The sequence below is a fragment of the Abrus precatorius genome, unplaced genomic scaffold (assembly GCF_003935025.1).
Source record: "Abrus precatorius isolate BTA unplaced genomic scaffold, Abrus_2018 Scaffold9, whole genome shotgun sequence".
NCBI classification, from domain to species: domain Eukaryota; kingdom Viridiplantae; phylum Streptophyta; class Magnoliopsida; order Fabales; family Fabaceae; genus Abrus; species Abrus precatorius.
The window spans coordinates 4,882,744-4,954,832 of record NW_020874439.1 but is presented as its reverse complement, the minus strand read 5'-3'; the positions used below and the strand labels follow the sequence as shown (position 1 = coordinate 4,954,832).

The window sequence follows — 72,089 nt, the reverse complement described above, 5'->3', positions numbered from 1 at the left end:
ACATATATTATAAGTACACCCGTTGGTCGTACCACAATACCTATATTACAATCACATTCATTCATCTATTCTAACTCCTGTATTATAATCACTTTTCTCATAATTCCACCATCATGTCACATCACACAGAAAACTCTTTCTTTATTTAAGAACAGTCAAACACTTACATCAATAACATAGTTTTACTCATTTGACATACCTCAACTATCAAACAACATCCATAATACATATATCATTCCTCACAAGAATATTATCAACCGATCTCAACATGCCTCAATCATCAACAAACATTCATCCAACAAAGAAAATCATCAACCATTTCACACATCACATAATTAATACAATATGTCGGAGGTTGAACACCCCCGGGCTCAATCCAATCGTACAATTCATCACCCACATTGTCTTAGTAATAGTAATAGGGTCGTCTATCCTAAGATTTGGCATCATCCGTTATTAATAATAAGTCCACTATTGCAAAAAATCAAATAGCACATCCCAACTACTCCCAAACAACGTTTGCTCGATAAAATCATAGTATTCCTTAAGGACAATTTTATTTAGAGCCTTTATCACATGTTACATTTAAATAGTTATTAAAGTGGTTAAGGGTTTCCCATTCTAAACTACCCAAGAGAGGTTAGAGTTTGGGATTAACTCCCCTTACCGTGGAATGAAGACCCACCATGAAGTAAACAGTAGAAATGCTCCCTACACAGATTCTCGCCCTAAATACATGGAATAATCCATGAGAAATCAAAAAGAATGAAGAAAGAGTAAAAATTGAAAACTCTAACTCACAATACTTACCTCCAAACATCCCAAAAATGATTTCAACCTTCAATTTAGGGCACAAACGGCTCTGGGGGCAATTCAATCGGTGAAAAATGTTAGGGATTGAGAGAATCGAGAGAGAGAATGAAAGGAAAGTAGGAAACACGATTTCTCCAATCCTAAACTCCTTAAATATACAAAGTGTTGTGATATTATCTCTACAGCGAAACCTCTCTCGCTACAGCGAAAACACCAGACAAAACTGCAACCTACTTTCTGCATATTCTCACTACAGTAAGACCCTATCACTATAGCGAGACTGCACCCAAAAAACACCCATTCTCTGTTGTCCTCTCGCTATAGCGACAAGTTTTTGGCTATAGTAAGAGTGCAACAGATGGACATCCCTTTCCCAGGACCTTCTCGCTACAGCGAGAATGCCCTACAGTTTACCCTCATCCTGTATTTTCAATCAACTTTAACCAATCTAAGTCAACACTCACATATATTTATTTATATACACACATCCAAATTATCAACATAAATCAAGTTGCACATTCAATTAACAATACACATACTCATATTAACAATCAAATTATTATTACCAAATTCTGGGTGTTACAACATACAAGGAGGGTTTCTGGCTCAGAAGACAATGTATATTGTTCCTAAAAATGATGGCTCCAAATAAGTGTGAATGGTGATTAAGGTCAACACAACACAACAGAACACAATGTTATTGTTCCTAAAAATGATGGCTCCAAAAATGATGCAACAGCAAATGGCACTGACTCAAACTTAGCCATGAGTGAAAGAGGATGATGAAGAGGAATGCAATCAATGTGTGGAAACAGTGAGGAAAGAACACAAATCTATATAATGAAATGAATACCGTCTTTTTCAAAAGTAAAGCATAAATTTATCATATTCTTGTTTTGATAAATAAATTGAAATTTTCATTTTTAAGAGAGAGAAAAACTGTAGAAGGGTGTTTGATAGAGAGCTGCAACGTCTAAAAACAGTGTTATATGGACCCATAAATTAGGAAAGGTACACAAAAGCCAAAAAATTGAAATGAATGATACGAAGTAGGCCAATTGTGTTGTCATTTCTTTTTTCTTTCCCTTTGTTACTAGTGTTATGCATGTATTTTTTTTTCAAGATTAAATGATTAACTTAGGTGACATGCCTTATTAATTCTTTTTAATTTCATTAGGAATACTTAAATTGTAATAGGTGGATAATTTTAGATTTATTTAAAAATTTACAACTTTTTTATTTTATGTTATAAAAGGTTAATTTAAGTAATTTCTAATTTGTTAATTCTATATTTTTAAATTAGGATACTTTAAATGTGTTAATCTAGTTATTTTAACTATTACATAACTCTATTTTATTTTATGTTTTTCCTTTTTACCCATTTTTAAGAATTATGTATCTCTAAGTTTTTTTTTTTTTTTTAGGTATTCCTTAAATACAACCTCCATCATTTTATCACATACAAGGAGGGTTTCTTGCCCAGAAGACAATATTATTGTCCCTAAAAATGATGACTCCAAATGAGTGTGAATGATGATTAAGATCAATACCACGCGCAAACAATGTTTTACAACCATTATATTATATGTATTTGTAAATGTTAATTTCCTTCATATCAAATAAGCATAAGTAATGTTATTCTCACACTTTTCTTTACATTATTTATTTTTATTTCTCTTCGTTGTATTTTATATTATATCAAATTTAGTCATTTTTATGAGGAAAAAAATATATTTTAAGATGCTTATCAATATAATTTAATGGAGTGGTTATATAGTCTATGTTTGAGTTTGTGTGGAATTTGCAGGTTTCTTTTGATAACTTCTATTGAACTTAAGTCTACTTCAACCAGTGAATTATGAACCGATTGGGTAGCTTCGAACAAGTTAATTAAAAGATAGGTTCTGCATTCAAATCCTTATAATAAATTGGTTTGACTCATTATTTTTCATATTCAAAGAGTCGGTGACGCTTTGACAATTCGAAATACGTATGTCTCCAGATGTGCTTTTCATGACGTGTCATTGTGTGAGGTCATCTTGAATTTAATTAGTTAAATAAAAAATATGATCCTTGAGTATGTAATTTTACTTTTTATTTTATTTTTAATTACAAAAAATTAATTTTTTAATATTTTTTTATAAATTTTAAAATAAACAAATCAAATATATATTTTGTCATTTTATTTTTATTCTATGTTAAGATTACTCTTTAAGTCAATTCAATTAATTAAATTAAAAAAAAATAATGTATGAGTATGTAATTTTATCAGGTACTATTTAGTTTGAAAAATATATTTATTTTTATTTTTAATTACAAAAACATTATTTCATAATTATAAAGATTTATATAAGAAATCATAAAAATGTTATTTTTAACTTTTCATCAAATTTATAAATTAAATTATATCATTATTATGTCGCTATTCTAAGTTAAGGCTCTTTAAGCCAATTTAATTAGTTAAATTAGGAATATGACATGGGAGTATGTAATTTTATAAGTGCTATTTAGTTTGAAGGATGTTTTTTACTTTTATTTTTAATTACAAAAAATTTATTTTTATTTTTTTCTTAATTATAAATATTTATATAAAAAATAATAAAAATAAAAAATATTTTTAATGTTGTTATACTTTTTTAAAATAATTATTGTATTATTATATTATTAGTATATACGTGAAGGTCATCTCTTCGAGTAAATTAAATTAGTTAAATTAAGGACACCAATTTTATAGGTATTGTTTAGTTGTGAAAAATATTTTTTATTTTTATTTATATTTTTTATTACAAAAATATTCTTTTATTATAAAAATTTATACAATAAATAATAAAATAAAAATTAATATAAAGAGACATATATAACCGTCCAAATCCTGATTAAGAAAAAAGTAAGGGTGGAGAAGCAATGTCATTTATTATCCTTACTTTGTCATAAATCAAAAGTTACACTTAAAATTTGTTATATGGAAATTGTTTTATTATAATTTTTTTTTCATTATAATTGTTATTGTTGTGTAATTTATTTTAAAGCTGCTAGAGTACCTTTGATTTTGATTTTAAAGCTGCTAGTGTACAGATCAATTCATTGACTATTGAATTTGGGGCAACATGTTAGCTTCGAATTTAGCCACACAAACATATACCATATTGATTGAAAAGGTTGGAATGCCTATATCATAATGTAATTTTTGTGCAAATTTGTAATTGAATGACTCATAATCGGACTTTCTGATTAAGATATGGTTTCCTTCAGTTTTTCCTTTTTGTTACCAATCTTTTCTTTTCAGTGGGCATGATAGATGCAGGCTATACTGACATTCTTCTTTTAAAATAGCTATGATGACGTGCATTTTGTATCCTATTTATAAAATGACAAATTGCTAGAAAACCAAGAAAATAAAAAATAAATGCATAGATATGGCTACCCTGAAAGTTTATGCTTAACTAGTTACAATTAGATACCTTTTTTCAACTTTCTAATAGAACCATCAAGATTCATTTTAACAACATGATCCATTTACACTCACTAGTTGGCTTACCAGGTGTAAGTAACTAGGTCCAAAAGTATTCAAGAATGCTAGGTGATTCAGGTTGCTACTAAGTGAATGATGTTTCTGATGTTAATATAATGAATAAAGTCAGTACACCAAAATTGACGTAGATGATGTTCTTATTTAGAAACTTTTGCTTCTCTGCATCACCTTCCGTATGACCTTTTTGTCGTGAAACTAATGATATGCTGTACATTTCCATTTGTTAAACATATCCTTTGAATAAAATTTTTTTAGCCCATAAAATCTTTTGTCGTAAATTTTTTTAGCCCACAGATACAAGCAAAAAAAATGCTTTGGCTAGAAAGATATTAAGGCTTGGAAGTGATCAAGTACAAGGACAGGTCAATAATCCTAGGCACACACAGATCATGCGGTGACCAAAAAAATTAACCCAATGATATAACCTGAAGCAATCAGAAAATGGTCAGGTTGGTACTGTTCTAATTGTCATGATAGAAAAAAAAAAAAAAGAAACTGAGTCAATCCAAACCAATTATTTTTCATTAGTTTGAGCAAGTTTTTCTACTAAATCTTACTTGACCTGACAACTCCTAGGCACACACAGATCATGCCTAATTCATTTCAATGTGCATGTTCTGATGAGAGCTGTGTTGATTATAGTTATACATTTTGTATTATAATGTATGTATGAACTGAATTATATGCTTATTCTCCTCTCATCTGTACCCGCAATGACTCTCATTCTGTTGCAATGAGGATGACAGAAAGAGGTTTTATACCATAAATCAGTGTCAGCAGAAGATAATTGAAGGTTTGGGCAGGTTTGATGAGTGGAAGATAGCTTGTGCCCTGAGACAAAGATTTGCATCACTTAAATCTTGGATGCATAAAACTGCATAAAACTTAACATCAATTGGAAAAGATGCAGGTTGATGTGCAAATACATCATTGTGAGCAGGTACATACCATTTGATCCTTTATAAGCCCACCATGCTTTCTGATTAATATAAATGCAGTTTCTATGTGTCACAACCTTTGTCTTATTATCACAGTCTGTCAGTTGACTACATTAAAAACTACGTTATCATAATCTGTCAGCCAAAGAAAAGAATATATTAAAAATTTCACTAATTGAATCCTCATCATTCTTGTGTTAAAAGTAGTTATACTCATTTTCATACTTTTCTATTCATATATTGACAAGGGAATTATTTTAACTTTTTCTCAAATTTAAATTCTCATGTCTAGTATAAATATTTTCAAAAACAAGTCCCAAAAAACTAATTTTCTTATAAATATTATATTTTTAAATGATTTTATGTATTTTTTTTAAATATCAATAAGAGATAATATGTTGATTGATTATTTTATAAGAAATTAAAATAAAAGAGAATTAGGTAAAATGCATTAAAATAGTTATCATCAATAAAAAATTATATAAATAAAGGATAAGTGTCATGACCCTTTTTTATAAGGAATCATTAACATTTTGCCTTATCATTAATCAGCCATTCATACATTTAAAATCGTTTATATATCTATAAATAGGAAATATAAAATTTCTAGAATTTTCAACTCTAACATCAAGATTAAAGAGAACACAAGCCTCACAATATATATATATATATATATATATATATAATTTTACATAAATGTATATGTACATCAACTCTCCATATATAATTACATTACATTTTGGGTAAATCTATAACCCAACAGTCTAGACCTAATACTCAAATCTAGACCAACAAAATGTTTCATTTCATGCTCTCAGCCAGACCTTTCAGCTTGAGAAGTTGAGGTATTCCCTGTACCTTCTGCTCACGTACCATCGTACGATTATAGCAGCACATACATACAACACAAACAATCGCAAGGTTGAGCTTATATAATAAATAACCTTATCAGTAAAATGTGAATGAAAATAGGTAGAATTATTTAAACAGCTTATAAAAATCAGCCCACAGCACATTACAGCACTCCAATAAAACAATGCAACATGTCCAGCCCATTTAATGCAAATGCAGCGATATCAGTATCCATCTGGTTTCACAGCCTAAGTATTCCAGAGGAACTGTTTTCTAGTGTGGGAGCGACCCATCTTGGTATTTGAATCCAGACACAGCACAGCTCAGCATCCTAATCAGCTCTAAAATGATGATGATAATGAATAGGATGCAACACGGCAAAATCAGCATATTACGGCTCAACAATTTTTCATATTTAGCCTTAGCAATACAGCTAATTCAACATATTACAACAATAATTGCATTTTATACAGCGTTAACAACACAGCAAGTGGTCATATTTTCAATTTCAACCAAACATATTATCTAACTCAGCTTCAACAAAACTAAGCAGCTCAAAAGATTTTCTAGATATCCCAGCACACATTCACGACTCATAACTCACTGCATTCCAACTTATCATATTCTAGCACGGTTCTTTATACAATCATCAAATAGCAAAGGAATTTTCCCAACTACCCAAACTCTCGATTTTAACCTCAAGGTTACTTCTACAGTCCGTTATTCTCAGCTAGAATAAAATCCTTTATACCCATATCTCAGCTCCCACGAAATAAACTAGATCAAGTTAGGTAAGCTCCCCTTACCTAGGATGAGTTCCGAGAAAGTGCTCCTAACGGTTCCCGTAGAGAAAGATAGACCGATTGAGTGTGAAACACAGCTTGATTAGCTCAGATCTACTCAAAACAACCAAATCTAAGTCTCTCGAGGAAGAGAAAGAGAAAACAGAGTAAAACTGACAATGGAGCTCCAAGAACTCACCTAGATCTTGATGAGATAGAAGATCTCACTTTGATCGAGAAGGATCTCAGCTTCAAGAAGGCTTTCTCTAACGATAATAGCAGATAGAACAGAGAGAAACAAGAGAGGAAAAGCGTTTGATGAGAAAAATGAAGTTTCTGAACGCTGAAGTCCCTTAAATACCCTTCCAGCGCGCGATCTCACTAAAGCGAGCTGCTCCTCCCTTGGGCAAGCTCTGCTCTCGCCTGGGTGAGCCAACCCTCACCTGGGCGAGAAAACCAGATAGCAAAACCTTTCAATTTTTTGATATTCTCGCTTGAGTGAGCATCTTGTCGCTTGAGCGAGCTGCATCTCACCTGGGCGAGCAGCCATCTTGCCTGAGCGAGATTGGGTCAGAGAGCTACCCAATCTTCCTGTGATTCCTCGCTTGAGCGAGGTCAGCTCTCGCCTGAGTGAGATCCTTTCTTGCCTGGGTGAGGTGACCGCTAAGACAACCTTATCTGATCTCGCTTGAGTGAGACTAATCTCACTTGAGCGAGATACCCTGTACCCAGACACCAAATTCTCTCTCTCGGATAAAATATCACCAATTCTTGATCATACTTTCGAAAATATCCAAACTCTCAGCATACTTAACAATCATTTTACAGCTCACACTCAACAGCATCATAATACAGCATTTTAACTGGATTCAGCTCATCACACAAAAATTATACAACCTTTATATTTCACATTTCAACATAATTCAAGTTTACACCACCCTAATCAATAGGTTTAGTAATAAATATATATAATTACATCAATCTGACAATGGGCGATTTGGAACGTTACACATTTTGATTGGATTTTGACAAAAGTATAGTTAGGTAGCGTTTGGTTCAGAGACAGAGACACTGGGATAGAGACACAGAGACACGTGTATCATGTTTGGTTAGTGTCTTTCAACGTCCAAAAACAGTGCTATATGACCCAGGAATTAGAAAAGGTGCACAAAAGCCAAAAAACGAAATAATTGATACAAAGTAGGCCAATTGACCAATCTTCATCCAATCTTCATCATCGTGTTTTTCAACTTTCACAGATATTTCAAGAGTAAAATAACTATAAATCATACTCTCTTTGTTTTCTTTGTCTTTTGGACCCACAACATCTATTCATTTTTTAAAAATTAAAATTAAAAGGTTAATTTAGGCAATTCACACTTTGCTAATTCTATATTTTTAAATTAGGATACTTTAAACTTGTTAATCTAGTAATTTTAAATTACTAAATAACTATTTTATTTTATTAGTTTTTTTATTTACTTTTAATAATTATGTAGCTTCGAGTTTCTTATTTCATCTAAAGATATGTAGCAATAAAAGCTAAACTATGGTGATAAAATTGTTGGATTCATGCACAATTTACTCGAGCAAACTAAATTTAGCTTAAGTTAATATTTTTACATAAATAAATTTATGATTGTTTAAGTAATGTTTATCTAGTAAATTATTTTTTTAATAACTTTTGTTTAAATGAGATTAAAATGACTTAAGTGAATTTTACATATATATTATGCTTACTAAATGTGATTCATGTGTAAGAGAACACAAAAAATATCTAAGGTGATATTAAATAATTTATTGATATAAAAATAAATTTTCATGATGACACTCAATATTCTATTAATTTAAAATTTATTTTTTATTATAAATTAAAACTACTTCGGTGCATTGAGCTATTTACAAGTCTAGCTCTTTCATGGAGTTCCGTCATCCTGGTTTCCTGAAATTATCATCAGTAAGGATTAGCATCTATTCTATTCTTACAAACATTTATCATACAATCATATAATATCATCATGAATATCATACCACCAATCTCATACATTCATTGCAAAACACATGTCCATCACCCATCACACATAACACTAAGCAATTCATTATTTAGTTTCCTTCCTCATATTCCAATATGCACAGTGATAACAGATATCAATGCCTCCAGCATTTTCGAGGTCTTACTTAACTAGGTAAATAGTCACCGGTTAGCCCATGTACAAGGATACAACATGTACAATGTCTAGCCCCTTAGCAAAGGCATAGTCAGGAGTCTAGTCAGGAAACGAGTGTGAGGTCATGTGATGCATTTACTCTCAGACAGAGTGTGTACACATACGCGAATGTCGCTCACCACCCTACGTTTCCCCGAGATTCTCATCGTCTCCGAACTCTATACCCCAGTGTATCTCTGTAACTATTCACACTAGATCAATCCAAATCCAACTCTTAGAGTCAATCTCAGCATTATTCTCTTTCTTATTCACAAGATCGTGCTTAGTAAAGCACTTCCAGACTAAGTCCATTTCCACTCATTTCACACATGCATTTATTCATACCATTATAACAACATATCTTTTCATATCAAAGTCATTTCAACATATCATTTTACTCAAACATGTTTCATAATATCCCACCAATGTCAATCAGCAAGTCTCATAATATTTCATATCAAGTGCTCATCACACAATGCAAATAAGCATATATCGGCCACTTGGCCCAATCAACCAATCAAACAGACACGGTTTCAGTCATACTTTACTTCACAGATGTCTCAAACAGCTAGTTTCATACCATACTCATATAACAGTGCTCTATGAGCATAAAATAATATTATATTATAACGATAAAATAGAGCTCTCCTTACCTCGAAGACGAGTTTACAGAGATATTTAGTAAAAGGGCAAGGTTCACGAACAAAAGTTCTCCTGGATACTAAGAGATACCTATCAGAACTAAAAACAAGAAAACGATCAGTGAAAACAACATTTTAACAGAAGAAACTTACGTGAGATCGTTCAGAATCAAGGTTTGAACTCGATTATAGAGACAAATCGGGGTTTCTGAGGCTTTAATCTGAGTAAAAAGGAGAGAGAGTTCAGAGAAAATGAGAGGAAGGGACGTGAGTTTAAGTTTAAAATGAAATTTCATGCAGAAAATTCCTTAAATATCCTTAGCCCCACGCGTCTCGCTTGAGTGACGGTTAGCTCGCTTGAGCGAGCTCCATCTCGCCTGAGCGAGATAGTGTCCAGAGAGCACGACATTTCTCCTGTGAGTCCTCGCCTGAGCGCCCCAATCTCGCTTGGGCGAAATCACTCTAGCCTAAGCGAGGTGACAGTTGGGCCAGCATTATCTCTATCTTGCCTGGGCAATGCTCTCCTTGCCTGAGCAAGAATCTCCTCGCCTGGGCGAGATGACTTTGCAACTGCCTTTCCCTACACAAGGCATCTCGCTTGGGCGAGACTCATCTCACTTGAGCGAGATCTCCAGCACCAAAACTCCTCCAAAAATCATCCAAATTCTCCTCTAAATGCATTCCAACATTAATTAACATTATATACACGTAAATTACAGAAAAGTGAAAAGAGGATGTTACATACTTGCCCTATCTTCCTGGTGAATCAAATATTGAGTTGGTGGACGGAAGCTTGCAGAAGAGGAAAGAGTTATTGAAGTTGATCAAGTTTAACATGAGGAGGGCTCAGAATCGAATGAAACATTTGATTGCTAGGCATAGATCTTATAGGAGGTTTGAGATTGGTGACTTGGTCTATGTTAAATTGCAATCCTATAGACAAGTTTCAGTAGCTTATAGGCACAATGCTAAGTTGGCTCCCAAGTACTTTGGTCCATTTCCTGTTGTAGACAAGATAGGTGAAGTTGCTTACAAGCTTCGACTTCTAACCTCATATAGAATTCATAATGTGTTTCATGTTTCTTAGTTAAAGAAACATGCAGGGGAAGCTATTACATCAATCCAATGTCCTTGTTCTTCTGATTTAGTGCTTGGTGGTAGGGAACCTCAGACTATTTTAGATCGAAGGACAGTAAAGAGGGACAACAAAGTTGTCACAAAGGTGCTTGTGAAGTGGAAACACCAGTTGCCAGAAGATGGTACCTAGAAATTCTTCTTTGATCTCAAGAAAAAATTTCCACACTTCCATCCTTGAAAGTGGGTTTACACTATCAAAGTTAATTTGGATGGTTCTGTGGCTCGTTTGAAGGCACATCTTGTTGCAAAAGGGTATGCTCAAACTTACGGTGTTGACTACACTGATACATTCTCTCCAGTTGCTAAACTCTCATCTGTTCGCATCTTTATCTCTCTTGCGGCTATGCATCATTGGCCATTATTTCAACTAGATGTCAAGAACGCATTCTTACATGGAGACTTACAAGAGGAAGTGTACATCGAGCAACCACCTGGCTTTGTTGCTCAAGGTGAGTGTGAAAAAGTATGTCATTTAAAGAAGTCATTATATGGCTTGAAACAATCACCTAGAGCATGGTTTGGGAGATTCAGTGACGTGATTCTAGAATTTGGATTAGTGAGGAGTGAGATTGATCATACAATATTTTACAAAAGACTAACCACAGTCGTATTTTACTTGTTGTTTATGTTGATAATATTGTTATTACAGGTAGCGACAAAGAAGAAATCAGCAACCTAAGAATATTTCTTCAAACCAAGTTTCAGACAAAAGACTTAGGAATTCTGAAATACTTGGGTATTGAAGTCATGTACTCCAAGCAAGGAATCTCCCTTTCACAGAGAAAATATGTCTTAGACTTATTGATTGAGACTGGACTAAAAGGAGCTAAACCATGTGAGACACCTATGAAGTCAGGAGTGAAACTGACAGCAGATAAAGTTCCTTTTACAAATCCACAAAAATACAGAAGATTAGTAGGCAAGCTAAATTACTTGACTGTCATAAAGCCGGATATTGCTTTTCCAGTGAGTGTTGTTAGCCAGTTTATGTCATCTCTGACGAATACTCATTGGGAAGCACTAATCCGCATTGTGAAGTATTTGAAGAAAGAACCAGGAAAAGGAATTATGTACAACAATCATAGACATGCACAGATAGAAGCATTTTCTAATGCTAATTGGGCAGGATCTATGGATAGAAAATCTACTACCGGATACTATGTGTTCTTGGGAGGTAATTTAATTTCGTGGAAAAGTAAGAAGCAAAACGTTGTTTCGAGATGAAGTGTGGAATCAGAATACAGGGTGATGACTCAAACTACTTGTTTTTAATATGGTTGAAACACATGCTGGAAGAGATAGGATTTGGTAGCACTAAGCCTATGCAACTTTGGTGTGACAACCAAACAGCGATACACATTGCCTCAAATCCAGTTTTTCATGAATGGACGAAACATATTGAGATAGACTGTCATTTTATTTGAGAAAAGTTCAGCAAAAGCTTATATCCATCTCTCATGTTAGGACAGATGACCAACTAGCAAATGTGTTTACAAAAGCTTTAAATGGGATGTGTAGCAATTATATTTGTAACAAGCTAGGCATGATTAATATCTATGCTCCAGCTTGAGGGGGAGTGTTATGAATAGTTAGAATAGACGTATTAGGATTAATGTTTATTTTAATAGGGGTACATATGTATCCTTATAAATATAAGAGTCTCTACGCATTGTAGAGTATCCAATTCCAGCACACTAATCTGTCTCTCTCTCCTCGCTATAGTGAGAGATTACTCGTGACACTCTCGCTACAAGTCATTTCTCACTACAGCTAGAGACTGTTACTATAGCGAGATGTTTCTTGCTACGACAAAAATATCAGACAAAAATTGCACTATGTTTTTCTGCACTTTTCGCTATAGCAAAGATTTTCGTTACAGCAAGACTTGTCGCTGCAGGTGAGGTGACTTTATCTACTTCTCTTGCTACAGTGAGAAAAGCTCCAGAGAACTGTCCTGATACTCCAAAGAGCAAGATTTTGCCGCTTTACTCTTGTTAAAACAAGACACCCTTGTTACAGGAAGAATCTTACAGTTCTAACGATTCAAAACTCTTTCAACATCCCATCACATTTATATTTATCATAACAATGTAATTATAATTAACATAAAAATAGGGATGTTACACTGGACTGGGTGGTAGATTATTTATAAGTATTTAATTGTCTAGAACTTTGATAAAATAGAAAATACACACACATACTCCAGTCCATTCTTTCTTCAAGTCAAGCCATTTCTTCTAATGTCTTACAATGGAATTTGTGTGCAACTTGGATTTTGGATGTAGAGAACAAGGGAGAAAAGTGTGTTATACAATGCAATAATATCACCTATTTATAGCCTAAGATGAAATACAAAATGGGAATTGCAATAAATTACAATGAACAGAAATTGTTATGACAGACAAATTGATTCAATCAAGCAAATGCGATTATGCTAATAATGTTGTGATTGTACCAAGATTGAAATTGGCTGTGTAGCTTGATGTATATTTTGGCCTAAACAATGGTTTTATATGACATTGGTTTCTGTTAAATCTTGTTTCTATATTCTTTTTCCTTCCAGGTTTGATTATCACTTTGCAGTTCTCTGTTTCATGATTTCATGTACAGATTAACAATTTTCTGTGACACTGAAAAAACTAATGATCCTTGCTGTAGAGTACAGACAGCAAAAGCTAGTGACTGCAGAAAGTTTTCCCAAGTGACATTGCCATATTGCTATTGACATGATTGTTATTCCTTCTAACTTTTCATGTTTCTTTCAGAAATCCTTCTTCAAGCAATTAATTTTATGGATCGGTGACCAAATTAGATTATGGCTTGGTTTCATTATGGTAAGATTTTAATATGCTGTCAAATAAGCTCCTAGCTTCTTATTAGGCTGTAATTTCTAAGATTAGAACATAATACAATCTATCTTGTATCTTTGTTTTAGACTCATTGCAGAGGAAATCCAAAGTTTAATTTTCACAAGTACATGATTCGGGCCCTTGAAGATGATTTCAAGAAAGTTGTTGGTATAAGGTATGTGCTTCTGTAGAATAACTCTTTAGTAACTTTTAAGCTTCTATGTGATACATCTTCACATTATACAGTGTTTACTCAATAGTGACCCTTGCTTGCAAGTTATTGATTTCATGGTTGCAGTTGGTATCTTTGGATCTTTGTGGTCATATTCATGCTGCTTAATATCAATGGTATGCTATAGCCCTAGCACTTACGTCCAATGACTAAACAGTTTCGCTGCATGCTATCTATATTTTCTTCTTTAAACACAGTTATTCTTGCAGATAATAATTTTTACAGTGATGATTTGATTTCACACCTAATTAAACCAAAGAAATTTTTACAGCTATGTAGTCACTATCTTGTGAACCCTGTATATGTTTCACAATTATTTTTGTAGTTTCTTGTTTGGGCAACATGGATGAATCTTGCATGGGATACAACATTGTATGACAAAGTCTACTTGGCTCTGCTATGTTTGAAACTTCTCTCTGTGCCCAAAGCTGCCATCCAGAACCTGTTTTCTGTTTCTACATGTGCCATTCTTTGAGAGCTAAAGTGGCAAATTTGTTAGCTAGTTTGTACCCTGTAGCATTGTTAATGATTGCAGCAATCCCCTACTGATCTTTGTTTGTGCTTTTGTTGAAGAAATAAATAAATAAAATTTTCTATTATTAAAAAGGAAGAGGACTGGGAGTAAAGGATTTTTATGAGATTGCAATGAACATCATTAACAACGATGATTATTATACTTTTGCCTAAAGGAGTGATAGTGCTAGTAGCATATTCTGTTTTTTTTTATATTAGTATTGAATAGCATTAAGTTGAATCTCATAATTATGATTTTGCTTTCTCTTCCAGGTTGGCACACATATTTCTGGATTGCTTTCATTCCTGTCATTGTAAGTATCATGATAAATTTGAATGGTTCTTTTCTGTGAACAATACCACATCACTACATTAATTCAGCCTTGATAACATGTCATGTCTTAATTTTGCTCAAGGGATATGAGAAATATTGAACGTTGCAAGATGTATGATTCTAATCCCATTAACATGATGTTATGACAGTTTTCGGCTGTATGGTTAGTACTTAGTAAGAATTTGATCTTAAAGGCATCCTTCTAATTCTGATTACAGTTACACTAGTGTGAATTGTCATTTTCAAATCTACTACCATCTTTTTCTTATAATGGATGCAATTGAATACGCTATTAGCAGGATAGGTAATTACTTCTCCATAGTAAACAACATAAGTTACTGCAGCAATTTTTTTATATTCATTATTTAAGTTTATACTTAATGCAGTAGTTTGTAAAAATTATTTTTCTGTTTTTTTTTTCCAATTAATATTTTACTTATAGAAGAGTGATGCATTTGAACAAGTGCTGCCCTTTCTATCAATTTTGTTTTCTTGGCATCAGCGTATGCATAGGCATATATATACACATATGAACTCTATGCATACAAGTATATCTTCCACTTCAGTTAATTTTGCTTTTGCTGGTTTTGATTCTTTAGCTTCTACTTGCTGTGGGAACTAAGCTGGAGCATGTGATAATTCAATTAGCTCATGAAGTAGCTGAAAAGCATTCTGCTATAGAAGGTGAATTAGTTGTTCAACCAAAAGATGATCTTTTTTGGTTTCATCGGCCCCACATTGTCCTCTTCTTGATTCACTTCATCCTTTTCCAAAATGCTTTTGAGATAGCATTTTTCTTTTGGATATGGGTAAGCATATTGGTTTAAAGCACAAATTTATGGTGATCTTTGCTAGCCTTTTTGTAAAAAATTGTTCCATAGTTCTAATCAATATAACCTTATTATTTGTGTATCTTAGGTTACGTATGGCTTTGACTCCTGTATAATGGGAAAAATCCGTTACATTGTTCCAAGGCTCGTTGTCGCCTGTCGGGTAACTACAACACTTTCTTAATCTTTCTCTTTTGTGTGATCCCCTTTTTCCTGAAACATTTGAATTTAATTAATAGGAATTGAGTCATATCAAATGAAAATTTTATGTCCAACTCTCTTTGTAAACCTAAACATTCTAACGAGAGAAATGTTAGTTATACATTAATTTTGTCCAACATTTTATTTTAAAAAAAAGAAATAGGAAGAATAAAGAAAAAAAGTGTGATAAGATGAATATGTGATAAAAATAAGATTGAGAGAAAAAATAGTGATAAAGAAAATACCATAAAAGAATATTGCATAAATTATGCAACTCTTTCTAATAAAGATCTACTTATTTAATCTCTATGAAGAGAAAGATAGAGGCAAAATTTTCAAATGACCATATCTATGAAGAGAAAGATACTGACAAAATTTTCAAATAACATGGCCATGTAAAATTCCACTCTAAGAGGTCCATCTCTCTCTAATCTTTTACTTCTTACATTTACAAGACTAAAATGCAACCAACTCCTTAATACTAACCACTTTCATTAATTTCTTTACATTGGCTTATTTCAACAGCATTCTAAATTACAATATTTTCTCTCTTTATCTCCTTTTTCTTAACCCTTTCTGTTGGGGTTGCAGGGTATTTATTCTGATATTATGTAGCTACAGTACCCTACCATTGTATGCAATCGTTACACAGGTGAGTTAGAGCTGCTTTTCAAAATAAAATGATGTCCAATTTTATCTTCTTCTTTTTCTTTTTTTTAAAATTAAGGTGTCTTTGCATTGACATTCATCATTTGTTACATATAATAATGTAGATGGGAACACACTTTAAGAAAGCAATATTTGATGAGCAAGTGCAAGCAAGAATTGTTGTTTGGGCACAAAAGGCAAAGAAAAAGGGATTAAGAGGTGAATCTGGCCAAGGAAGTTCTCATGCAAATGTTGGAATTCAGCTAGGAACAATGTTCAGAAAGGTTTCTGGCCCAGAAGACAATGTTATTGTCCCTAAAAATGATGGCTCCGAATGAGTGTGAACGGTGGCTAAGATCAAGACAAACACGCAAACGCAAACAATGTTTTACAACCATTATATTATATATATTTGTAAATGTTAATTTCCTTGGTATCAAATGAGCATAAAATGTTATTCTCACACTTTTTTTTATATTATTTATTTTTATTTCTCTTCGTTGTACTACTTATTTTATATTATATCAAATTTAGTCATTTTTATGAGAAAAAATTAAGTCTTATTCATAATTAAATATGAATTATTCATATTTTAAGATGCTTATCAATATAATTTAATGGTAATGGAGCAGTGGTGATAGGTTTTGCATTCAAATCCGTGTAATAAACTGGTTTGACTCGTTATTTTTTTTAAAATTAAGGTAAGAGAGCATTGAAATTTGAAAAGGCAGCTTATATTTGAATTAGATTATTAAGATGTATGGATGAGTGAATTACGAGTTGAATTTGTAAGACAAATTCGAAGAATATATAATGGAGATTCTTGGAATTTTTGTTTATTAAAACTAGCAAGAAAATAAAAGCACCCTGCTAGCTGGCCCATTAGAACTCAGAGTAAGTGACGCTTTGGCAGTTCAAAATACGTATGTCACCACTTGTGCTTTTCATGACGTGTCATTGTGTTCGGTCATCTTGAATTTAATTAGTTAAATTAAAATTATGATACTTGAGTATGTAATTTTTTAATATTATTTAGTTTTGGAAAATAAAATATTATTTTTAATTCATTCTTAATTGTAAGGATTTTCATAAAAAATATTTTTTTTATAAATCATTAAAAGTAAAGTAAAATATTTATTATATTATTATCTCGATTCTCAAGTTATCTCTTCGAGTAATAAAAAAGAAAAAAAAATTATTTGTTGAAATCAATTCAATTAGTTAAATTAAAACATTATTCTCCAATTTTATAAGCTTTATTTAATTTTAAAGATGATTTTTTACTTTTTATTTTATTTTTAATTACAAAAAATATTTTTAAATTTTTTCTAATATAGTCCATGTTAAGATTACTCTTTAAGTCAATTCAATCAATTAAATTAAAAAAAAATAATGTATGACTATGCAATTTTGTCTGATGCTATTTAGTTTGGAAAATATATTTGCTTTTAATTTTAATTATAAAAAATTATTTCATAATTATGAAGATTTGTATACAAAATCATAAAAAATTATTTTTTAACTTTTTATCAAGTTTATAAATTAAATTAAATCATTATTATTGCGCTAGTCTAAGTTAAAGTCACCTGTTTAAGCTAATTTAATTAGTTAAATTGAGAACATGACATGGGAGTATACAATTTTAAAAGTGCTATTTAGTTTGAAAGGTAATTTTTACTTTTATTTTTAATTACAAAAGAATTATTTTTATTTTATTTTTTAATTATAAAGATTTATATAAAAAATAAAAAATAAAAAATATTTTAAATTTTGTTATAAATTTAAAAAAAAAAAATTATTATGTCATTATATTTTAGTATATATATGAAGGTCGTCTCTTAAGTCAAGGAGTTAAATTAGGACACGACATATAAGTATCCAATTTTATAGCTATTGTTTAGTTGTGAAAAATATATATTTTTACTTTTATTTATATTTTTAATTACAAAAAATATTTTTTATTATAAAGATTTATACAAGAAATAATAAAATAAAAAATTAATATAAAAAGACATATATAACTGTCCAAATCCTGATTAAGAAAAAAGTAAGGGTAGAGAAGCAATTTCATCTATTGGCCTTACTTTGTCAAAAATCAAAAGTTATACTTTAAATTTGTTACATGGAAATTGTTTTATTGTAATTGGTTATTTTCAACACATGATTGGGGATATCACCCTCAATTTTGTGGGGATTTTTATTATAATTGTTGCGTAATTTATTTTGAAGCTACTAGAATACCTTTGATTTTGGTCTTTACTCTATACAGAACTAACACATCTATTTCTTAACATATAGTGTACAGATCAATTTATTGACTATTGAATTTGGGGCAACATGTTAGTTTTGAGTTTAGCCACACACACGTATACAATATTGATTGGCAAGGTTGGAATGCCTATATCATAATGTAATTTTTGTGCAAATTTGTAATTGAATGACTCATAATCAGACTTTCTGATTAAGATATGATTTCCTTTAGCTTTTGTTTTTTGCTCCCACTCTTTTCTTTTGAGTGGGCATGGTAGAATGCAGGCTATACTGACATTCTTCTTTTAAAATAGCTATGATGAGGTGCATTCTTTGCATCCTATTTATAAAATGACAAATTGCTAGAAAACCAAAAAAATAAAAAATAAATGCATAGACATGGCTACACTGTAAGTTTGTGCTACTATTTGCAATTTAGATGCCTTTCAACTTTCTAATAGAACCATCAAGATTCATTTTAACATGACCCATTTGCACTCACTAGTTGGCTTACCAGGTGTAAGTAACTAGGTCCAAAAGTATCATTGTGTTCAAGAATGCTAGGTGATTCAGGTTGCTACTAAGTTAATGATGTTTATGATGTTAATATAATGAATAAAGTCAGTACACCAAAATTGACGTAGATGATGTTCTTATTTAAAAACTTTTGCTTCTCTGCATCACCTCCTGTATGACCTTTTTGTCGTGAAACTAATGATATGCTGTACATTTCCATTTGTTAAACATATCCTTTGAATAAAATCTTTTTTAGCCCATAAAATCTTGTGTCGTAAATATTTTTAGCCCACAGATACAAAGCAAAAAAAATATTGCTTTGGCTAGAAATATATTAAGGCCTGGAAGTGATCAAGTACAAGGACAGGTCAATACTCCTAGGCACACACAGATCATGCGGTGACAAAAAAAATTAACCCAATGACTCAACCTGAACCAATCAGAAAATGGTCAGGTTGGTACTCTTCTAATTGTCAGGATAAAAAAAATTAGAAACAGAGCCAATCCAAACCAATTATTTTTTATTAGTTTGGGCATGTTTTTCTACTAAATCTTACTTGACCTGACAACTCCTAGGCACACACAGATCATGCCTAATTCATTTGGCTAATTCATTTCAATGTGCGTTCCGATGACAGCTGTGTTGATTCTAGTCATATATTTTGTATTATAATGTATGTATGAACTGAATTATATACTTATTCTCCTCTCATCTGTACCCGCAATGACTGTCTCATTCTGTTGCAATGAGGATGACAGAAAGAGGTTTTATACCATATATCAGTGTCAGCAGAAGATAATTGAAGGTTTGGCCAGGGTTGATGAGTGGAAGATAGCTTGTGCCCTGAGACAAAGATTTGCATCACTTAAATCTTAGATGCATAAAAGCTAAAATGTATAAAACTCAACATCAGTTGGAAAAGATGCAGGTTGATGTGCTAATACATCATTGTGAGCAGGTACATACCATTTGATCCTTTGTAAGTCCACCAGCTTTGTGATTAATGTAAATGCAGTTTCCATGTGTCGCAACCTTTGTCGTGTTATCACAATCTGTCTCATTAAAAACCACGTTATCATAATCTGTCAGCCAAAGAAAATAATATATTAAAAATTTCATTAATTGGCTACTCATCATTCTTGTGTTAAAACAGTTATACTCATTTTCATACTTTTCTATTCATATATTGAAAAGTGAATTATTTTAACTTTTTCTTAAATTTAAATTAAGAATGTTAAATTATAAATACTTTCAAAAATTAATCCAAAAAAACTAATATTCTTATAAATATTATATTTTTAAATGAGTTTATGTATTTTTCAAATACCAACAAGAGATAATATATTGATTGATTATTTTATAAGAAATTAAAATAGAAGAAAATCAGGTAAAATGCATCAAAATAGTTATCGTCAATAAAAAATTATATAAATAAGGGATAGGTGATTTAGAACGTTAAATATTTTGATTGGATTTTGACATAAGTATAATTAAAAAACAATGATCAATCATTTATCGTATAAAATGCTAAATATATTCTCATACAAGTTGAACATATGAATTAAAACAATTACCAATTAAACAAATATGTTACTCCTTTGCAAAAGAAATTAGATATTATTTTCACACAAATTTCTTTTATCTATTATCTTAAAAAACTATGAAATTATAGTATTTATCTTTGAAACAAATGAACAATAACTCAAGAACTAGTTAGAAGTATTTTATTAGCAAAGCAAATACAGTATACGACGTTTACGCTAAATAAATACGCATCAGAATCAGGTTAGTACCTTTATTATCATTAATCATGAAGAATTATTTGTGGGATGTGTGCGATTTGGCGACTAACAACACTTGTCTCTGTTCGGCATTCTTTAACTAAGAGGACACAGCACTCAACCTCAAAGATCTTTAAGTTGGTAAGACCACTCATTCCTTCGGGCAGCGATGCCAGTTTTGGGCAATTCCACAATATGATGTGTTGAAGCGACGAGAGGTTGCAAATCCAATCTGGCAGAGCCTTTAGGTTTTCACACCCACGTATGCTGATTTTTCGCAGAGGAGGAAGGCAGTTGGTGTCAAGCTTAAACCCAGCTTCAAATTCCTCAAGTGTTTCACTTTCACACCGTATAATTTCAAGAGACTCGACAGAAGTCAGATTTTGCATCCAACCCTTTGGTAAATTTATATGATCAGAAATCGCCAATTCTTTGAGCATGGAAAGAGGAGCAGCAGAGGAAGATGAGTCAGCTGAACGTGTTGACTCTGTTGTGTTCAGTGTTCCTATTAATGGTTCTGCACTGCATTTAAGCCATCCTAAATCCTTAGCGTTTGGAAAAGTTGGCATGCAAGTCAACAGTGGACAGTCTGAAACATTTAGTTGAGAAAGATGAGGAAATGAAAGAGAAGAGGAGAGATTATGTGAATCATTGATATCATCTCCCCGCCTCCGCCATCCCCTGAGCTTGGGACAACCTCTTAAGAAGAGGCTCTCCAAAGAGGGGAAGAAGGTTACTGCACCATCTTCGTAGAGATATATGTATTCCAATTCATAAAGAGAGTCCATCAGAAGTGACTTCAGGGACGGGAGACGTTCCAACGGTGGGAGACAGCCACAATTACGAAGACAAAAGAGACTAATTTCAACAACATTTGTGAGGAGAGAAAGCCAATCTGGGAAACGCATGCCTGGATAACCACCCACCTCCAATTGCTTAAGAGTACGGTGGGGCTCAAGGTTTTCTAATAATTTTAAACTGTCACTCTTACGGATGTCTCTATGCGACCAAATCAAAATCAAGGATTGAAGGAATCTTTTTTCTTTTAAATTTACATCATGTGATTCCAGAGCCACGTCTCTGACACGATCGAGATACTGAATTTTTAATTCTCCTCTCAGGTTTAAGTCTTTCAATTCATTTAATGTGCCATATCTTGTTTCTTGGCTGTCTCCCACAACAAAGATTGATAAGAATTGCAACCAGCACAACTTTCCCAACCCAACTGGCATCCCACTCAAGAAGCCATAATCAATGATGTCAAGATATCTTAAATGCTTCAATTCTCCAATTGAATCGGACAATCTGTAGAAGGAAAAAGATGACATCCTCAAGACACGTAAGTATTTGAACTTTGCAATAACCGACAAATATTCCTCCTCTTTCAATTCATACGGCAAAATCAAAGTTCGCAGTCTGGTCGGATCTAATGATTTCAACAAATGAATGGCCTCACAAGATTCCAATGATACGTGCATGGGTCTACCTTCAACTTTTTCTGCCTTACTATCCAAATAACAATAATCACCGCCGGCTACTAGCATTGCCAGATCATGCATTAAATCATGCATTTTGAAGCTAATGATCTCACCGTATTCACTATCCGCATCTTGAAAAAATGAGTTCACCAAAAACATCTTTACAAATTGATTACCGACATCTTCCATCTGCTGTTTTTCAGTTGAACATATAAGGTAACCCTGTGCCATCCATAACTGAATCAACCTATCCTTTTGAATTTTTGAATCCTTGGGGTATAAAGAGCAGTAAGCAAAACATTGTCTCATTTCTGGCGACAAGTTGTGGTAACTGAGTTTTAGAATTGGCATGATACTATCTTGCTCTTCACATAATTTCCAGAAGTCACCATGTAAAACATTCTCCCAATCACTTTCTTCGTTTTGTCCTCGTAACAGGCCTCCCAAGGTTTTAACTGCCAATGGAACCCCTTTACATTTTTTGGCTATTTCTTTCCCCATTGATTCTAGATTTTGATTCACTCCTTTGAAATCGTCCTCAAATGCAACGCTCTTCAACAAACTCCAAGATTCTTCATCAGTCAAACCTTCTAAAGGATAGGAAGTGCTAGCAGACGTTGCCTTTGCTACATTTTCACTTCGAGTTGTCACTAAAATCTTGCTGTCTTGAGCGCCACACATCAAGTACTTTCTCAATTCAACCCATTTGTCATGTTTCTCATTCCAAATGTCATCCAGTACCAACAAATATTTCTTACCACTTATTTTTTCATGAAGTTTTCTTTGCAAGTTGCCTAATGATAGTTCAACTTGGTCGCCCGTGATTGATTCTAATATTTTCTTCAGAATAGTTTTCACATCAAAGTTATCAGATACACACACCCACATTCGCATTTCAAATAAATTCTGCACTTCCAAGTCATTATACACCAACTGAGCAAGAGTTGTCTTACCCAAGCCACCGAGGCCAAGGATGGCAATCACAGAAACTTTTTGGTTTTCATTCGGATGTCTCAACAGACTAATAATCTCCCTTTTACTATCATCTCTCCCAATGATATCAGATTCTAACACGAAAGAACATGTTTCCCTCCATTCACTGTTAGTTTGCTTAACCAGCACAGAACTTGGGCTTAAATTCAATTTATCCATGTCTTCTACTACATCGTTAAAACTTTTTTGTATTTCTTTAATTTTGTCAGACATTTCACTGTACAAAGGAAATTGATTTGAAGATGAAATGGAAAGAAGTACCTTGTTTGCTTCTTTTCCTTCTGCTGCATCCCGTTTGTCTCTCCTAAACTCGATAGCAAGGTCATCTAAGAAGTCATCTGCAGCATGGAGTACTTCTCTGAAGTCAGATATCCAATTACGCACGCGAACTTGATCTTGTTTGTGGTCAGCATCAAGGAGCTCATCATTGATAGATCCAATTGTCTTCATAAGCGCTTCCAACTCATCCATCACACCATACTGCTGTCCAAATTCAAGAAAATCTGGGGAAGCTAGCCTGTGAACAAGATTTGATGAAACAGCAAATGGCACTGACTCAAACTTAGCCATGAGTTTAAGAGAACGATGAAGAAGGGTTGATACTGATATTGAAAGAGAGGAATGCAATCAATGTATAGAAACAGTGAGGAAAGAGCACAAATCTATATAATGAAATGAATACCGTAAATTAGGCCACTCATTGTTCACCCTTTTTCAAAAGTAAACCATAACTGCATCATATTCTTTTCCCTTTGTTACCAGTTTCAAAAGAGAGAGAAAAACTGTAGAAGGGTGTTTGACAGTGAGCTGCAACGTCTAAAAACAGTGTTATATGGACCCATAAATTAGGAAAGGTACACAAAAGCCGAAAAATGAAATGAATGATACAAAGTAGGCCAATTGTACCAATCTTAGTGCAGGCTGTTTTTCAACTTTCACCGATATTTCAAGAGTAAAATAACCATAAATCATACTCTCTTTGTTTTCTCTCTCTTTTGGACCCACAACATCTATTCATTTTTTAAAAATTAAAAGGTTAATTTAGGCAATTCACACTTTGCTAATTCTATATTTTTAAATTAGGATACTTTAAACGTGTTTAATCTAATAATTTTAAATTACTAAATAACTACTTTGTTTTATTAATTTTTTTATTTACTTTTAATAATTATGTAGCTTCGAGTTTCTTATTTTATCTGAAGATATGTAACAATAAAAATTAAACTATGGTGATAAAATTGTTGGATTCATGCAATTTAGCTTAAGTTAATATTTCTACATAAATAAATTCATAATTGTTTAAACAATGTTTATCTAGTAAATTATTTTTTTAATAACTTTTGTTTAAATGAGGTTAAAATGACTCAAATAAATTTTACATATATTATACTTACTAGATGTGACTTATGTGTAAGAAAATACAGAAAATATCTAAGGTGATATTAAACAATTTATTAATATAAAAGTAAATTTTTATTATGATACTCAACATTCTATTAATTTAAAATTTATTTTTTTATTATCAATTATAACTACGTCAATGCATATAAAAAAATTTATTTTTAAAATCATCATTTAAATACAAGATATAAATAAAATTTGTGTGAAAAAGATAAAATTGATTATCAATACAATCCTATAAATAAAATAAAATAAGTTTTAAAGGTACAAAGAGTAATTTTATAAATTTTTATGAAAAATTAAATCATAAATATAAGAAACCTGATATTATTAAATAAAAATAAAAGATCTAAACTGTTAATTTTCTAAAAAATATATTTAACCGTTTAAATAAGTGAACTTACTCATACACCACCTAATTACTTACTCATTTTTAAAAATCAAATAATTTCTTAATTTTTACTTACTCATTTTTTAAAAATCAAATAATTTCTTTATTTTTTTATTTTTTATTTTATTATTCTCTCTCCTCCCCCTAAAATATTTGGTATAAAAATTCTGTTAAAATTTTTTTAAAAAAAATTAAAATTGGAAATGATGAGTTTTGATATTTAGCATAAATATTTTTAAATTATGTTTTTTTTTAAGAAAACATCCTCATAAGAAAAGTAAAAATATAATATTGTCATAAAGACAAAAAATTGTAATATAAAAATATAATTATATCCTTTTAATATTTCCAAATTGTAATATAAAAATATAAATTAGGATACTTTAAATGTGTTAATCTAGTAATTTTAGACTATTAGATAACTATTTTATTTTGTTTTTGTTTTTTACCCATTTTTAAGAATTATGCAGCTCTAAATTTTTTATTGCATCTATCATATTAAAATTGCACAATCCCTATATAATTCGCTTAAGTTAAGTAAATTAATTTAGGTTAAGTTAATAATATTTTTGCTTAAGTGAATTCACGACTACTTAAGTGATATTTATTTAATGAGTTATTTTTTTCGCTAACTTTTCCTTAAATAAAGTTAAAATAACTTAAACAAATTTTACAGATATTATATTTTGTATATGCAAACTATGTGTAGGAGGACACCTAAAAGATCTAAAGTAGCATTAAACAATTTATGAATATAAAAGTTAATTTTTATGATTAATTAAAACTCTAAGTATAGATGCAAAGAACTCTAAAAATATGCAATGATACTTAACTTTCTATTAATTCAAAAATTATTTTTTAATTATAAATTAAAACTACAGCATGTAAAAAATTTATTCTTAAAATCATCACTTAAATACGAGATACATATAAAATTTGTATTAAAAAATAAAAATAATTATCAATATAATCCTATAAAAATAAAAAAAAAATAACAAGTTTTGAAAGTACAACGAGTAACTTTAAAAAATTTTACAAAAAATTAAATCATAAATATATGAAATTTGGTATTATTAAATAAAAGGTAAAAAAATATGAACGGTTAATTTTCTTAAAAAATATCTAATTATTTAAACATGTTAACTCACTTTGTACGTCACTTAATTACTTACTTGCATTTTTAAAAATTAAAATTTTTTTTAATTTTTTCACTTTTATTTTATTATTCTCTCTCCTCCTCCTTAAATATTTGGTATAAAAATTCTGTTAAATTTTTCAGAAAAATTAAAATTAGAAATGATGAGTTATCATATTTAGCATAAATATTTTTAAAAATTAACATTTTTAAAATATTTTTTTAATTATGCTTTTTAAGAAAATTTTCTCATAAGAAAAGTGAAAATATAAGATTTTGCTAAAGAAAAAAAATTATAATATAAAAATATAATTATACCCTTTCAATATTTCCAAATTTTAAAATAATTTATGTTATCTCTTCATAATGTCATCATCAATTATCACATATTAATAAACTTAGATAACAATCTAATAGTAGTAATTAATTAATTAATTATATATAAGCAATTATTTTTTATATATAATTCTTTTCACATACATTTTTATATTATAATTTCCTTATATCTTTTTAAATTTAAATTAATATTAATTTAGTTAAAGTATAAATAAAATATTTTAATTATATAGAGAGTAAAAAATATTTTAAAAAACATTAATATTTTCAAAATAAAATATTAAAATAAAACATAATATCTAAATAATTGAAAGAATTACTTTATAAAATATGTTGAAATAAAAAAATTATCGAAAAACTTAATTTGCATAAATTTAAAAATTGATTGCAGATATCAAACATCCTTTAAATCTTAAGCTTTAAAATATGCATATTTTTAAAAATTATTATTATTATTATTATTATTATTATTATTATTATTATTATTATTATATACTTGTTTCTTTTGCAATGCGAAAACGTGTTATCAAGTTTATATAATCAAATTTAGAAACTAAATCCTTTTAAATTAATAAAATAATTAGTTAACTATTTTAAAAAATCTACCCTCTTGTATAACATATAATAAATAACTTAATTATAGCTATTTATAAAATTATTATTATTATTATTGAAAACATAATATATATTTAATAATCAATTATTAATTATTATTTAAATTATCATAAGAAATTATTTAAAGTTCTAAAAATAATATTTAATAAAAAATGATAATGTTTTTTTATAAAAAAAATTAATTCATCTGTCAACTCTTTTAACAAGTAATGATTTTACATATACATACAAGCATAATAATTTATTGTGTGAAGCGTTAAGCTATAATCTTTTATTTTTATTTTCTTCATAAATAAAACAGCTTGTTTAAAATAAGTAAAATTTTAGTGTTTATGATTAATAGCTGTAAGTTTTTTTCACTTAATTTTTATTTTTTCTATTTTATCCTTAATAATTTATTGTTTTAAATATAAATATAACTATTCATATAATTTTATAATTTTTTTTGTGATTCACCCTAGATAAAATGTGACTATTTTTTACAATCTAAATAGAATAAATTATTTTAAAATCACTTTTTACTCATATCCAAACATAAAAATTTTTACTTATAAATATAATAAATTGTTAAATAATCTATATTTTCAGCCAAAAAAGTATACACTAATTCTATTACATGAGCCCACTATAGTTGTCTATATATTAGCCAAGCCGATGTTACAATAACAACTTATTTTTATTTGAATTTTCACCCATCTTATGCTTAATTAGATTTTGATGACTACTTTACAAGTTTGTTTCAGCTTTTTTTTAAAATAACTAATTAGACTTTTAGGTTATTTAAAAAAATAGCTCATTCCCAAACATATACACATTCATTAGCACCACAGGGGCTGCCAAAGACAATTAGATTAGTTGTACTTACTTGAGGAGTTGTTACTAAATCAAAGTTAGTGCATTAAACATTAAGACACAAAGAAAACATGTTTTGTCTGAACCTTTAGTATGGCCTCAGAATAGATTATACAAAAGAATGAAGAGCAAAAGCAAGAGCAATGTTCCCAATCCGAATTCAAATCCATCATAGTTATGGTTGGATATGCTCACATGACCATAAGATGACTTGCCAAAAAAGGGAAATGAAGAAGGCAAGTGAATGAATGCATATACTAATAGAACAAGAAGCACCAAGATTAAGGTTGTAAAACTTTTCTCATCAACTTCAGATACCCATTGAAATGAAGATAAGAACGTGTCAAAAATTGACAGAAGAGTAGGCCAGTATATGAGGAATCCCAAGCAAAGCAAGAATAGAGAAGGCATTAATGGTGACGGACCCCTTTCCATCATCTCACTATATTATTTCAATGTTCAAAGAAGTATTTGAATTTATAAGAGAATTGCATTGTGAGATGTTGTGTGGATAGGAATGACTTCAACTTTATTGGTTATTTTATTTTATGACATTTATCTGTCCAATTTGTTGAGCTATCCCAACGTCTCTTGCAGTAAATACCACTTTTAAATTCCTAATGTTTTCTCAGTTCACGATATAATATTGCTAACATAAAAAGGAAGCCATTTAAAAGTCTATGAAGTTGGATGCCAACCACAGCTTTTGCATCATCTCTATTTTTACATTAAAAAAAAGTATACAAAATGGTTTTTTTCTTCCAAACACATCACGAAAATGTCTTTGGACGATGATCCCTTGAAGTTATTCAGAAAAACATCAGTGATATTATACTTTAATCTAAACAAGTTTCTCTACAAAATACATGAAACAGTTTCTCTATTTTAATATTTAAAGATTGATACTATAAATGATATTTTATAGAGTTATATTTATATCTCACTTGTTCTTTTAATTTTTTAATATATACATACATCTTAAAAATAAACTCTTAAAAAAGATAGCTTTTGGTTTTCTTATTTAATTGTCAGTAAAATATTTTTTCTAAATGAAAAAAAAAAGTCTTCATTTTTTTTTTCTGGATAAAAGATTCTTGACTGATGTAATAAAACATACATCATATGCGACACCCACAAAATAAAATACCATTTAATAATTTTAAAACTTATTTAACATCAAAATATCACATACCCTATGTCATGCCTCAATTTTTCCTCTCTAACCTGCCAAATACAATGCGTCTATATCACCAAAAGTGGCAACATTATGTAATCAACGAATCGACCCAAATGAATTTCAAGAAAAATAAAAAGTGGGTGAAGTTTAAAAATTGGGCTATGGCATGAGAGCTTCAATTAAAAAAAGCAGAATGTTACTCGTATGTAATCTAGTAGACAACCAAAAGGGGCAATTTGAAAACAAAAACGTCACAGTGCAAAGCTTTAACAACGTCAAAATAGAGATTCAAAATAAAGCGTTTCAAGAAGAGTCCTATTGTGTTATAAGTAGTAAATTATTTACCATGTAAAGGGCTAATAACTTATTTTTGCTCTATATTAATTTATGAATTATAAGACTACATATTTTAAAATATAAAAAAGTATATTATATACATAATTTATAATAAAAGAAAACATAAAAGGCAAAAAAAAAAAAAAAAAAGATAGTGGAAGGACAGAAGCTCACCCTTGCCCCCTCTTTGGACAAGAAGATGAAGAAAAGGAACTCACAAAATTCAACAAATGCTTCCAAAATCATCACCCTTAAGTGGCTATTGATCAAACCAAGAAAGAACTCTTTCCACGAATCATAGTAAATACAAATTTATTACTGTTATAATCAATATTTTAAAATTGTACTAGTTATTCAATCAGTAAATATACTAATATTACTTATTGGTTAAATTATATAAAATTGATTATATTAAACAGATAATTTTATATCATGTAATATATTAATTAAATTATAAATTAACCTTAAATGTATTTTTAAGTCTTACATTTTTTAGATTTAAATTTTAGTCTCTCAAAAAGTTTCTTTTGCTTATGTGGCACGATAAAATATTGACACATACCACAAAAATGTAACATATCTTAGTTAGCCACTTCATCACTTAGGCCATAAATGTGATATTTAAAAAGATAAAGGACTAAAACAATAAAAATTAAGAGATTAAAATAAAATAAAAATTAAAAACCAGAAAACATATTTAAACCTTATAAATTAATATAATAAGTTAATGTTTATATTTATATTAATATAATTTGATGTCATATTATAATAATATGACATTCATAACTTCACAAATATATTTATTATATGAATTTCTTTAAATATTTGATATGTACATAAATAGTTTGTTATGATAAACTATTTTTTCTTCTGAAAAGTTACTTTTAATTATTTTCATATTATACAATATATACTCAAATGTATTAAGCAACATGGAGGCATGGTCCCCCGATTCCCGCCACATGCTATTTTCGTTTTCTGTTCCTGTTTCCCACCTCCCTGCAGTAACCTGCAAGAATTCCCAAACTGGTTATAAAAAATCTGAAAATTTAAAAGAAAAATAGAAACATGATAAAAAATAATATAAAAATATACCCTATATTAAAAAGTATAAGTAATAAGTCTATTACATAAAATTCACGTAAATACATAAAAATAGTTCAAATAATATAAACTAATAACAAAATAAATACATCAAATCGAATTAGAGGTATTTTTGTGTTTTACATATATGTATATATGGAGCAAAGATCCCACAAAATAGTTGAAATTGCTATCGCTGTTGTATGCTTATAGTGGGAGTTGTTTGTTTGATTCTTGAGATGATTAAATTGGTATTTTAAGCAACAATACAGAACCAATAATGAGTCACCAATTCAGTGCTAATTCAGTGGGTTTAGAAACAAATTCTTGAACCACCAACTATATAAACTCAACCCAACCTGCCATGGGCTTAATTCATGATTGGGAGCATCAGTTTGCTATCACTTACAACAATGATTATTATAATTCCAATCATATTATCTGTTTGGTTGAAATAGTAAATAGTTAGTTTAGTCTAAGGAGTGTTGAACACCATTAGAAATACACAATCAAGAAAATGAATTTCAATTGAGATGTGAGCACCCACACACACATAAGGAAATATAACCTCTCCTCACAATTTTTCCTGCTACCAAAAATTCCTATCTGTACAGTTACTTTCACAACTTTTCATTGTTGCGTTTCCTGTACCTTAGCCGCAGCTGATTACAGGATCATCTACAAAAGCATTAGTAGAGGATGAACAAATATTCCAAGGGATTAAAAGTGAATTTTGTTTATTATACATCTGAAAACCATACCAATTTTTCATTAGTATACCTTTCAAGATAATTTCTTTATAAGCAGAGAATATACACATTAATTCAAAAAATGTGCACAATCAAGCATTTCATATTGAGTGGAGTAGAAGCATCAAAAAGTCTATTTCAACCATGTTAAATTTACAATATAAGCAAACCACCTTTTTTTACCACAAACACCTAACAATTTCCATCTCATTTAATTCTTGTAAACAAAACACTAGAAAACCTTTGCCCCTGAGATCACCAAGGTTAACTTGGACTAATTGAAATATAAATAACTTAAGTCTCCCTCGGGAAAAAAATTTGATCATATTTGCATTTTATGTAAGAAAAGAACCGGGTGAAAGATGGCTTTTAATTCTAAGATACCATTCATTCTAACAGAATAACATTTAATAGTGGATTATTCGTGTAAGGTTAGTAGAATCAAGACATAATAGGCAAATGCAAATTGCTCAAGTAAATAAGAGCTTCCATAAAATTTTACATTAATCCAAAATAGAGTTTTGTTCTTGACCAACTCTTAAAAAGCCATTCCCTATCTTCATTTGTTGAGGCATTGAATATATCAAGTTCTTCATGCCATCCCCAGTAAAAAATGGTGCCTATCAGCATGCATCATCACAGTATGTAGCACACTGACAACAACTGGTTAAATAGTCATTCATAGCTATATATATGTTAACAAACAATGCATTTCTTACCCTTCGCTATGTTCTGCATCTACAAAAGTACATGCTACAGCTTAACTTCAAAGTTTGAACACTTGAAAATATAACTACATATGAGCAAGTTCAGTCACGATGTGGGGGTGTAGCGAAGGTGCTGCTCATAGAATTTGATCAACTGCAACATGTTAAAAACATTAGCTTCAGATTTAAGAGACCATAGGAAAATTTTAAAAATGAAATGATCAACATTAATATATGTAATAAGAGAGAGGGCAAACCAGTATAGGATTGTATGCCTTGAGATACTTGCTGTCAACCATCACTTCTGTTCCATCAGACCTACGAAGTTAACAAGATAAGCTTTATGTGAGTACATAATAACTTTTATTACAAGGTTTGCTTGTTGAATTGAAACCACTTTTTACTAATAAATATCTCTAATTAATGGATATGTCAGTAGAAGCACTGGGAAAACTCTATGTGTGATGAGAACTATGATGCACAGCCAGGTAAGATTTGTCCAGGAACTTATAGTATATTCTCTATTCAATTTGATCAGTTTCTGTTTGTCTGGGAATCACTAGACCATCTATTTTTGTCATCATATATAAGATTTGAAGCCCAAGTTGTGGTATTAACGCCTCAATTGCCCAATTAGTTTAAATTTCAATTACATATTGCCGGCTCAGCATCTCACTTGATGAGAGTTGCCTTCTTATAATCAATCTTAGTTTACATCTGTTTAATCTCTTTAATTTATATCTTTTGAGTAACTAACATTAAGCCGCAAATGTATTTATGTACCACATTAATTTAGATGAGCACAGTATGCTTATATTCTTTTATCAAAATCTATTCCAAAACAAACGTGATGAAACCTGTCCAATTGGATAAGAAAGTATGCAAAAATTGATGGAAAAGTTATAACATGCCCAAGTGTAAATAATGTGCAGGTTTAGAAGTCTATTTGGATACGCAACTTAATTAAATAGTTTTTAATAATATTTATTTTTAAATAATGGCTGATGACTTATGTCATTAATTTATTTTAACTATGAATATAATTGAGATCGTCTAAAAACAGCATATTTTGATAAAGTTTATTGAAATGAGTTAAAAAAATTAATAAGAATCATAAATTATTTCCATAAGCTGTTACAAGCTCTTTCAAACATTTCCCTATATTTAATTTACATAAGTTTACTAATTGAAATTCTGAAAGTTATGTACTTTTTTTTTTCTTTGCTAACAACTTCTATACGCGTACTGGTTTAATGCAGCTATGGAATCAACTGTGACTCATGTTCACCCGCATGCTTTTATCAAGCATCGTTTCACTAGGTTTTGGCAAAAATTCTGTAGTCATTCGACCTCTAGCAGTTTTTGAGGTGTTACTCAATCATGTAAATAATTGTCAATTAGCTCATGCACACGGATACAACGTATACAATAATAAATCTCTTAGCAAAGGCATAGTCAAAAGTCTAATCAAAAAACAAGTGTGAGGCCATGTGTCACATTCGCTTTCATACATAATGGGTATACACACGAATGTCACTCACCACCTTATATTTTCTCCAAATATCCACATCGTCTTCAAACTCTATACCCTCAGTATCTCTGTAACTATTTATACCAAGTCCATTCCATTCTCTTTTACAGTATTATGATCAGTGATCAATAGGGTGCCACGTGTTGTCCTTAGTCGTTTCAGTTAGAAGTTAGTTAGAAGCTATTGCAACAACACTAATATATATGGGAGATTAGTGCAATATTGGATTCATTCAGAAAATTCTTGTAATTCTCTTGTATCTTCATTCATTCAATAACATTCTCGGGATCTATTCTTTCTTCATTGGATCTCCTGCAAGTTTTGTAATTCTTCGTATTCCTTCTATTCTTAGTTTTGCTTTATCAATTGGTACCAGATTGGGCGCTCCAAGTGCAATTCATGGCAAAGAATATGCGAAGCAACGTAGCAATGCGAGATGTGGAAGAACAGGTAAAGCTCACAGAAACACACGAGTCGATGGCCGTTTGGCTGAAATGGCAGGTTCTATTCAAAACATCCTCCATGATTCTTTGCATAATTCTTTGTACCAATCACTACAACAATCTTTGCAACAAACAATTCAGAATTCCATTCAACAATCTTTTCAAGATTTCCTCAAGACTAACCATGAAATTCCATTTCATTCTTCCAATTCTAGTCATGGCCTTCATGGTAACAATTCTTCTTCCACGTATTATTGTGGCACCCGTTTGACACATAAATTTTCCCCATTTTAATGGCGAAAATGTGAAGGGCATATCAGTGTGACAATTATTTCTCAATTGATGGAACACTTGACAATTTTAAAGTCCAATTGGCTGTAATACATTTTGAAGAGAAAGCCCTTCAATGGCACTAAGCTTTTGTGAAATCCATAGCTTTTACTTGTTTGTTTTCTTGGGTTGAATTTACACTACTTTTAATGACAAATTTGGTTAGGTCTGTGATGATCTAATGGCCGAGTTAATGAACTTAAGACAAACAAATCTGTTGCAAACTATCATGAGCAATTTGATAAGATCATTGCTCGATTACACCTAACTAAGAAGTATATGCTTAATTGCTTCCTAAGGGGACTTAAGCAAGAGGTACAAATGCTTGTAAGAATGTTTCAGCCTCAAACTGTGATGAAAGCATTTACCTTGGCCAAGCTATATGAATATGCTTTTGTAGCCAATACCAATTCCAACCTTTTTCCCAAAATTTCTAAACCATTACCTTTTTCTAAACCCTTGTTACAAACCAAGCCAGTGAGAACCTTTGAAAAGACCCTTGAACCTTCTAAACCCACCAGTCAATGTTATAAAAATTTAACTCTAGCCTATATGAATGAGAGAAGAGCCAAAGGGTTATGTTATTTTTGTGATGAACCCTTTACTCCAGCCCATTCCTTGACCCACAAGAAACTACAGATTCATGTTTCGGAAGTAGGGGACCAAACTGATTTGGAAGATGTGTCACGACCCTTTTTATAAGGAACCGAAAATATTGTTTCTACATCACATAGTTTCTTACAACAAATTCACTTCTCATTCAAAATAAAACAAAGTTTCTTACAACAAATATCCAATAGAACAACATAATATTACATTTAGTTCATAATATTCAAAATACCCAAAATTATACTACGTAGCTCCCTCTACATGAGGTTTCAAAATATAAAGAAAAATGACTTTGATGCAAAATTACTCGACTCTATCTTCTAACATTTCTCCACTGACCCCTCAGTCTGTGAAGTAGATGCAACACTTGCTATATCTGCTCACATACCACCGTACGGATCATCGCAGTACACACGCACACAACGACATAGAAAGAAATGCAAGGGTGAGCTTACAAAAATAAACTAAAATCGTATATATATAACAAAAACATTACTCACAGCAATAGCCTCATGCATTACCAGCTCATCTAATGCACAACATGAAAACGGTTTCCAACTGGTTTCACAACCTAAGTAATCCAGAAGGAACCGAGCCAGTCTGGGAGCGACCCATTCCGGTATTTGGATCTAGATAGCACCGTACAGCAATTCAGCATGAACTTACCATTACACGTCTACCAACCTAAACATGTAACTCGCCTCTATAATGATGCAAAACATATATCTCGGCATGATGCACATTGCTAAATTATTTTAACAGCTCAGTTAAGGCAAGTTTATAATAGATTAGCCAAAATCTCAGCATTTTAAATCAAAGCCAAAATCTCAGCATTTTAAATCAATTAACAGCAGTTACAACTTAGAAAATAACTTTTATTCAATAGATCTAACAAAATCATATCAAAACATCTTGAAATAGCATATTAAATCGTTCAAAACGTAGTTCATAGGCTAACATTTAACAAGTATAAAATATTATAGATTACTCAATAATAAATCACAAGCGTGACAAAATGTAGATGAGGAGTTGACTGGTACTGCAATTTTGGAAGATAAGGATTTCCTAGACCCACATATTTTTGTTTATGCACTGACTGGTGTAGCCAATTTCAAGACAATGAGAATTAATGGCTACTACAAGAAAACACCATTACACATTTTGATTGAATAAAGTGTTGATCACCTCTGTTGTGAGGCAATTTAAGTGGACTATTTAGCAGCATAACTTCAATTCTGACATGCTGTTGATCCCTCTTAGTTGTTGTGATTTGGTCTTAGGGATTGAATGGCTTGTTACCTTAGGAGACATTACTTGGAACTTTGACAAACTTTCCATGCAGTTCTATGTGCAAGGAAAAAAGTTGGTGTTGTGATGAGCTTCTTCATTGGGACTAAAGACAATGAGAAGACAGCAGCTTGGTAAAAGAATAACTGCAGGGGTTCACTTGTCCATGGTACAAATGTGTGACAAGGAAGATGGGTTACTGCTATAGTCACTCACAACTCATGCTTCTCGGAATAATTGCTGTTGTTGATTAGCTTTTGCTACAATTTGAGGATGTATTTCAAGAATGATCTTCTCTTCCTCCATCAAGAGAAAACCATGATCATAAAATCCCGTTGCTACAAGGGGCTAACCTTGTAAATAAGGGACCTTACAGGTATGCAAAACAACAAAAAGATGTTATAGATGGATTGGTTAAAAAGTACCTAAAGACTGAAATTATTCAATATAACAACAGCTCCTATGCTAGTCCAGTTGTATTGGTAGGCAAGAAAGATGGGTCTTGGAGACTGTGTGTTGACTATAGAGAGTTGAAGAAGCACACTGTTAAGAACAGGTTTCCTATTCCTCTAGTAGATGACCTTTTGGATGAGTTCCATTGCTTAATTATCTTCTCCAAAGTTGATTTAAGATCAGGTTATAATCAAGTAAGGATGGTTGAACCTGATATTCATAAAACTGCTTTTAAAACTCATGGTGGCCATTATGAATATCTAGTCATGCCTTTTGTCTTGAGAAATGATCCAGCCACTTTCTAAGGGCTTATGAATGACATTTTCAAACTTTTTTGGAGGAAATTTCTTCTGGTTTTCTTTGATGACATTTTGATCTATAGTAAAAGTTTGTAGGAACACTTAGGTCATTTGTAGCAAGTGTTGTTGACAATAGGTCCAATTCCTTTTTTGCTAAAAGGTCTAAGTGTTATTTTGCTGTGGAAAGAGTTGAGTACTTGAGTCATTTCATTTACAAGGAAGGTGTTGCAACTGATTCTGCCAAAGTAGTTGCTGCCCAGCATTGGCCTTTGTTGCAGTCATTGAAACAACTGAGAGGATTTTTGGGCTTGGTTGGTTATTACAGAAGATTTGTTAGAGGTTTTAGCACAATTGCAAGGCCTTTAACCAATTTACTTAAGAAGGACATGTTCTTTTGGTCAGAGGAAGCCAAGCTAACATTTCAGAAATAGAAAATTCAATTGAGTCAGGTTCTAATTCTTGCATTGCCAGATTTTTTTAAGGTTTTTATCTTGTAAGTCAATGCTTCAGGGCAGGGTATTGGTGTTGTCCTAATGCAAGATCATCATCTAGTTGCCTTTATTAGTAGAGTGCTTAATGTACAACAACAATCCTTGTCCACCTATGAAAAGGAACTTCTAGCACTTGTCTTTACCTTCTTAATTCCCACTTCATAATCTGGACTGATCATAGGAGTTTACAATATATTTTTAGCCAGTGATTGACTACAGCATTTCAGCAAAAGTGGCTTGTAAAACTCATGGAATTTGACTTCTATTGAGTTTAAACAAGGTCATGAGAATGTAGCAGTAGATGCCTTATATAGGCAAGAACAAGTGAATTGTCAAGCAATACCCGTTACATGGGTACAAGTATGAGTATCTAAGTATTCACCCTGCCCCATACTTGCATATTAAGTTATATAAGATTAATATAAAAATATATTTAATACTAAAGTAAACCAAAAGATTTATTTTGGTTTATATTTTTAATAGAAAAAATTATTTACTAATTTATATCGTTTAATTAGGCTAATACAATTTAATTATTACACAGTTGATATGAGATTGACTTTTTAAAAAAATATTATTTATTTATGATACACATATAAAATATTTGTTAGTAAAATCATATTGATATTTAAATCATAAATTGAATAATAAATAATAAACATATTATAAATATTTTATAAATTTTACAATCACCTACTATTATCGTAAACTTATTATTTATTAATAATATTTAAATTTTATTTTTTATATTTCAATTTAAAATAATATTTTTCTAAGCAACATGTGTATTACAAGCACAACTATAATCTATTAAATTTAAATAATATTATTTTTACAATTTATTTACATTCAAAGACTTTTTGAAAGATATCAAATATAAAAAAAAATATTGTTAATTCTTATTTGTTAAGTTTTTCTTCGAATAAAAAAGTATAATTTTTTTATATACACGTCTACTTCTTTATTGTAAAATTTTAATGTGACCATTTATCTTTTATTCAAATTCTTTCTTTTAAAATTTATATACATTAAAAATATTTAATTCATTAAAATAATTTTTCAAAAATTTATATTTTTAAAAAAATAATTTCGAATAGTAGATGTGTTAAAAAATTAGTATTAATATATACATTAACTATATTATATTATTTTAAATATATTATTTTTCTAACGATTTCAAATTTAAAAGTTAAAAAAAATTATGTTTCTACTTTTCATTGTCGTTTAGTACTTGAACTTCTATACCCTAATTCTACTCTCATTCTCAATGTCTATCTCAATAAAACCTAGTAACTATGAAACATATTCATTAGAGCTAGTTATTAATGTCGCCACAAGAGGTCCCCAACTGCCTATCATCCTCAAATTGATGGGTAGTTTGAGGTGGTGAACAGATGTTTATAGACATTCTTAAGGTGTATGTGTGGTGATGCATCTGCTAATTGGTCTTAAATGGCTTCCCTTGGCTGGGTGATGATATAATACTACCTACTCAAGGCTAGTCCCAATGAGGTAGTCTATAGTCAAGTCCCTCCTATTTACTTGCCCTATCTTCCTGGCGAATCAAGTATTGAGTTGGTAGGCAGAAGCTTGCAAAAGAGCAAAGAGTTATTGATGTTGATCAAGTTTCAAATGAGGAAGGCTCAGAATCGAATGAAACAATTGGCTAATAGGCATAGATCTTATAGGAGGTTTGAGGTTGGTGACTTGGTCTATGTTAAATTGCAATCCTATAGACAAGTTTTAGTAGCTTATAGGCACAATGCTAAGTTGACTCTCAAGTACTTTGGTCCATTTCCTGTTGTAGACAAGATAGGTGAAGTTACTTACAAGCTTTATGTTCCAAACTCATAGTATTCATAATATGTTTCATGTTTCTCAGTTAAAGAAACATGTAAGGGAAGCTATTACATCAGTCCAATGTCCTTTCTCTTCTGATTCAGTGCTTGGTGGCAGAGAACCTGAGACTATTTTAAATCAAAGGACAGTAAAGAAGGGCAACAAAGTTGTCACAAATGTGCTTGTGAAACACCAATTGCTTGAAGATGCTACCTGGAAATTCTTCTTTGATCTCAAGAAAAATTTCCACACTTCCATCTTGGAGGACAACGATGTTAGTAAGGGTGGGGAATTGTTATAGTATTATGATCAACAGTGTGCCACGTGTTGTACTAAGCTGTTTTAGTTAGAAGTTAGTTAGAAGTTATTGCAACAACACAACTATATGTGGGAGATTAGTGCAATATTGGATTCATTCAGAAAATTCTTATAATTCTCTTGTATCTTCGTTCATTCAATAATAGTCTCAGGATCCATTCTTTCTTCATTGGATCTCCTGCAAGTTTTGTAGTTCTTCGAATTCCTTCTATTCCTAGTTTTGCTTAATCATTCTCATATTTATTTCATAATCTAATCTCAAGATCGTGCTTAAGAGCACTTCCTAACCAATCTCATATTATTCAATAAATCATCGATGACTTTATTCATCACATTTAGATATTCTTCAACAATAAATTCATAACCAATATATTTATTAATCACCGTCATCATTCTTTCCAAGATATATCAGCACTAAATGCCATATCACAATGAATATTTAACATTCATTAATCGAGAGTATTAAATAATGGTGTCATGCTTTCTCATCACATATCTTGTATACATATAGCAAAATCAATCAATCAACCAAACAATGAAACATATATATCATCAATCTTTGTTCACTGATACTCGTTTTTCAAGTAGATATTATCATACAACATTATACAGTAATGCTCTCATGAGTTCAACACATAATCTACATGATATAATAATAAAAAAGAGTTCCAATTATCTTGAAATGAAGTTCTAAAGATATATTGATATTGAGAATCACTCAGAAACGAATATTCTTCCTAAATAACACAAGACATCCCTTTAGAATAGAGTTTGAAACGAATTGAATAGTAAAAATACTATAAAACCTAGAGAAACTTACTTAGATATACCTAGAACAATTGCACAACCTTCGATTTGAGGAAAAATCAGTGTTTGGAGAGGTTTCATCTGAGAAAACGTAGGGAGGGATAAGAGAAAAAGAAGATAGGACGTGAAATGGTGAGAAATAAGTTTTCAATGCATGAAAACTCTTAAATACCCTCAGAATCACAATATTCTCGCTACAACGAGTCATCTCTTGCTATAGCGAGAGATTACTCGTGACACTCTCACTACGAGTCATTTCTCACTACAACGAGAAGTTTCTTGCTACGGCAAAAATATCAAACAAAAATTGCACTTTATTTTTCTGCACTTTTTGATGTAGCGAAGATTTTTGTTACTACAAGACTTGTCGTTGCAGGTGAGGTGACTTTATCCACTTCTCTTGCTATAGTGAGAAAAGCTCTATAGAACTATACTGATACTCCAGAGAGCAAAATTTGCCGCCTTGCTCTTGTTACAGGAAGCATTTTACAATTCTAATGCTTCAAAATTCTTCCAACATCCCATCACATTTATATTTATCATAACAATGTAATTATAATTAAAATAAAAATAGGGATGTTACACTGGGCTGGGTGGTAGATTATTTACAAGTATTTAATTGTCTAGAACTTTGATAAAATAGAAAATATACACGCATACTCCGTTCCAGTCTTTCTTCAAGTCAAGCCATTTCTTCTAATGTCTTACAATGGAATTTGTGTGCAACTTGGATTTTGGATGCAGAGAACAAGGGAGAAAAGTGTACAGTGTCTATACAATGCAATAGTATCACCTATTTATAGCCTAAGATGAAATACAAAATAGGAATTGCAATAAATTACAATGAACAGAAATTTTTATGACTGACAAATTGATTCAATCAAGCCAATGCGATTATGCTAATAATGTTGTGATTGTACCAAAATTGGAATTGGCTGTGTAGCTTGATGTATATTTTGGCCTAAACAATGGTTTTATATGACATTGGTTTCTGTTAAATCTTGTTTCTATATTCTTTTTCTTCCAGGTTTGATTATCACTTTGCAGTTCTATGGTTCATGATTTCATGTATAGGTTAATAATTTTCTATGAAACTGAAAAAACTAATGATCCTTGTTCTACCAAAAACTTGTTCGTAGGGCAAGTGTACCCGTTGTAAAATAATAAAAGGTTCTAAAATAAGTTTCGAAAATATCGTTTCCCAAAGATTGATTTTCAATTATTAAGAATTTCTCAATTCAATTGTTTGAGCCTAAAAGATGTGAAATTTAATAAGAACCAGAATTTAATTATAAAATTAATCATAAAAGTAAATAATACAACACACGTCTTGGTTGAACTTATAGGAGAGGAAGTTAGAGCATATGTGCTTTCTCATTCAATCCTTTATGTTATTTTTCTGTTTTAACTCTAAATTTAATTTTCTTGTGATTACCAATCATTCATACAAATACTATTAATACCCAATGATCATACAATACTAATATTCTTTCTCTAAATTAATATCCCTAATGATCATGCACGACATTAATTAAAAAAAGCATAAAGCACCTATAAACTTGTTAATTTAATAACAATTGGAAGAGAAAGCACCTATAAAGGTACGATCGCCTAACGATATAATTAATTAGGATTATGATTATGTGTAATATGATAAAAGCTAATCATGAACGGAAATCAAATATAGATTCAAACTTCAAAATCTCATAAATTCATGAACAATAGTTCTCATAGCCCTAGCTATAGACTTAGTTACTCATGTTAAGGGAAATAACAAAAACAATCATAAACAAAGGCATAATCTAAAGAAATAGCAAACTAGAGTGTGAGATGAGTTCTGGCCTTCAAATACAATGCTCGAAGCTCTAAGTCTTGCCAAGAGAATACCAAAGATCCCTACAAGATAAAGATGAAAAGTGTATAAGAAAGAGAAGAAAGTGTGTAGAGAAGTGAAAAAAGTGTTTCAAGTGTGGAGCATAAGGTCTCTTTATATAGATTGTGCCTTGAGTTTCCAATTAGTTGAGCTTTATCTTTTCCAATTAGTTTTATCCACAATCAGAATTTTAACTGAAAATTGCTCCAAATCTTTATCTAAGTTTAAATTTTAAATTCAAAATTCAAACTTACATTCACATAGCACAACAAGGACTAAAAGTATCTAATTTTTCTCTAGAATATCTCCATAATGCACTAATAATAACTTTCAGCTAAACTGCAACAATTAATAATATAATTAGTGTAAATATATATAAAATAAGGTTTAAGTGTATAAATATAATAAGTCATAAAATATATCAAAATATGAACTTATCAACTCCTTTATACTTGAGACTTGCATGCCCTCAAGCAAAAATCGCAGCTAAAGAATAAAAGAACAATTTGAAACATATGATCAAAACAAGAAACCCGAAATAACAAATATACAAATGACACAACAGTAATATCGTTGAGTTCAAGTAATCAAAAGGCATTTAAAATTTTATATTTTCTATCTTCTTGCTCGATCATCAAACTGTGATAATGTTCTCTCTTTTAGTGTATAAGGACAAAAATAAAGAACGCTCAGTCCCTCTAAGAAGAAATATACTACCATAGGCTTAACGATAAACCAACTCTCCACTATGTCAATTGAATGCAATTAAAAATCATGAGGTCTTTTATAGGTTATAATAATTAAGGTGAGATAAAATGAAGGAAAAGGATAAATAAGGGGTTAACTTAATTAAAACAATCACAAATATCTCCTAGGTTTATAAATGAAGCTCTTGGAGTAATGATTTTTATATTTTCACTTTTTTTACTCCTCTTTTCTTTCATTCAAATGTAACCATTTTTTTCCTTTTTCTTTTTACTATTTTTTTTCTTTTTCAACTTACACACTTTTTTTTTTATAATTTTCACATAAAAGATATAGAGAATAATTTTTCTAACAATCAAAGTCAGTAAGAAATATAAACTCTCTAACTTTTATAAGTACATTCTTCATTATACCTTTGGGGTATATGATTGACCTATCTGTCAGTTGAAGTGACATGGAGGTCGGCTTAAGTTCATGCATTCCAAGCTTCCTGAAAACATAATAAGGCATAAGATTAATACTTACTCTTAAATTACATAAAGCCTTATTAATATTAGTTTTTTCAATTGTGTAAGGAATAGTAAAACTTCCTGGGTCTTTAAGGTTTATAGCAGAGCACTATATGGTGAACTTCACAGTTTCATGTACTCTCAACTTCCTCTTATTGGTTAAAATCTCCTTTATAAATTTAGCATATTTGGGCATTCTAGAGATGGCATCAATGAAAGGCATATTGATGTGCACTTTGCCTAATAGGTCTAAGAACTTGTGGAACTCTTTATCATAAGGAGGGTGACCCTTCAGCCGCGGTGGAAAAGGTATCTTAAGCTCATAGAGCCTTGGTTGAACAAGTGACTCTTCCTTCTTTTCTTTTTTAGGCTTTGCGCTTAAAGGACGATCTTGCTCATAGGGATGTACGATCGTGCTTTTATCATTGACATGAGCATGCGTGTATAAGCACGGTAGTGCTTCTATTGCAGCAGGGGCGTGCTCATCAATAAGCATGGGTGTACCTATAGAGTTAACATGGTAGTGCTTCTCAGCAAGCATAAGCGTGCATGTGCCTCTGTTCTGTGATTCTTGCAATTTCTTTTCGCATCTAAGGGTGATGACTTTGCATTGCTCTCTTGGATTATGTTTGAGCTGAGATAGTAGTGTTCCCAATGTTATTTGACTCAGAAGATAAGTAAGTTGTTAAAGTTGTGCTTTTATTTCAAATGTGTCAAAGCTTATTTTTGAGAATTTTTTGTTCATTGTTTGGGCTTGTTTCTCTATATGAAGGCCATGTGCTGTCATATACTCCAAGATTGGTCGTTCTTTTGCCATCTTTTTTTTTTTTTTGCATTCCTCCCTTAGCCTACGTGTTATTTTCTCGATTTCCAGGTCAAATAAAAAAACTGTAGAACACTTATAACCAGTGATCATATACTAATTTTTTTAAATATATATATATATATATATATATATTAAAAAATGAAAATAACTAAAATAAATAAAGAAATTTATTTATTTATTATTTTTATGAAAATAAACAAAACAAAAATAAAATAAAGCAAAACACGAATTAGTCAAATCAATTAAATTTGAGATTCCCTTAATATTGAAAAAGCAATCCCTAGCAATGGCGCCAAAAACTTGTTCGTGGGGTAAGTGTAAAGGGTTCTAAAATAAATTCTTGAAATATCGTCCCACAAGGATTGATTTTCAATTACTAAGAATTTCTTAATTCACTTGTTTGAGCCTAAAAGATGTGAAATTTAATAAGAACCATAATTTAATTATAAAATTAATCATAAAAGTAAATAATAATACACACGTCTTGGTTGAACTTATAAGGGAGGAACCTAGAGCGTATGAGTTTTCTCATTTAATCCTTTATGTTATTTTTCCATTTTAACTCTAAATTTAATTTCCTTGTGATTACTAATCATTCATACAAATACTATTAGTACCCAATGATCATGCAATACTAATATTCTTTTCTCTAAATTAATATCTCCAATGATCATGCAAGACATTAACTAAGGAAAGCATAAAACACCTATGGACTTGTTAATTTAATAACAATTGGAAGAGAAAGATTGGTTTGGCCACCTAATCCTTTGTCTCGTTTTATCCTATAGATTCATTAACTAATTGACGTACGATCGCCTAACGATATAATTAATTAGGATTATAATTATGCGTAATAGGATAAAAGCTAATCACGAATAGAAATCAAATATAGATTCAAACTTCAAAATCCCATAAATTTGTGAACAATAGTTCCCATAGCCTTAGTTATGGACTTAGTTACTCATGCTAAAGGAAAGAACTAAAACAATCATAAACAAAGCCATAATCAAAAGAAATAGTAAATTAAAGCGTAAGATGAGTTTCGAATCTTCAAATACGATCGCTCGAAGCTCTAAGTCCTGCCAAGAGAATACCAAAGATCCCGTACAAGAGAAACGAGATGAGAAGTGTATAAGAAAGGGAAGAAGGTGTGTAGAGAAGTGAAAAAGTGTTCCAAGTGTGGAGCATAAGGCCTCCTTATATAGACTATGCCTTGAGTTTTCAATTAGTTGAGCTCTATCTTTTCAAATCAATTTTATCCACAATCAGAATCTTAACTGAAAATTGCTTCAAATCTTTATCTAAGTTTAAATTTTAAATTCAAAATTCAAACTTAGATTCACATAACACAGCAAGCACTAAAAAATATCTAATTTTTCTCTAGAATATCTCCATAATGTACTAATAACAACTTCTAGCTAAACTGCAACAATTAATAACATAATTAATGTAAATATATATAAAATAAGGTTTAAGTGTATAAATATAAGTCATAAAATATATTAAAATATGAACTTATCAAGTGCAAACAGCAAAAACTAATAACTGTAGAAAGTTTTCCCAAGTGACATTGCCATATTGCTATTGACATTATTGTTATTCCTTCTAACTTTTCATGTTTCTTTCAGAAATCCTTCCTCAAGCAATTCATTTTATGGATCTGTGACAAAATTAGATTTTGTGACATTAATGTAATATCCCTACATTAATTTCATACTTGATATGAGTTGATAATGCATGTTGCTTGAAATTAGGAGAGTTTTAGATATGTGAGTTGCAGGATATTTCACTGTAGCGAGACGTGTTGGGCTGTAGCGAGAAATCAGCATCAAAATCAAGCATTATGATGCTCTCTTGTTGTAGCGAGGATGTTCTCGTTGTAGTGAGGATGCTCTCACTATAGGTAGAATGATAGACAGTAAAGTACAATTTTTTCTGGTTTTTTGGTTGTAGCGAGAGAAAGTCTCGCTGTAGTGAAAATTTCTCGCTGTAGCGAGAATGTCGCAAGTCTAGGGGTATTTAAGGGTTTCCAAGTTAGAAAACTTGGATTACAATCCAAGTTTCGAGCTCTCTCTTGTTCTCTTGACCCCTAACCCTCTCTTCTTAGAAAATCTCTCCAAAACCTCAACTTTCTTACAAATCCAAGCTTGGGAACTTCATCAATCAACTCCAAAAAAATCTTGGTCCTTTTCCTTAGAACCTTTCACAAAATCTCTTTCAAAACTTTGTCTCATGGTAAGGAGAGCTCTATATCTTGGGAACTGTTATATATATGAGTGAAAATGCTTCAAATGAGTATGTATTGAATGATAATATGTGATTGATGTATTTAGAACATGCTCTGTGATGTTTGAAAATATGTTTGGAATGATAGATGATGAGTACGTTTTATGTGAATCTGAGCATATGTATGATGTTTTGAGCCCGAGAGGAATAACCCTCGGCAACGAGAAAGTAATATATAATGAAATAATGAAATAGAAAGAGACATAGAAAGAGACATAGAAAGATGAGATATAAAAGAGAAAGAGAAAAAAAATCAAAATGAATACAAAAAGGACAAGTATAGGTACATTGGGAGCATGAAACATGGAGAAGACTGAAAAGTCTTAGGAAAATGAGAGTGGTGAATGCTCCTCTTGATTTGTGCACTATAAATGAGAGTAGGAGTGCCACAGGCCTCACACTCGTTTCTTGGCCTATACTCCTGATCACATTTTTGCTAAAAAGGGTCGGGTCGGCACACGTTGTATCCGTGTAGCTGTGGCTATCCAGCAACTATCTATGCTAAAGAAGACCTCAAGGGATCCCAGGGAGTTTAAGGACCCATGAGGGCTTAGCTATAGTCCTTAAAAAGCTTCCACCTAAGCTGAAGGACCCAGGGAGTTTTACTATTCCTTGCATAATTGAAAAAACTCATATTGATAAGGCTTTATGTGATTTAGGAGCAAGTATTAATCTTATGCCTTATTTTGTTTTTAGGAAGCTTGGAACGCATAAACCTAAGCCGACCTCCATGTCACTTCAGCTGGCAAATAGGTCGATCACATAGCCCAAAAGCATAATAGAGAATATACTTGTAAAAGTTGGGAAATTTATATTTCCTGCTGACTTTGTGGTACTTGACATGGAGGAAGATGATGATGTCCCCATCATACTAGGGATACCGTTCTTGGCCACTGCAAGGGCCATCATAGACATACAAGAAGGGAAGTTCACACTAAGACTAGATGATGAGAAAGTTGTATTTCAAGTTTTCAATTCTTTCAAGTACCCTTCTAGCCAAGAGTCCTGTTACTTTGTGAGCACTATGGATATTGCTTCTTCTCATTCAATTTATGTGAAGCATGGAGCCACAAGAAGAAGGCTAAGGAGGGAGTAATATAAGAAGAAGAAAAGATAAAAACTTAAACCATCGATTAATAAGTCTCCTAATTTAGAGCTTAAATTTTCTTCTCTTTGTTCTAATTCCCATCTTATGAATAAATTTTCTAACGTAATAGGTGTTGGGGAGGCAAAGCTGTTGGGGAGACAATTACATATCAAGGGAGTCACCTTTGAGACTCATGCCTTCTTCCCACCATGATTTAACAGGAACATCAGGCTCATGACATTAAACAAGCGCTCCCAGGAAGCAGCCTGTGTCTTTTATTTTATTTAAATTTTCTTTCTTTTGGTTTGTTTTAATTTTGCTATTGTTATTTTATTTTATTTTTACAATAAAGAGTAAGCATATTGAAAGATTGCAAGAACTAAGTTGATTGTTCCCGCATATACTTTTGAGCTCTGATCTGAAAGCACACCCGTACTCATCCCATACACGGTCGTGCATTCAGTCGCAGTTGTGAGAGAAGCTTTACATCATACACATGAGCGTGCTTAAGATTCAGTATGGTCGTGCTCCCTCACCCAAAGCCATCATACCAATAAATATCAGGGAACTTCTTTCCTTTTTTTCAATTGCCCTCTTTGCATGCTTTTAATTTGATTGCTTTCAAACATTGAGGACAATGTTTTGCTTTAAGTATGGAGGAGTAGTTCCTAATTATATTATTGTTATTGGATGTTCTTGAGTAAAATGTCTATGATATTTTTTGTGATAATTTAAAACTTTTTCCCTTATGGAACCCAATTTTTCCAGATAGAAGAGCATGTTGAGTGGTTATTATTGGCATTATACTTTCATTTAGAGACTAATAACTAGCTAACTTTCTTACTTGTATGCTCTACATTAAAATTTAACCCATAGATGTGGGTTTTAGGCCTTAAAACGGATTTATATCTTAATTTAATTAATTGTACCCCTATCATCATTGTTTTGTGTGATTATCTCCTTAGGATTTGTGCTCTAAAACTTGACTTGGAACCGACTTAAGACTTCTCTTTTTAATTGCATGTTTTCATGTGATTGAGGCATAATAGAATTTTTATGCTTGGCTTTTCGCATGTTTGAGATACAACTAGTTGTCCACTTTGAAATTTATTGATTTTCTTGGTCCCTTGCATTAAATTTATAGAATGTTTTGATTACCTTGAATTTATGAATGGAGTAATTGAGTTGTTGAATTGTTTGATAAATTCTCCTCTTTATCTCCCATTCAAAAAAAAAAGAAAAAAATATTAAGTATGAAAAAGAAAAAAAATATAGCCAAAAGAAAAAAGAAAAACGATTATATATAAATGAAAGGAGAGCGGAGTAAAGATATTGATTATATGTAAAATATAAAAATTACTCCAAGAACTTCATTTGTAAACTTAGGGAATGTTTATAATTTTTATAATTTATTACCCCTTTGTATATCCTCTTCCTTTCATTTATCTCACTTTAATTATTATAACCCTTGGCCACATTTTAACCTAAAAAAGACCTCATGACTTTTACTTGTATTTAATTTATTTAGTGGAGAGTCAGTTTATAGTCAAGCTTATGATAGTACACTTCTCTTTAGAAGAACTGAGTGATATCTCATTTTTGTCCCTTAGTAAGAGAGGAAAATAGAGTACCTTAGTTTGACGTTTGAGTAAAAAGTATGGAAATATAAGATTCTAATTGAGAATCCTTTTGATTGCTTACACTCAGTGATATTACTCTTGTTGCTCTCTTTATATCCTTTAACTCGGGTTCCTTGTGTGGTATTATGTTTCAAGTTATTCTGATATTCTCTTAACCAGCACTTTGCTTGAGGATAATCAAACAAATAAGGATGGGGAAGTTGATAGGTCTGTAATTAAGCCCTATTTTACAGCCTATATATATTCATATTTGACCTTTATTTTATTTAGAATTTACACTAATTTATATATTAACTATGTAGTTTTGTATAAAAATGCCGCAAGTGGACTTTGGGTGTGTTTTGGGACCAGATTGATATAAGATTAGAGTTTCGCAGTAGTCAGTACGCCCAGATCCTTTATACTTAAGGCCTTGTACAGCCATGCTCATCTATGAGAAGCCCAATTATGAAGAGGCTTAGTGGTTTTCAAACCCTATTAAAAGGGAAACCTAAAGCATCGTGGGGAACACCATTTTTTCATCCTGGCTTTTGCTCTTTAATACACCCTTTTACCTCGTCTCTCTTCTAGGGGATCTTTGGCATATTCTTGGCGAGACTTGGAGCTTCGAGCGATCTTGAAGACTGGGAACTCATCTCATTCTAGTTTGTTTTTCTCTATGGCTTTGTTTATGATTGTTTTAGTTCTTTTCTTTAGCATGAGTAACTAAGTCCATAGCTAGGGCCTAGGGCTATGGGAACTATCATTCATAAATTTTGGGATTTTGATGTTTGAATCTAGATTTGATTTCCGTTCGTGATTAGATTTTATCATATTGCACTTCTCTCTTAATCCTAAATAATTATATCGTCAGACGACCATATCTTGATCAATTAATAGATCTATAGGGTAAAACAAAACAAAGGATTAGGTGGACCAAACCAATCTTTCTCTTCTAATTGTTATTAAATTAACAAGTTCATAGGTTCCTTAAGCTTTCTCAAATTGATGTCATGTATGACCATTGGGGATGTTAATTTAGAGAAAAGAATATTAATATTACATGATCATTGGGTATTAATAGTATTCATATGAATGATTGGTAATCATAAGGAAATTGGATTTGGAGTTAAACAGAAAAATAACATAAAAAATTGAATGAGAAAACCCATATGCCCTAGGTTCCTCTCCGATAAGTTTAACCAAGACATGCATTGTATTCCTTGTTTTTAGTTTTATAATTGATTTTATAAATTCATATTTTACTTAATCTTGTATCTTTGAAGTTTAAACAATTGAATTAGGAAATTCTTAGTAATTGAAAATCAATCCTTATGGGACGATATTTCAGGAACTTAATTAAAGAACCATTTATTACTTCTTCGACAGGTACACTTGTCCTCCGAACAGTACTCTAGGTACTCTCAGGCCCTTAACTCACTGCCAACGTCCTCTGTATAGTTAAGAAGGACTTACGCAGCATAGATAGTCGTTGGTGAGCTAAACTACATATGGATACAACGTATGCGTTCACAGCTTTCCAAACAAAGGTATAGTTAGAAGTTCAATTGAGAAATGAGCGTGAGGCTTGTAAATGCTTCCCACTTTTACATTGTGTAAACATCAGTGAACTACATTTACCACTCTCATTCCCCCCATATTTCCGCAATCAACTCCACACCCTATACCCCTAATGTATCTTTGAACTATCCATATCATATCTCAATCGTGGCACATCATCTTATACTATTCTAATACATGTATTTCAAACAGATTAATCGATTTATTATAACATGTGTTATAATCTCACCCGTCGATATATTACAACACATATATCATAATCGCATTAATCGGTGTATTTGTAACACATGTACTAGTATTCCATTTTCTTTCCTTCACATATATCATTACTTTTTTTTTTTTCATATCGCATAATTTATTAGAAGTCATACTCATACACCTCTATTCACTATTATAATTTTCATCCCTTTTTCTCATCATTCAATTCATTAAAACATATTTAGTATTTCAAATATACCACCAAATTCTAATTCACATATTAATACATCTCTTCTTCCCAATATCCACTAAACTTCATTAAATTTATACAATCATCATACAATTCAGCACATTTACCATGTTCTATTATTTCATCACACATTTACCAGACAATAACATATTAGCACACATATGCCAGGGGTCAGACACCCTCAGACTCAGCCCAAATCGTGCAGTTTCATAATAATTCGCCAGAGGTCATATTCCCTCAATTTCAATAGAGTCTTCTAACCTAAAGTTCAGTATTCTCTGTCTTTTATTCCTTAACTCATATATATCCTAAACAACTTAGTCCTAACACTTCTTAATACTGTTCTAGCCCATAAATTTTGTTAAAAATTTGATTCCAGTGATTTTAAATAAAACCCAAAACCTTTCTTTATACTAAAAATCCATTTTTACCATATGATTTCATAAAAATTTATAGATTATTACTAAAATAGTTTAATCAGATTCTCATGGGGTCACTACGTATAGAAATAATACTAAAGCTCGAGAATACTCCTCTTACCTGAAAATAAGTCTGAGAACTAAATTCTTCGTAAACTCTAAGAGAAACTCCACACTTCAATCGGTAAAACTTTCCAAGAACTAGAGTCCTTTCTAAAAAAATAGAAATAGAAACTAGATTCGGACGTTGGAGCTCAAATCCAACAGAGATTCAGAAGTATTAAGGGCTTTCTCTAGGATAGGAGAGGCAGAGGACAGAGAGATCATAGAAAGAGAAGTGGTTTTGGTGAGAAATGAAATTTCTCAACGTAAAAACCCTTAAATACCCTTCAAACCTGCGCGATCTCGCTCAAGTTCTCGCTTGAGCAAGATCTTCCTTACTTGAGCGAGCTAATTAGACAATGATTTTTCTTGTATCCTCGCTTGAGCGAGAGGTATTCTTGTCTGAGCGAGGACAGTTCCAGAGAGTTTCAAATTTTTCTGCGAGAGGTATTCTTGCCTGAGCGAGCCCTATCTCGCTTGGGCGAGATGCTCCTCGCCTAGGCGAGCTCCCTTCTCTCCTAAGTGGGAAGATAGTTAAGGCAACTCTATCCTTTCTTGCTTGAGCGAGAATGCTTCAAAATGTCCAATCTAAAATATCTATCTTGCTTAAGCAAGACACATCTCGCCTGAGCAAGAAGTTCTGCACCACAACTCTTATTTTACTCAAAAGCAAGGGAATAAAAATGAGGGTGTTACAAAGTGCAAGCAGGAATTGTTGGTTGGGCACAAAAGGCAATGAAAAAGGGATTAAGAGGTGAGTCTGGCCAAGGAAGTTCTCATGCAAATGTTGGAATTCAGCTAGTAACAATGTTCAAAAAAGTTTCTGGCCTAGAAGACAATGTTATTGTCCCTAAAAATGATGGCTCCGAATGAGTGTGAATGGTGACTAAAATCAACACAACACGCAAATAATGTTTTACAACCATTATATTATATATACATTTGTAAATGTTAATTTCCTTAGTATCAAATAAGTACAAATGATGTTATTCTCACACTTTTCTTTACATTATTTATTTTTATTTCTCTTCGTTGTATTTTATATTATATCAAATTTAGTCACTTTTATGAGAAAAAAAAAATCAAGTCTTATTCATAATTAAATATGGACTATTCATATTTTAAGAGCTTATTAATATAATTTCATGGAACAGTGGTGATAGATTCTGCATTCAAATTTGTGTAATAAATTGGTTTGACTCGTTATTTTTCATAATTACAGCAAGTAATTTTCTTAAAATTAAGGTAAGAGAGCATTAAAATTTGAAAAGGCAGCTTATATTTGCATTGGATTGTTAAGATGTAATATAATTTTTGAAAGTTTGGTAATTTTTGTATTTTTATTTTTCATATAAATATACATCATGTGTTATTATGTGTATAATATACAGTTTGATAATATAAAATATGATAAATCATGTGTTATTATGTGTCATTTACTTCTTTTTTTTAAGTTTTAATATAAAATTTAATTCTTCAATAAATATCAATTAACCAATTATCCAATATGTTGATGAGTGAATTACGAGTTGAATTTAGACAAATTCGAGAAATATATTATATATATAGGAGATTCTTGGAATTTTTGTTTATTAAAACTAGCAAGAAAATAAAAGCATCCTGCTAGCTAATATTACTCTTTAAGTCTATGTTAATATTACTCTTTAAGTCAATTTAATTAATTAAATTAAAAAATTGTGTATGAGTATGCAATTTTATCAGGTGCTATTTAGTTTAGAAAATATATTTGCTTTTATTTTTAATTACAAAAATTATTTCTTAATTATAAAAATTTGTATAAGAAATCATAAAAATATTATTTTTAACTTTTTATCAAGTTTATAAATTAAATTAAATCGTTATTATGTCGCTATTCTAAGTTAAGGTTACCTCTTTAAGTCAATTTAATTAGTTAAATTGGAAATATGACATGGGAGTATGCAATTTTATAAGTGCTATTTAGTTTGAAAGGTGTTTTTTACTTTTATTTTTAATTATAAAAGAATTCTTTTTATTTTGTTTCTTAATTATAAAGATTTATAAAAAATGATAAAAATAAAAATACTTTTAATGTTGTTATAAATTTTTAAACAATATTTATTGTATCATTATATTCTTAGTATATATGTGAAGGTTGTCTCTTCAAGTCAATTCAATTAGTTAAATTACAGACACGACATATGAGTATCTAAATTTATAGGTATTGTTTAGTAGTGAAAAATATTTTCTTACTTTTATTTATATTTTTTATTACAAAAAATGTTATTTTATTATAAAGATTTATACAAGAAATAATAAAATAAAAAATTAATATAAAAAGATATAACAGTCCAAATCCTGATTAAGAAAAAAGTAAGGATGGAGAAGCAATGTCATCTATTGTCTTTACTTTGTCAAAAAATCAAAAGTTATACTTCAAATTTGTTATATAAAAATTGTTTTATTGTAATTTGTTATTTTCAACATGTGGTTGGGGATATCACCCTCAGTTTTGTGGGGATTTTTATTATAATTGTTATTGTTGTGTAATTTATTTTGAAGCTGCTAGAATATCTTTGATTTTCATCTTACTCCGTACAGAACTAACAGATCTATTTCTTACCGATCAATTTATTGACTATTGAGTTTGGGGCAACATGTTAGCTTTGAAATACCTATATCATAATGTAATTTTTGTGCAAATTTGTAATTGAATGACTAATAATAAAACTTTCTCATTAAAATATGATTTCCTTTAGCTTTTCTTTTTTTGTTCCCACTTATCTTTTGAGTAGGCATGATAGAACGAAGTCTATACTGACATTCTTCTTTTAATATAGCTATGATGAGGTGCATTCTTTGTGTCCTATTTATAAAATGACAAATTTGTAAGAAATAAAAAAAATAAAAAATCATAGATATGGCTACACTGAAAGTATGTGCTTAACTATTTGCAATTAGATGCCTTTCAACTTTCTAATAGAACCATCAAGATTCTTTTTAACAACATGACCCATTTGCACTCACTAGTTGGCTTACCAAGTGTAAGTAACTAGGTCCAAAAGCATCATTGTGTTCAAGAATGCTACGTGATTCAGGTTGCTACGAAGGGAATGATGTTTATGATGTTAACATAATGAATGAAGTCAGTACACCAAAATTGATGTTGATGATGTTCTTATTTAGAAAGTTTTTCTTCTCTGCATCACCCCTCGTATGACTTTTTTGTCGTGAAACTAATGATATGTTGTACATTTTCATTTGTTAAACACACTCTTTGAATAAAATTTTTTAGCCCATAAAAGCTTCACCCTAACTTTGGCCAGTAAACTGTAAAAGTAAGTAAATATGATAGAAGGTAAAAATTAATCCAAGTTGATATACATAAGGAATGTAAAGTGAAATAAGTGTAAATTTTATAAATCTTCTTATTATTTGTCACTCACTTTTCTCTATGTTAGTCAAATGCACGTTCTAGAATTATTCACTGCCCTGCATTCTTTGTGTAAAACACTACTAGGAACTTTGAATCATCTTCATGTTACTTGTATACATGTACTGAGAATATGCATCACATCTACCATTAAAGTTTATCAGTTAAAATTGTTGATTTTCTATAATTATGGACTGTTACTAACGAGGGGATTATGAGTTGCTATTGTTCTGTTTCAGTTTTATTTCAAAAATAATTTTTAGCAATTTTCAGTTATGACTTCTTTTGTATTTAAAGAATGTTAAAATCAATAAAGTTATGTGCTTCAGTCCAATTGAATCATTGTTCTTATTCTAACAATTAGTATCAAAGCTTGTTTTTTTGAGGGACTATGTGTGAGATTGAGGGCCTGCACCAAAATCAAAAAATGCAATATGAAACCTCTTTTCCAGTTGTTGCACCACCAATTTTCAATGGTGAGAATTATGAGATTTGGTCAATTAGAATGGTGTCCTATCTAGAAGCTGTAGATCTTTAGGAAGCTGTTGAGAAGGATTATGAAGTACCTCCATTATCAGACAACCCAAGAATAGATTAAAAACCATAAGGAGAAAAAGCAAAGAAAATCGAAGACAAAGACATACTTGTTTAATGTTGTATCACCAGAAATTTTCACCAGAATCATGACGCTTAAATCAACAAAGGAGATCTGGGATTTTCTCAAGTAAGAATACAAAAACAATGAGAAGATCAAAGGAATGAAAGTGCTGAATCTAATTACGGAGTTTGAGATGCAAAGAATGAAAGAATCAGAAATAGTGAAGGAGTATTCTGATAGACTTTTCTGCATAGTGAATCGAGTTAGATTACTCGATCAGGAATTTAAAGACTCCAAGATTGTTCAAAAGATTCTGGTCACTCTTCCGAAAAGGTTTGAGTCCACAATTTCTTCTTTGGAGAACTCTAGAGACATGACAACTATTACCTTGGCGGAGCTATTAGGTGCTTTACAAGCTCAAGAGCAAAGAAGACTCATGAGACAAGAAGGCACAATTGGAGGGGCTTTGCAAGCAAAGTTGCAACTCAACCAGAGAAAAAGGGGAAGAAGAAATGGAAGAAAGATAATGAAAATAGTAAGGCAGATTCAGGAGGCAAACCAAGCTATCTACCATGCTAGCATTGTGGAAAGAAAGGTCATGCTTCTTTCAAGTGCTGGAAGAGGCCAAATGTGAAGTGCAACAAATGCAACCAACTCGGTCATATCGCAAAATTTTGCAAATTTCAAGAGCAAAAAATGCAAGTTATTTGTGGCAACATATCCAACAACTTCTAATACAAGTGAGAGCTGGTTGATTGATAGTGGCTGCACCAATCATATGACGTATGATATTGAGCTTTTTAGCGAAATTAACAAGGATTTTGCCTCAAAAGTCAGAATTGGAAACAGTGAGTTTATTGATGTTAAAGGAAAAGGTTCTGTTGCAATTGAGACTAATCTAGGAACAAAAATTAGTCATGATGTTTTATATGTTCCTAAGGTTAATCAAAATCTGTTGAGTGTTGGACAATTGCTCGAGAAAGGGTACAAGTTGATCTTTAAGAACAAGACATGTTTGATTCAAACTACTGATGGAACGGATTTGTTCAAGATACAAATGAAAGGCAAAAGCTTTTCATTAGACTTGATGCAAATTCAAGAAGCTGCTGCTGTGAGCTCAATTTCTCTTACTGAAATTTAGCACAAAAGGTTAGGTCATTTCAACTATACAGCTGTGCGTTTGTTGGAGAAAAATAATATGGCAAAAGGTGTACCATCATTGGAGGAAACTATGACAAGTTGTGCAGCTTGTGAATTTGGAAAGCAAATTAGATTGCCATTCCCACAATCTACTTGGAGAGCAACAAGTAAATTGCAGCTGATTCATAGTGATATTGGAGGACCCTTAAGTGAATCATCATTGAATGGAAGTAAGTATTATATACTTTTCATTGATGATTTCTCTAGAATATGTTAGATTTACTTTATGAAGTTCAAGTCAGAAGTTGCTGGAATATTTTGAAAGTTTAAGAGCTGGTTAGAGAATCAAAGTGGGCTAAAGATTCAAATTCTAAGAATAGATAATAGGACTGAATATACATCAGAAAAGTTTAATTTGTTCTGTGAAGAGGCAAGAATTGAACATCAGCTTACTACTCCATATACTCCACAGCAAAATGGGGTTAGTGAGAGAAAAAAAAAGAACCGTGATAGAGATGACTCGCTGTTTGTTGTATGAGAAAAATCTTCCCAAGAAATTATGGGCTGAAGCTGCAAGTATTGTAGTTTTTTTGCTAAATAGATTACCTACAAAGCCTGTGAAAAGGAAAAACTCCATTCGAAGTGGTATGGATTTAAACCTTTGTTGTCTAATTTAAAAGTTTTTGGATGTGTATACTTTACTCACATACCACAGGTGAAACGTGATAAGCTTGATAAAAAGGCTGAGCCTGGTATATTTGTTAGCTATAGCAATACTACAAAGACTTACAAGATTTTTCAACCAAAGTCTAGAAAAATACGTGTAAGTAGGGATGTGCACTTTGAGGAGGAGCATGAATGGAATTGGGAAGAAGAAAAACTAAGTTTTCAAAAGGGTAAAAATTCTGAGATTTTTTCTGAAATACAATTTTAGAGAAAAGATATTTCATTATCAAAGAATGACGTAATTGATTATGAACCTGTTAAAGGTACACGATTACTTTCTGATATTTATGATAAATGTAATGATGAACCTGTTAGAGGTACCCAAAATGGGTGAATGAAAGGAAGGAGGAACTTAGTATGATTAAACAAAAATCAAACATGGTTGTTAGTTCCAAGGCCTCAACACAAGAATGTCATTAAAGTGAAGTGGGTATTTAGGACCAAATTGAATGCAAATGGTTCTATCAACAGGATAAGGCCCGATTGTTGGTAAAAGGCTATGCTCAATATATAGAGTTGATTTTTTAAAAACATTTGCTCTTGCAGCTCAACTTGACACTATTCGAATGCTTTTGGCCCTTGCTGCATAAAAGGGTTTGAAAGTGTTTCAATTAGATGTCAAATCAACATTTCTCAATGGTTTTTTGCAGGAGGAAATCTATGTTGAGAAACCGAAAGGATTTGTTATAAGAAGCCATGAAGATGTAACGCCCCGAAAATGTAATATTGTTTGAGTATATATATACATATATATTTACTATTTGTGGTATGATGACTGACTTGATGGTGATATGGATGTATGGATGTGTCTTAGTTTGATGGGAATGTGTGTGCAAATACAGATATATGTAAATGTATGTATACATGTGTGATTGGAATTTGGATTGAAAGAAATAGGTTAAGTTCTGATGCAGGGCATTCTCGCTGTAGCGAGATAATTCTTGTTGTAGTGAGAAGTCCCTGGGAGGAAGGCATGCGACTGTCGCCTTCTCGCTGTAGCGAGAAACGTCTCACTGTAGCGACAGAGCGTCAGTTTATGGTGCATTTCTGGGTGCAATCTTGCTGTAGCAAGAGGCTCTTGCTGTAGCGAGATTCTGCAGAAATCAGAGTGCATATTTGTCTGAGTTTTTTGGCTGTAATGACAGAGGGCGTCGTTGCAGCGAGGCACTTCTCGCTGCAGCGAGAGGAGTCGCTGTAGCGAGAGTGTTACGACCAGAGGAGTATTTGAAGGGTTAGGGTTTGAGGAGAGGGTTATTTTCACGATTTCTCTCTCTCTCTCCTTCGCGATTCTCTCTACCCAAACTCATTCCTACCAATTAAAAGCCCTCTAAGGACGTTTGGAAGCTAGATTGAAGGTGAGGGACATGTTTGGAGCTCTTAGACGTAAGTTCCGTGGCCAAGGTTTTGGTTTTTAGTCCCTCTCTCTTATCTCCGAGGTTCTCTCTGAGTTTCCATGAAATTTCTATGTGCTTTAGGGTCAAAAATCGTGTGGGGAGCCGTTTTTACCATTACTTTGGGTTGGATCTTCGTTTTGAGGTAAGAGGAGGACTTTACTCTAGTTATCTTTGTTAGAAATAGGTCTATTTGGTTGTTTCTGGCAATGAGATAAAAATGGAATGCGTAAATATGTGTATTGATGAATTGTACAAATTAGGTTGAGTCCGGATGTGTCTGACCTCCAGCACATTGTGTGAAATTGAGTGATGTGATTTGGATTGGTTGTCATTGGATGCAAGGAAATGATGTGTGTATGATAGAAATGTGATTGTGAATATGTTAAGCATGACGTGTGACGATTGTGATGAAATGGCTGGTTGTAATGTGGATGAAATGGTGTTGACATGCCCTTGATTGCTAAATGAATAATGTGAATAGTTAGAAATGAGTGTGGATGATATATTGAATGAATGATGATATGTTTGGGTGTTGAAACTATGAATGGTTTAGAGATATACTGGGGGTGTAGAAGATAGGGGTGGTAGAAGTACCTTGGGGAAAAGAGGGTAATGGTGACACCAACAGTGAGCGTGGGTGCACCACAGGCCACACATGTTGTATCCGTGGAGCAGGAGCTATTCGGGCGACCATCCATAGTATAACTAAGTAAGTCCCTGAGGTCGAGGGCATCAGGAATTTGTGATCACAGTGCCACGGTGAGCGTGGCTACGTGCAGTGAGCTCACGTGTGTTTGTGTAAATGTGTGGATTTGTAATTAGTGCAGTGAGCACACATATTGTAATTGAGAATTTGGATGCATGATGATCGTTGATGTATGCTCCGAATATGATTAGAATTTATGTATAATTGGTCAGGTGAGTCTAATGCTTGTCTGTGTATTTATACTAGTGTAAAGGACTCACCCTTACGTTTATCTTTCAGGTAACCAAGACGATCAGCACTGGGGCTCATGAAGGAAGGAAGGGTGAAACTGTTATAGGACTTATAAATTTATTCTGAAAATCTGATGTATATTTAAGTCCTGTAGCAAGTAATGATGCAAATTGTACTCTAATTTCTTATTTGAAATATTTTATGAAATTGTGCTTAAACAATAAAAACTTTATATGGCCTAAAGCAGGCTCCTAGGGCCTGGTATAGCAGAAATATCAATATTTGTTGAGTCTTGGTTTCACTAAGAGTCTTCGTGAATCAACACTTTATCTTAAGCAAATAGGAACTGATATTTTGATTTTATCGTTATATGTTGAAAGCAAATAGGAACTGATATTTTGATTTTATCGTTATATGTTGAAGACCTTTTGGTAACAGGTAATAATGTTGATTTCATCAATCAGCTCAAAAATGAAATGTTGAACAATTTTGAGATGACTGATCTTGGTCAAATGTCATATTTCTTAGGGATTGAAATTAAGCAAATAGATTCAGGAATTTTTATTTCTCAAAGAAAATATGCTACAGAAATCTTGAAGAAGTTTAATATGAGTAGATGCAAGTCTATAAGCACTCCTATGAATTAGAAAGAGAAGCTTAGCAAAGAAGATGGGTCTGGAAAAGTTGAAGAGACTGTTTACAGAAGTTTGATTGGATGTTTGATGTATCTCACATCTACTAAGCCTAACATTTTGCAAGCTATTAATGTTCTTTCTAGATTCTTACATTATGCTAGTGAAGAGCATTTTAGAGTAGCAAAAAGGGTGCTGAGATATGTAAGGGAAAGTGTTAACTATGATGTCATGTTCTAAAAATCAAGATTTTAATTTTCATGGTTTTTCAGATAGTGATTGAGCTGGCTCTGTTGATGACATGAAGAGCACCTCAGGTTATTGTTTTTCACTTGGTTCAGGAATTTTTTGCTAGAGTTCAAAGAAGTAGGAAATTATAACCCAATCCACTGCAGAAGCTAAGTTTATTGTAGCAGTTGCAATAGTTAATCAAGCTTTATAGATTAGGAAGATACTAATTGATTTACAGCTTAAACAAAAAGGAAGCACAAAGATTTATGTGGAAAATCAAGCTGCAATTTTGGTTTCCACCAACCTAGTTTTTCATGGAAAGACTAAGCACTTTAATTTTATGTTTTATTTTCTCAGAGAAGTTCAAGAAAAAGGAGGAGTTTTACTGCAACATTATGCCACGGAAGATCAATTGGCAAACATCTTTACAAAGCCATTTCCAAGAGCAAGGTTTGAAAGCTTAAGGGAGAAACTTAGAGTTTGTAGTTAATGATGCAAGGAGGAATGCTTAGAATATGCATCAGCATCTACCATTAAAGTTTATCAGTTACAATTGTTAGTTTTCTATAATTACGAACTGTTACTAACAAGAGAATTATGGACTGTTATTATTTTGTTTTAATTTTATTTCAAAAATAATTTTTTTTCAGTTATGACTTCTTTTGTATTTAAAGAATGTTAAAATCAATAAAATTGTGTGCTTCAATCCAATTGAATCATTGTTCTTATTCTAACAATATGGATTGCAGATTAATTCATAATAAAACTTGCAAATTATCTTGTACTTTCACATGGAAAAAGTTACTTTTACTTGAAAAGAGTTCAACAACAAATTGGCATCAAAGCAAAACCAAATGCGAACTTTCTTGCTTAGTCTTTCATCAATCAGGTTTTATACACACTTAAAACATCAATTTATTTTAAGTTTATGTTGCATGCTTCCCAAAATAAATCAAGTGCCTATTTTAATATATTATAAATGGTTTATGAAAGAGGATGGAACCACGGATACAAAGCAAATAAAAATTTGCTTTGGCTATAAAGATATGACGGTTTGGAAGTGATCAACTGCAAGGACAAGTCAATAATCCTAAGCACACACAGATCATGCGGTGACAAAAAAAATTAACCCAATAACTCAACCTAAACCAATCAGAAAATGGTCAGGTTGGTACTCTTCTAATTGTCATGATTAAAAAAAGAAAAAAGGAATGATTTTGGGCATGATTTTCTACTAAATCTTACTTGACCTGACAACTCCTAGGCACACACAAATCATGGCTAATTCATTTGACTAATTCATTTCAATGTGCATGTTCTGATGAGAATTGTAATGCCCTGAATTTTGGTAATATTAATTATTGTTATTTATATAAATATAAGTGCATATATACATATACGTGTGTTGATTTACTTGATAATGATGTTTATGTGTATTAAGTATATAGATGTGTGTATTGTGTGTATGCATGACTAGATATGCCTGAAATGGGCTAAGTGCCTAAGTGTAGGACGTGATACTGGGTTGTTCTCGCTACAACGAGAGGGCCCTGGAGGAAGGACTAAAACTGTCGCCTTCTTGCTGTAGCAAGAGACGTCTCGCTGTAGTGACAGAGCAACAGTTTGGGGTGCATTTCTGGGTACAGTCTCGCTGTAGCAAGAGGGTCTCGTTGTAGCGAGATTATGTAGAAACCAGAGTGCAGTTTTCTCTGGTTTTTTCGCTGTAGCGAGAGTGTGCGACCAGAAGAGGATTTAAAGGGGGTTAGGGTTCGGGGAGAGTTATTTCTCCCTCTCCCTTCGAAATTCCTTTGATCCTTTCGTTCCCAAAGCTTTATTCCACCGATTAATTGCCTCCAAAAGCCATTCGGGAGCTAGATTGAAGGTTAAATCTGTGTGGGGAACGCTTGGAGGTGAGTTTTAATATTTAGGGTTTCAGTTTTTCATCCCCTTTCCCTGTTTCTCGATTTCTTGGAGTTCTCATGGAGTTCTTCCATGTGTTTTAGGCCGAAATCTGTGTAGGGAGCACGTCTGTGGTCGAATCCGAGTGTGGGTCTTCAATCCAAGGTAAGGGGGGACTCTATCCTACTCTTTTGTGCATGAATTATTGTTATTTTGCTGAATATTATGTTGTGGTTAAGTTAGTGGGTAGGAAATTGCTGATAAATGTAGTGTGGGCCATGTGTCATGATATGTGAACATTGTGTGTGTGTGTTGACCCGAAGTTGATAAATGTGAATTGTATGTAAATATTGTGTGATAGAATGAGGGCATGTATGCCGAGTGTTGTGAATAGATATGGGCACTTGTGCCATATATTTGAATAAATATTTTGAAAATGTGGGCCCGAGGGCCGTGTAATGTGAATTGAATATAGGCTACGTGCCGTGTGCAAGCATGAATATTGTGTGTGTGAATGAAATGTATGTGAATGGGGTGTGTTAGCACCGTTGTAACGTGCTATAAATGGTTCAGCGATACACTGGGGGAGTGGTGGTGACACCAACTGTAGAACGGGTGCACCACGGGTCACACACTCTCTTCCTGACTAAACCTCTGACCACTACCTTTGCTGAGCGACCCATGACTACCCACGTAGTATCCGTGAGGCAGGAGTAACCAGCGACTATTCATAGTGGAAATTTGTGATCACAGTGCCACAGTGAGTGTGGCTGGCGTGCATATGCATGGGTTTATGTATTGTACTTATGGATGTGATAATGCTGCTTGTGATTGTGTCTGTTTAATATATTGGAAATGTTCTGGAGGTGAGACTCTACGTTGATTGTGTGTTTTTGAGTAGTGTAGAGTACTCACCCTTCCATTCATTTTTTAGGTAATCAAGACGATCAGCATCGGACTCAGTGAAGGGATGGATGGGTTACTATAGGACTTAGACTTTATTTTGAAAACATTATAATCGAACTAGTTCTGTAGCAGTTATTTGATATTAATTTGTAACTCTTCACTTATTTCAAAATTCTTTATGAAAATTTAGTAATCCGATTTGTGAAGTTATTATTTAATTTAAATTATAATTAAGGTGTTACAATAACTGTGTTGATTCTAGTCATATATTTTGTATTATAATGTATGTATGAACTGAATTATATGCTTATTTTCCTCTCATCTGTTCCAGCAATGTCTGTCTCATTCTATTGCAATGACGCTGACAGAAAGAGGTTTTATACCATATATGAGTGTCAGCAGAAGATAATTGAAGGTTTGGGTAGGGTTGATGAGTGGAAGATAGCTTGTGCCTTGAGACAAAGATTTGCATCACTTAAATCTTAGATGCATAAAAGCTAAAATGCATAAAACTTAACATCAATTGGAAAAGATGCAGGTTGATGTGTAGATACATCATTCTGAGCAGGTACATACCATTTGATCCTTTATAAGTCCACCATGCTTTGTGATTAAAGTAAATGCAGTTTCCATGTGTTGCAACCTTTGTCCTGTTATCACAATCTGTCAGTTGACTACATTAAAAACCACATTATCATAATCTGTCAGCTAAAGAAAAGATTGGCTACTCATCATTCCTGTGTTAAAGCAGTTATACTCATTTTCATACTTTTTTATTCATATATTGACAAGTGAATTATTTTAACTTTTTCTTAAATTTTAAATTAAGAATGTTAAATTCTCATATCTAGTATAAATACTTTCAAAAACTAATCCCAAATAACTAATATTTTTATAAATATATTTTTAAATGAATTTATGTATTTTTCAAATATCAACAAAAAATAATATGTTGATGGATTATTTTATAAAAAATTAAAATAGAAGAGAATCAGGTAAAATGCGTCAAAATAGTTATCGTTAATAAAAAAAATTATATAAATAAGAGATAAGTGATTTAGAACGTTAAATATTTTAATTAGATTTTGACATAAGTGTAATTAGAGAATAATAATCAATCATGTATTGTATAAAACGTTAAATATATTTTCATATGAAGAATAATTGAGAACTAACTCAAAATTGTAAAAAGATAAAAATAAGGCCAAAAAGAATAACAAGCTGAAACATTAAAAACTTGTGAAAATAGCAATGGACTTCTTGCGGTAAAGAATTATAATCATAGATCAAATTTAATGTAAAGTATATAATGATAAATAGTAAGACTAAAAACATCAATGCTAGATGTATGTTAGATAACATTGTACATATAAATTGAACATGTGAATTAAAACAATTACCAATTAAACAAATATTTTATTCCTTTGCAAAAGAAATTAGATATTATCTTCACACAAATTTCTTTTATCTATTATCTAAAAAAACTATGAAATTATAATATTTTAAAAATATGAGTCTAAGATAGACACAATTCAACTTGCATTGAGCAAGCACTAAGTCAATTTAAAAAAAAAAAAAAAAAACTGAATTCTTATGACTTTCTTTGAAAAGATGTTATCCCCGTTATAATAGTCAAGATAATGTATATCCAACCTCTATAAATGCACTCACATAGAAGAATTCAGCAAAGTTGTCCCATAAGCTCATATATCTCTAACCAACCAAATCATTAAACTATTCTTGAGAAGTGACAATTTACTTTAACAAAAGCAATAAAAAAAAAAAGAATTATTAACGTCTATTATTTTAACAAATATATTTAAAATTGTGTAATGAAAAATATGATAAACAAAACTTGAGCATGTAGACAAAAAATCAATTGATAAAATAACAAAATTTATTATCTTATTTCATAAATAAATAAATTTATTATACAAATTTTCTAATTATCTTTTTTCAATTTAATCTTATTAATATACTAAAATATTTATTTATCAAATTTATTAAATGATATAATATTTAAAACATATATTTTTTAATAATATCGGTGCAAATAAAAAAGAAACTTATTGGCATTAAATATATGACAGTTAAGACTCCGATATTGTTTCACAATTAAAAATTAATATTATTAGAATAATTTGTATTTATCTTTGAAACAAATGAACAATAATTCAAGAACTAGTTAAAAGTATTTTATTAGCAAAGCAAATACAGTACACGACTTAATGCTAAATAAATACGCATCAGAATCAGATTGGAACCTTTATCATCACTAACCAAGAAGGTTGATTTGTGGGATGTGTGCGATTTGGCGACTAACAACACTTGTCTCTGTTCGACATTCTTTAACTAAGAGGGAACAATTCTTCACTTCAAATATCTTTAAGTTGGTAAGACCACTCATTCCTTCGGGCAGCGATGCCAGATTTGGGCAATCCCACAATATGATGCGTTGAAGCGACGAGAGGTTGCAAATCCAATCTGGCAAAGCCTTTAGCTTTTTACACCTAAGTATGGCGATTCTTCGCAGAAGGCAGTTGGTGTCAACCTTAAACCCAGTTTCAAATTCCTCAAGTGTTTCACTTTCACACCATATAATTTGAAGAGACTCTAGAGAAGTCAGATTTTGCATCCAACCCTTTGGTAAATTCATAGGATCGGAAATCATCAATTCTTTGAGCATGGAAAGAGGAGCAGCAGAGGAAGATGAGTCAGCTGAACGTGTTGACTCTGTTATGTTCAGTGTTCCTATTAATGGTTCTGCACTGCATTTAAGCCATCCTAAATCCTTAGCGTTTGGAAAAGTTGGCATGCAAGTCAACAGTGGACAGTCTGAAACATTTAGTTGAGAAAGATGAGGAAATGAAAGAAAAGAGGAGAGATTATGTGAATCATTGATATCATCTCCCCGTCTCCGCCATCCCCTGAGCTTGGGACAATTATATAATTTGAGGCACTCCAAAGAGGGGAAGAAGGTTGCTGCAAAATCATCTTCGTTTAGATATATGTATTCCAATTCATCAAGAGAGTTCATCAGAAGTGACTTCAGGGACGGGAGGCGTTCCAACTGTGGGAGACAGCCACAATTACGAAGATAATAGAGACTAATCTCAACAACATTTGTGAGGAGAGAAAGCCAATCTGGGAAAAGCACGCCTGGATAAAACTTCACCTCCAATTGCTTAAGATTACGGTGGGGCTCAAGGTTTTCCAATAATTGCAAGCTGTCACTGTTAAGGATATCATCTTCCCACCCATGATCATCCGACCAAATCAGAGTCAAGGATTGAAGGAAATTTTTTTCTTTTAAATTTACGTGCTGTGATTCCAAGGAAACTTCTCTGACACGATTGAGATGCTCAATTCTTAATTTGCCTCTGAGGTTTAAGTCCTTCAGTTCATTTAGTGTGCCATATTTTCTTTCTCGGCTGTCTCCCACAACAAAGGTCGATAAGAATTGGAATGAGCATAATTTTCCCAACCCAACTGGCATCCCACCCATCATGGAGTGATATTCAGCAATATCAAGGCACCTCAAATTGACTAATTTTGTGACTACTTCCGAAAATGATTCTTCGTCGCACTTCCACAATTTTAATGTTTGTATGAAAACAAGATTGCTCATAGATTTGGGTAGACTTCTTCTTTGTAGCTTTAAATCAAGGTATCTTAAATGCTTCAAATGTTCAGTGGAATCAGAGAGATGATCCATCCTCAAGACACGTAAGTATTTGAACTTTGACAAATCTTCCAAGTCATCGTCCAAAATCAAAGTTCGCAGCCTGCTCGGATCTAATGATTTCAGCAAATGAATGGCATCGTATTTCAACGATACATGCATGGGTCTACCTTCAACTTTTTCTGCCTTACCATCCAAATAACAATAATCATTGCCAGCTACTAGCATCGCAAGATCATGCATTAAATCATGCATCTTAAAACTAATGATCTCACCGTACCTATCACTTGCTGCATCTTGGAAAAATGAGTTCATCAAAAACATCTTTACAAATTGAATACCGACATCCTCCATGTGCTGTTTTTCGGTTGAACATTTAAGGTAACCCTGTGCCATCCATAACTGAATCAATTCATCCTTTTGAATTATCCAATCCTTGGGGTACAAAGAGCAGTAAGCAAAACATTGTCTCATTTCTGGCGACAAGTTGTGGTAACTGAGTTTTAGAATTGGCATGATACTATCTTGCTCTTCACATAATTTCCAGAAGTCACCATGTAAAACATTCTCCCAATCACTTTCTTCATTTTGTCCTCGTAACAGGCCTCCCAAGGTTTTAACTGCCAATGGAACCCCTTTACATTTTCTGGCTATTTCTTTACCCACTGATTCTAGATTTCGATTCACTCCTTTGAAATCGTCCTCAAATGCAACGCTCTTCAACAAACTCCAAGATTCTTCATCAGTCAAACCTTCTAAACGATAGGAAGTGCAAGCAGACATTGCCTTTGCTACATTTTCACTTCGAGTTGTCACTAAAATCTTGCTATCTTGAGCGCCACACATCAAGTACTTTCTCAATTCAACCCATCTGTCATGTCTCTCATTCCAAATGTCATCCAGTACCAACAAATATTTCTTACCACTTATTTTTTCATGAAGTTTTCTTTGCAAGTTGCCTAATGATAGTTCAACTTGGTCGCCCGTGATTGATTCTAATATTTTCTTCAGAATAGTTTTCACATCAAAGTTATCAGATACACACACCCACATTTGCATTTCAAATAAATTCTGCACTTCCAAGTCATTATACACCAATTGAGCAAGAGTTGTCTTACCCAAGCCACCGAGGCCAACGATGGCAATCACAGAAACTTTTTGGTTTTCATTCGGATGTCTCAACAGACTAATAACCTCCCTTTTACTATCATCTCTCCCAATGATATCAGATTCTAACACGAAAGAACATGTTTCCCTCCATTCACTATTAGTTTGCTTAACCAGCACAGAACTTGGGCTTAAATTCAATTTATCCATGTCTTCTACTACATCGTTAAAACTTTCTCGTATTTCTTTAATTTTGTCAGGCATTTCACTGTACAAAGGAAATTGATTTGAAGATGAAATGGAAAGAAGTACCTTGTTTGCTTCTTTTCCTTCTGCTGCATCCCGTTTGTCTCTCCTAAACTCGATAGCAAGGTCATCTAAGAAGTCATCTGCAGCATGGAGTACTTCTTTGAAGTCAGATATCCAATTACGCACGCGAACTTGATCTTGTTTGTGGTCAGCATCAAGGAGCACATCATTGATAGATCCAATTGTCTTCTTAAGGGCTTCCAACTCTTCCATCACACCATACTGCTGTCCAAATTCAAGAAAATCTGGGGAAGCTAGCCTGTGAACAAGATTTGATGAAACAGCAAATGGCACTGACTCAAACTTAGCCATGAGTTTAAGAGAACGATGAAGAAGGGTTGATACTGATATTGAAAGAGAGGAATGCAATCAATGTGTGGAAACAGTGAGGAAAGAGCACAAATCTATATAATGAAATGAATACCGTAAATTAGGCCACTCATTGTTCACCCTTTTTCAAAAGTAAACCATAACTTTATCATATTCTTTTCCCTTTGTTACCAGTTTCAAAAGAGAGAGAAAAACTGTAGAAGGGTGTTTGATAGTGAGCTGAAACGTCTAAAAACAGTGTTATATGGACCCATAAATTAGGAAAGGTACACAAAAGCCAAAAAATGAAATGAATGATACAAAGTAGGCCAATTGTACCAATCTTAGTGCAGGCTGTTTTTCAACTTTCACCGATATTTCAAGAGTAAAATAACCATAAATCGTACTCTCTTTGTTTTCTTTGTCTTTTCGACCCACAACATCTATTCATTTTTTAAAAATTAAAATTAAAAGGTTAATTTTAGGCAATCCACACTTTTCTAATTCTAAAAACGTGTTAATCTAATAATTTTAAATTACTAAATAACTATTTTGTTTTATTAGTTTTTTTATTTACTTTTAATAATTATGTAGCTTCGAGTTTCTTATTTTATCTAAAGATATGTAGCAATAAAAACTAAAGTATGGTGATAACATTGTTGGATTCATGTAATTTAGCTTAAGTTAATATTTCTACATAAATAAATTCATGATTATTTAAGCAACGTTTATCTAGTAAATTATTTTTTTAATAACTTTTATTTAAATGAGGTTAAAATGACTTAAGCAAATTTTACATATATTATACTTACTAAATGTGACTTATATTTAAGAAAATACAGAAAATATCTAAGGTGATATTAAACAATTTATTAATATAAAAATAAATTTTTATGATGACATTCAACATTCTATTAATTCAAAATTTATTTTTTTATTATCAATTAAAATTACGTTAGTGCATATGAAAATTTTTATTTTTAAAATCATCATTTAAATACAAGATATAAATAAAATTTGTGTGAAAAAGATAAAAATAATTATCAATACAATCCTATAAAAATAAAAAGAACAACAAAGAGTAATTTTATAAATTTTTATGAAAGATTAAATCATAAATATGAGAAACTTGATATTATTAAATAAAAATAAAAGATCTAAACTGTTAATTTTTAAAAAAATATATTTAACTGTTTAAATATGTTAACTTACTGATACACCACCTAATTACTTACTCATTTTTTAAAAATCAAATAATTTCTTAATTTTTTTTCTTTTTTATTTTATTATTGTCTCTCCTCCCATAAAATATTTGGTATAAAAATTCTGTTAAGTTTTTTTTAAAAAAAAAAATTGAAATTGGAAATGATGAGTTCTGATATTTAGCATAAATATTTTTTAATTATGTTTTTTTAAGAAAACATCCTCATAAGAAAAGTAAAAATATAATATTGTGATAAAGACAACAAATTGTAATATAAAAATATAATTATATCCTTTTAATATTTCCAAATTTTAAAGTAATTTATGTTATATAACAATCTAATAGTAGTAATTAATTAATTAATTATATATAAGCAATTATTTTTTATATATAATTTTTCACATACATTTTATATTTTAATTTCCTTATATTATTTTAAATATAAATAAATACAAATTTAGTTAAAGTATAAATAATATATTTAAATTATATTGAGTAAAAAATATTAAAAAACATTAATTTTTTCAAAAGCCAATATTGAAATAAAACATAATATCTAAATAATTGAAGGGATTATTTTATAACATTTTCAAGAATATTCAAGACATATTGAACATATTGAAATAACAAAATTATAAAAAAAAACTTGATCTGCATAAATTAAAATATTGATTCTAGACATTAAATATCCTTTAAAGTCTTAAACTTTAAAATATGCATATTTTTAAAAATTATATATATATATATATATATATATATATATATATATACTTTGTTCCTTTTGTAATGCGAAGACGTGATATTAAATTTGTATAACCACATTTAGAAACTAAATCTTTTTAAATTAATAAAATAATTATTTAATTATTTAAAAAAATTTACCATCTTGTAAAATATATAATAAATAACTTAATTATAGCTATTTACAAAAATATTATTATTATTATTATTAGAAACATAATATAAATTTAGTAATCAACTATTAATTATTACTTAAATTATCATAAGAAATTATCTAATGTTTTAAAAATAATATTTAATAAAGATGATATTTTTTTTATAAAAAAAATTTATTAATTCATCTGTCAACTTTTTTAACAAATAATAATTTTACATATACACATAAACTTACACATAACTGTATGTGGGTGTGAAGCATTAACTTATAATTTTTTATTTTTTTTATAAATGAAACAGCTCATTTAAAATAAGTAAAATTTTAGTATTTATGGTTAATAGCTATAAACTTTTTCCACTCAATTTTTATTTTTATATTTTATCCTTAATAATTTATCATTTTAAATATAAATATAACTATTTCACGTAATTTCATATATTTTTGTTGTAATTCACCTTAGATAAAATGTGACTCTTTTTTAAACTCTAAATAGAATAAATTATTTTAAAATCACTTTTTACTCATATCCAGAC

The 72,089-nt window shown here is 31.3% G+C and overlaps 2 protein-coding genes across 7 annotated transcripts; both read right to left on the bottom strand.

Moving 5' to 3' along the window:
- Nucleotides 1-19,564: 19,564 nt before the first annotated feature.
- LOC113850397 (putative disease resistance protein RGA3) lies at nt 19,565-24,339 on the bottom strand. Of its 4 annotated transcripts, none has more exons than XM_027480931.1 (4): nt 24,211-24,339; nt 21,070-24,045; nt 20,243-20,328; nt 19,565-20,119 (listed from the first exon to the last, which is right to left on the bottom strand). In XM_027480931.1, the coding sequence occupies exon 2, from the start codon at nt 23,997-23,999 to the stop codon at nt 21,081-21,083; it is 2,919 nt and encodes a 972-aa protein (XP_027336732.1). In that variant the 5' UTR covers nt 24,000-24,045; nt 24,211-24,339; the 3' UTR covers nt 19,565-20,119; nt 20,243-20,328; nt 21,070-21,080. The 4 variants fall into 4 exon arrangements, with proteins under 4 accessions (XP_027336732.1, XP_027336731.1, XP_027336734.1 ...); XM_027480930.1 differs by having other exon boundaries at nt 19,597-20,119; nt 21,070-24,130; nt 24,211-24,332; XM_027480933.1 differs by lacking the exon at nt 24,211-24,339 and having other exon boundaries at nt 19,597-20,119; nt 21,070-23,634; nt 23,790-24,024.
- An 18,065-nt stretch (nt 24,340-42,404) lies between these two features.
- On the bottom strand, nt 42,405-69,691 carry LOC113849376 (putative disease resistance protein RGA3). 3 transcript variants are annotated; one of them, XM_027479250.1, is made up of 5 exons: nt 69,570-69,691; nt 66,328-69,489; nt 64,624-64,697; nt 43,709-43,785; nt 42,405-42,613 (listed from the first exon to the last, which is right to left on the bottom strand). In XM_027479250.1, the coding sequence occupies exons 1-4, from the start codon at nt 69,586-69,588 to the stop codon at nt 43,768-43,770; spliced, it is 3,273 nt and encodes a 1,090-aa protein (XP_027335051.1). In that variant the 5' UTR covers nt 69,589-69,691; the 3' UTR covers nt 42,405-42,613; nt 43,709-43,767. The 3 variants fall into 3 exon arrangements, with proteins under 3 accessions (XP_027335051.1, XP_027335052.1, XP_027335053.1); XM_027479252.1 differs by lacking the exons at nt 42,405-42,613; nt 43,709-43,785 and having other exon boundaries at nt 64,413-64,697; nt 66,312-69,404; nt 69,570-69,620; XM_027479251.1 differs by lacking the exons at nt 42,405-42,613; nt 43,709-43,785 and having other exon boundaries at nt 64,379-64,697; nt 66,312-69,685.
- Between the last annotated feature and the right edge of the window lie 2,398 nt (nt 69,692-72,089).

Coding starts and splice junctions, on each gene's coding strand:
- LOC113849376 (XM_027479250.1), bottom strand. Junction 64,698..66,327: donor CCCACAAATCAACCTTCTTG/GTTAGTGATGAT, acceptor TTGTGATAACAG/GACAAAGGTTGCAACACATG.